We start from the raw sequence: 72,089 nt of genomic DNA on the forward strand, positions 1-72,089 counted from the left end.
CAAACTCCCACTATCTTTATGCATTAAATTTGATCAACCAGGTCATTTTTATAACAACACTAGACTTGTCTTTCTTTCTTCGGAGTTAAAATAAGAAGGTTTTCGTTGCATTGCAGAGACTTGCAGTTAGCTAGTGATAAGTGATTAAGAAATTATTTAAGAAACATACAAAAATATTTAAGAAGCAAAAGTGGTCCACCATTGATGAATGATGATCATGTTCTAATTTATTTTTTGAGAATCATCATGTTCTTAATTTTAATTGGAGCTAAAGATATCTCAATCGCAACAAACCGGCAATCGATGTGTTTAAAACCATATAAATAGCATGACTGGACGTAAGCAAAAGGAACCCATTCTTACATCGTGTCACGCACAAACCTTTTTTCCCTTGCCTTATTGCTATAAAGTATTGGCTAATTTAAAATTTAAGCCGCGGGATAAGAGAAATGATTGATACACGTATAATTAGAGCTGTAAACTTGAATGGAATAAAAGCTTGTTTACGTTTGTTTATTTAGTTAAGAACTGAACTTATACTCTCAACTTTTAAATAAGCTAAACTTAAACATTATTATGTATTGGGAATTAACTCACAAGTATAATTTATTATAGGCATTCCTTAGGTTCCCCTCTTAAAATTCTATTATATGGATTTTTTTTTTACATGAGATGAAAGTGTATTTTTCAGTTAAATAACTATATAGGTGAATCTTAAAAGGAGAACCTAAAGAACAGCACTTAAGGTACTGTACCTAAGTTTTGTCCATTTATTATTATCAGTTCATGTCATTAATTTGTTGAAAGGATGAGCAAATCATTTGTATTGGTCATTGTACCTTAAAATACATTTCTTTGGACTGGACGAGATAGATGCCTAACACCTTCTTATCACCCTATAACTTAGTCTTCAAACTTAAATTAGGTGCCTAGTGATTTTTTTTTTTTTTTTGTAATGTCATTTGTTAAATTGTAACTAGGACCATCGTGATTTAATTGCTTAGTTTCAAACAAAATTTCTAACTTTCAAAAAAAAAAAATAAATAAAGCAAGTAAAAAATCATATACTATTAAATAAAAGGCGAGTCTTAAAAATTGTGGGTTTTTTTTTTTTTTTTTTTTTTTTGATAATTTAGAAAACTTTATTACCACAAAACATAGGAAACAAGGAAAAGAGTTCCCACTAGAAAACTCAAAACCTTGCCCAAAACAAACATCACACAAAGCAGGGCATAGACTCTAGTATAACTCATAGCCAACAATATACACTCAAAGCTACAGTTGCGCTAAGTGACCCTTTTATGTCTACGTCAAGTGGCTATTCTCTTCTTGCATATAATGATTATCCTTTATTATATGGATTTTGGTAAATTACATAATTGTCATATTATTTAGATTGTTTCAAATCACATCCTAAATTTTAAATTGGTTTAACTAGAACCACAAACTTATTAAATTATTACAATTCACGCTTTCAATAAATTTTTTTTTTTTGATACTCGCTTTCAATAAATTATTATTAATTAAAAGTAACATAAATTCATATAAGTTGTGGCTAAAACCTACCTAAATTCTAACAAAAAGTCATTCCACATGAAATTATAATACTACCAGTACACCATGAGGATTGTAAAAATTTCCAACAATCAATATGAAATTATAATACTAACAGTACACGATGAGGATTGTGAAAATTTCCAACAATCAATCATTTAACCATTCTCACCAAAACATTTACATTAAAATTAGTATTAAAGAAACTCATGTCTAAATCACATGATATTTAAAAGAAGATTTATCATTTATTTTAAATTATTTTATAATCTATTATAATATTTGGTTTTTGATATATAATATCAATAGTTTATATATAATTCGTGGCTAAACCATACATCTCACCAATATAATATTAGTTCTTTTAAAATTTGTACTAAATTAAACAACATTATCTGTTTTGTTATAAAAGGAATAAAAATATTATAACACCACCCTTGAAAAATAAATTACCTGGAAAAAAAAAAGACTTGCTATTTTTTTGATAAAATATTAGAAAAAAGATTTGCTATTTGACTCATTATTACATAGCATAACCTAACCTTATTTTTTTCTTTCTTCCCTCCATTGCATTGAAATGTTGAAGTCTTTTTCCAAAAGGTCAATTTCATTAATGAGGATTTAGAAAACCAAAATTTAAACCCATTTTTGAATAATTACTTGAGGTTGATCTTAATTGAGGGTCCGGACCTCAAGAACATATTAACCACTAATTGAAGTTAACCAAATAAAACTATATATAAGCTTATAGGGCTAGTAAACAATGTTATCTTATTATATAAAAATTAAAAGATTCTTCGCCTCTGCTTCCTTCAAGTATAGACTGTATAGTGAGTAATACATGCATGCACAATAAGAAATAAAAGAGTAAACTATGAGAGACTATATATATAATTAACAATCACCACTTGACATGTCAATGTCAAACTCAGACACTCACATAGCGCGTCCCAATCACGCGCCGTTCCCCTAGGAAATGGCGGGGGAACATAAAAAACTGTCTCCCCCATTTAAAAAAGCCATACCTTTTACCATTTCTCTATTATATGTGGCCCATTTTTGCGATTCGTTGAATCATTGTAGACACAGAGAGAGAGAAGAGAGAACATAAATACTAAGATGATTTGTGTGATCTAAAAGCCTGTGTGTGTGCAGAGGTAGAGAGAGCTCTGAATTAATGTAACTTCAAAAAAACAAACATAAAGAGAGAGAGAGAGAGAGAGAGAGAGAGAGAGAGAGAGAGAGAGAGAGAGATGTAATAAACAATTTGGTATCAAAGGGAAGTTGAAAGAATTGTCTAATATAGGTGAGCTGCAAATGCACATGGGTTCTTGGTTTACTCTTCTCTCCCACATTTCTTTTTGTTTTTGGTTTTTCTTCTCTCCCACATGCTCTCCTCTCTCTCTAATAAACTTTCACTTTCTCTCTCCTCAGTAGTTAGCAATCCCATTTTGGAAGCCTGGTTGACTGTACAGTTACAGAGATTCCTCAGATCTACAGTGAATGCCCATTAGCTCTTCCAAGCCTCAATACTCCATTCTTCTTTTCAATCACAAACAAGAAAAAACGGTTAGCTTATTGAACTTCTAATGCTTTGAGCTTAATTGTAAATTTTGATGCGTGTTTGTTTTTTTTCCGAATGCACGGTTTCATTGGTTTTCGGCTTATTTTTTTGTTAATGGATCTCAGTTTCATTCTCTTGAATTCAATTTCCATCTTACTGTTCCTGCAGAATGTTATATCATTATCATCAAAGTTTTTTGTTTTTAATTGACACAATTTGTTTTTTTGTTTAATTTTCCAGTTTAATCATAGAACGAGGTTTGGTTGTTCTGTTTTGTTGTCTATAATGGATACTAGAATCCATTTTGGTTGAATACGATTGTTTTGGTTTTGTTTTGAAAATGACAGAATTAATTTTTTTTTTTTCCTCAAAAAGTCCTTGAGAGTTTGCTAAGCATACCTTTTTGCCAGTTCATTTCTTCTGTTGAATATTGGATACTTTATGGCTATCTTATGAGAAAGTTTAACTTTTCCTTGAAAATAAGGAATCTGGAAAAATTGTTTATTCTGTCAATTTCTTTATCTTCTTCAACATTCATTAATTTTTAACAGAATTTTGAAAAATAAAGAACTTCTCTGCATTTTCATTTATTGGTTTTACATGTAACCAATATGTCAAATTTCGTTACCTGAAATACTTTGATATTAATTCAAAGGTGCAGTAGTACAGCTAAACGGAATTACTTCTATGCAATGCCTTTGATATTGCCAACCAATCTTCTGAAATTTCTTTTCATTTTTCTTTGTTTTAACTTTTAAGAGCCTACTTTATGTGTTTTTAGAGCTTAGGTTATGTATGATATTGTGTCTCTTTTCAGACCTTGGGATGTACTAGCCACAATTGCTTGATACCTTAAATGGACTAGTCACAAACAATGAGCCTCCCTGTAACTGGTCCTTATGCACCCATTTAATCCTCTCACAATTCAAATCCACAAAATCCTTAGTGTCCTTTGCCAGGATCGGGTACCAGAGGAAGAGCAGGAAAATAATGCAAATTTTCTTACCTCAGTTTCTTACTTTTAGTTCTTAATTTGCCGCCTTTATCTGAAAGTTCCAAACTTGTATCTTTTTCATTAAAAAAAAAGGATGGAAGAAAGAAAAGTTGATTTTTTTACTTCAAGGCGCTTGAATTTTAGGTAAGAAAGTGAAGTATCTGAAGCAAAAGAATTTTTTAGCAAAATTAGATTTTGAATAGGGTCGGACTTGTCATATATATACCAATGGCATATAGAGAGAATGAATTGTAGTCATCTCTTTCTAATTTCTTATTTAACTTATTTAGTTATCTTGACTTTTATTTGTTCCAAAAATTAAGCCAATTATTGTCGCCAACTCAGTCATTTTTCCATTAACTTAAGTAATTAGTTTGAAACAAAACTGCAGTCTGCCTTCAGCATTGGATTTTCTCCAAGTGTTCTCTAAGGCTATCTTCCCGTTATGAAGTGCTGCTCAAGATATATTTTGAGATAGTTGATGCATATTCTGAATCACTAAACAATTGTGTGGTAGCATCAGGATGTTCATCTATGTTTTAGTCACATGAATTGGATGTAATTTTAAGTGATTTTCATGGTTCCCGAGATGGAGAGTGATCATTTTGAAGAAATGGATATCGAAGGCCTGTCTTCGATGTGGCCTGAAGATATTGGAACTGATACTGGAAAGCAATTCAATGTAGAAAAGCCCAAAGGGGATCAAGATATGTTGGAGGAGGTTACAATAGTGGAGGAGCCAACAATTGTTGACTTCAAGCGTCTTTTAGAGCTAACAAATTATACGGACAAGGGCTCTTCTCAGTTGGCCTATCTTGTAAAACACTGGGAATATAAGCAGGCAAATGCTGTACGCCTTCTCAGAGAAGAACTCGACATCCTAAGCAAGCAAAGGGAGGAAGCTGAGCTAAGAAAATTGGAGATATTGGAGGAGCACCAGTTTGAGGAAGAAAGATACGGCTGTGACAAACGTCCAATTTCTATACTGGATGAAATTTATGATATATGGCCAGATGTTCCTAGGAGAAAAAATGATGTTGTTGTCCAAAATAAGAGAGTTGAAGTCGAGGCTGAGTATGATACTGTTGTATACTGGAAACAGCGCGCCATGCATTTAGAGAAATTGTTGGAGGCAAGCATTCAGAGAGAGCAAATACTAAAGGAGAAGCTACAAGAAAGCATACTGAGTCTTGAAAGGCAGTCCTCACCAGTGGAAGAATTGTCGCAGATTTTGAAACGAGCAGATAATTTCTTACATTTTGTACTTCAGAATGCACCCGTTGTTATTGGCCATCAGGTAATTTTGACATAGATAATGTAAATACTCTGTTTATGACTATTTTTCAAGATACCTCAGCTAGTTGTACCTTCATACTCTGTGATTGCTTTCATGGGATTTTATCTCTCTAACTACTGAAATAGTAGATATACATTGTTGTGGCTACAATCAGAAGCTTCTACTCCAGCAGATTGCAAAAATCAATTCGAAAATGTTACTTGAGTTGAAAAGTTAAGATAGTTTGTTCTGAAACAGAATTATCCTGTCCTTAGAAATTTAGCTTTCCTATGACAGACACGCAGATATTTTCTTATTAGAAAAAAAAAAAAAGCAAGACACATCAGATATTTTGTTGCCATCTTATCCCTTTTTTAACTTTTCCTTCTAAGGGGAACAAGAGGGAACATCATTAAAACATTTAACAGCAAAAGATACTCAAATATGTTAATTACTGGTAAAATGCTATGACAATACTCAAACCATCATGCTAAGGTCTTATTTGGGGTCAACTGAATCCTTTATAGTCTTTGTACCATATATAGGGCTGTGCCTTTGTCATCTGTTTAAACAATATGATCCTCAAAGACTCTAAACACTTTCTTTTTATGTTGCTTCAATCCCTCCCAATTTAAACCATATTACTAATAGATTACAGGTATACTGCTATACTCCATGGATGTATTCATTACCCAATAAGAGATTTAGGGAGTGGAACTTCTATAAGATTGAGGGAAACAAGCATTTTGATTCTGAATTGTTAGAATAATGGTTAAGTGATTAAATTCATCATTTTCTAACAACTTAAAATTTTGGGACAAAGCACACATATGGAGGAGGGGGGGGGGGTGTTAGAATAATGGTTCAATGATTAAATTCACCATTTTGTAACATCTTAAGCTTTTGGGAGACTCGGTAATTAATCGTGAATAAAATCCTTCATTGACTTCTGTGTGACAGACTACAGTGCCAGTGCTGAAGGAAATTTTACTTCAGCCTTCAGAAAGTTGCAGTTGTTGAACAAAGAATTTTCACTTGGACATATTACAATTATGAATTTACAATATATACCTTTTCCTGTTCTAACTCATAGCTGTGTAACTTGTCATTTTTTTAAAAAACTTATTCAAAATATCTGTGTATGTAAGTCAATTTGTGCTTTTATTTCCACTGCAATGGTTTTCTTTCCATCTTTTGGCATTAATGGAATGATTCTTTGATAATTTCTTTCAGGATAAAGAGTTGCGCTATCGCTTTATTTATAATCACTTTCCAAGTTTGCATGAGGAGGTAATTATATGCCACTGAAGTTCTTGTTCAAGGTTTGATGAGATTGATGTATAGTTTTTTACCTTTTTGCAAGTTGTCCCTTATTTAAATTTCGGCCTGAAACCTAAGAACATAGTTCCTTTTTGAGTAGAGTTTGTTCCTTGTTCTAGTTTCTCTTGCTTTCCTGCCGTATCCTTTTGGTTTGTAAAATGCCAATTATGTATTCTTGTTTTTTTTTTGTCCCCTTAATTTTTTCCCAGGACATTATAGGAAGAACAGATGTTGAAATCTTTACTGGATCTGGTGTTAAAGAATCTCAAGAGTTCAAAAGAGAAGTATTGGAAAAAGGGTTACCAGCAAAGAGGGAAATTACATTTGAAACAGAATTATTTGGAGCAAAGACATTTCTGATATACGTAGAACCTGTCTTTAGCAAGGCAGGGGAGACAATTGGTATAAACTATATGGGAATGGATGTAACTGATCAGGTAATCTCATTCTGCTTTTAGTGGTCACACTTGGATGAGCACTTTACTTATTTTTTGATTTGGTGAAAGTTAAAGTAGAATTCTACTCATAACAATTAAGGCTTTAAAAAGCTGTATATAAACAAATACACAAAAAAGCTAAAAGAAAAAGCTTCAGTGGCATACAGACACATCTGTTAACATATATACATAATGCTTTTTTATGTTCCTTACTGCACAATAGGTGAGAAAACGAGAGAGGATGGCAAGGATTAGAGAGGAGCTAGCAGTACAAAAGGCCAAGGAATCAGAACTGAACAAAACAATTCATATAACAGGTTACTTGGTGAAATCAATGAAGTTTTGAATTTCAACTCATGTGGTTCTAGAGCTGCAATGGTTATTCTGATTTTACTTTTTTTTTTTTTTTTTTTGTACCCTTTGCAGAGGAGACAATGCGTGCAAAGCAAATGCTAGCTACAATGTCTCATGAGATAAGATCTCCTCTAACTGGTGTGGTTAGCATGGCTGAGATTCTTTCCACGTCAAAACTTGATCGAGATCAACGAGAACTGTTGGGTGTCATGATGTCTTCTGGAGATTTGGTCCTTCAACTTATAAATGACATCCTTGACCTTTCCAAGGTTGAGTCAGGTTTGAAATTCATCTCTGATCTCCTGCATTTTGGTGCTTCCCATTGAAATAGATACTGTAAAATGGCTTACTCGTCACCATCATCATGCGATATGGCTAGTTTCATACTGGAAAGATCATACTTTTTTTTTTTAATATATATATTCCAAAAGGATTAGTCAAGTTATAATTAGGATTCATGTTATTACTTACATAGCCCAAATTGACTTGTACATGCTCTATGTGGGATTTAACACCAGCTTGTACAACACACACCCATCAAATCCAATCCACACAATCCACAGTATCACAAGCCCTTTATGCAAGGATTATCGAATGCAAGAAATGTGTTCTGGATGGTGAATTAATTACTATCAAATAAGGGTATGCTAAAAGAGATCTGTTCAAACTGCATTGGCAGATCCAAAATTCCTTTTAAACAGATCTGTTAAAAGGAATGAGAAGGGTAGACGAAAGTAATAACAATAATAACAATATACAACATCAAAATGAATAATTAAGTAGAGTAAATATAAATTCACCATTTCATAATCGAAATAGGAATCTAATAATGAGTGATGTAACCAATGCAAGACTAATAGCATCATATCCTGTGTATTTGGCTCCATAGGCAGGTGTAGAGTCCCATGTACTGGTCCTATGGGAGAGGGTCATGTAGAACATCCACAATCACCACCTGTATATCCTTCACAACATTACATAAAAGAACAATATATTTGCACTATGGCCCACGTTAGCCCCATGGATCATGTCACTGAAATCATTCATGGTGTATAATACCAAGAATATTATTTGGTAAGAGTCTTGTAGCTGAATTGATACTTCCTTATATATAAAGTGCTTTGGAGTTTAGATAAAAAAAATTTTGAATTGTGAAATTAACAGCACGTTGTAATTATTTATCTAGGAAAACAAGACAAGAATATTTTATTCGAGATAAAGAACAACAAATTTAGTTCACTGCACAATGCACAAGGATGTTTCAAGGGTGTATACTAAATGTAATTGATTAAAAAAAAAAAAGTCCTAATTAAACGTAATAAATCTAATCCCTAAAGGAATTCTTTGTTAGGTCACTTTAACCAGGCTATAATCTAATCAAATTGGAAGTTCTGTATTTACTTAATTCGTTTATGAACAATTCAATTTCATGGGTTAACGGTCAGAGCACATAAATCCTCAAATTGTTTATAAAATCCTAACCCTAAAATTCTAATTAAATAATTTAAAAATATTATTCTCATCGACTTGGGGATTTAAATCATTGTTAGGGGTCTTATAACATGTTTGGGCAGTCAATTTGAAGAATTTATACCCGAAATTTAAAAATCCCTAAATTAAGCTAAAAACCTAACCCTAACGAAGAAAATTTTCAAATTCCAACCAAAACCTCTAGAATTAGTGAAATCGACACCAAAGATTCATATAATGGCCTGAACTACATACTAGGGGTGGTTCAATTGAGTCAAAAATCAAGAGAGCCCAGATGGGTCATGATCAAGCAAAAGCCCCAAACTTTCCGATGATGTTTGGCTGGAATCCAGTGATGGCTCGCTGTCCCAAGTTTGGGCAGCAATGGTTTTGGGCACAGAACTCGAAAGAAAAATAAAAAATGTAATCTTGATTTTGAGTGATTTTTGGTTGTCTGATGAGTCTCTGTTGTTTTCTAGAGTTTTGGGAGGTAATATAGGTTCAATCGTTTAGGACGTGTAAGTTTATAAATTTTTTTTCCCCCTTTTAATTTATTATATTTATATTTTGGTTTTACACCAACCTTCACCTTTCTCTCTCGATATATACATTATATGTAAAATGTATATATGTGAAGATGTTTGTACATAAAAAGGCACACACATGGGGTCAGAGAGACTGATACACTCACATATTTGTGCATTCTATGCGTAGGAGTTCTCTTCTCTGTAACTGATGGAAGATTCTCCTATACTATACTACCATTGCCACTTTTGTTGTTGATGGTAGGATTAGTGAGACAATTTTCTTCAAATTGTTTACTGTCTATTTTTTGTCACATTCAACTTTGCCCTCTTCATGCTGATTTTTCTTTAACTATTATTTTTTTCCCTTTCCTTTAGGTGTTATGAAGTTGGAAGCTACAAAATTTAGGCCTAGACAGGTAGTGAAGCATGTGCTTCAGACTGCTGCAGCATCATTGCAGAAGATTTTGACCTTGGAAGGACATGTTGCAGATGATGTTCCTGTAGAGGTGAGAATTTAGATGAACTTGCCTGCCTCTTTGCCCAAGAGTTTCAAATAATTTTTATTGTTACTTTTTTCCAGAAACTATAGATTTCCTGTAATGCAATGTTGTCACTAAACTATATTACTAATCAGATGCACATGCTTTTCCCCCCCACTATTCTTACTGAAGATTAGAAAAAGAAAATGTCATAGAAGTGAGTACCCCAACACGACTGGCACTTTACATCTCATTGTCTGAACTCATTCATTATGCAGGGAATTAATATTCCAAAGAAGCTAGGTGACTGAAAGTTAGAAACAAGATAATCAATTATTTTGAATTACATTCACAGCATGTGTCTCCCAAAAATTTAATTAGGGCCATTGAATTTGTCAAAAAGGAATGACTTGAGAAAGTAAAATATTTAAAGAATATTATGATACAAAAATCGTAGCTTTTGTATGTCATACCACTGTAAATGGTGAGATACACTGTTTATTTTAACAGTATTAATATTTCTTTTGCAAGTTATTTTAAGCATTATATGTTGATTCTCAGGTTATTGGGGATGTTCTAAGGATTCGACAAATTCTCACAAACTTAATCAGGTACTAAACTTCATAGGAGGGATGTTTATTCGTCAAGGATTCCTTAGATGATGTAGCTATATTATATGAAATAAAAGGTGTCTTGCATCGAGCTTCGAGCTTGGAATATATTTTCCTGGACCCCATTTTTAATCATGTTTGTATTATGATCAACAACTTATCTGGCTGTACCTTTAAATACATTAGTTTTTGCTTGTTGCAGCAATGCTATCAAGTTTACTCATGAAGGAAAGGTTGGGATAAACCTTTATGTGGTACCAGATCCATCTTCTAGAAATGGAGAAGGATGTAATCAAAACTCAACTGCAGATGATCCAACAGTTTCAGCAAATAGACCAAAAGAAAAGAAAAACTTGCCAACATTTCAAAGTAGGTTTGATTGGAAAGGTACTCATGATCGAAGACACGGTGAAGGTCATCATCCATTAAATGAAGAACCTGGAACCCCAGTTAAGAGTAAGGACTCAGTGGATGGAGATAATGAGAAGCAATCTCATTCTCCTGAAATGACAGTGTGGATACGCTGTGATGTATATGACACAGGAATTGGAATACCAGGTAATACACCTCTCTGTTGATAAATTGAAGCAGAGAATCAAGAATTTGTATTTGTATTTTTTTTTTGGAGCTGTTTCTTTTATGATCTATCTCTTCCTTACATCTTGTAGTTGATTCCTGTTATTGGGAGTAGTAACTACATTTTTCATTATCATATAACAGAAAAAGCTTTACCTACACTTTTCAAGAAGTACATGCAAGTAAGTGCGGATCATGCTCGAAAGTATGGTGGGACTGGATTAGGACTAGCAATCTGCAAACAATTGGTAAATTTTTCCTCCCATCAGTAATTCTATTTATTAGAACTTCCCCCAGTTAACCCCCGCCCCCCCCTCCCAAAAAAAAAAAAAAAAACTAGTCTCTGGGACAGTACAGGGAAGTTGACATCTGAAGCATTTGTGCTTCACTTGAGACTATTACATTTAAAAAAAAATCTATACGTATATTATTCTATATAATCTATTTATCAGTATATCATGTTATTGAATTATTTTTCAAGCATGTAGCCCTTGTCAAATTTTCTTCTCAATACAAGTTTTATGCTGAGAAGAATCGAATCAGAAAAAAAGTTTGAATAGTAGAATAGATAGTTTATACATGAGCCATGCTAAATCTTAAAGATCACTCAAACATGCAGCTGTATTACTGTGGTAGTGTAAAAGGTATTAGAGGTCAAGATTAAGTTCCTTTTTAAAAAAAGGAATATTTTTAGATATCTTTCAGCAAGTGACAATTTATCGTTCATTTTTTATCAAGACAAATTTCTTGTTCATCATTGTGCAACTCAATCTTGTATCTTAGGTTTTTGGTTCAATTGCATGGTATGAAGGTCAAATATGCTGTGGTGAATTTATGAGTATTGCTCTAAAATACACAAAAGACAGGACTGACTGAATGATGCTCTCAAAATTTCTGAGAGATCCCAAGGTGCAGAACATCTTGATTAAAAAAAAAATGAAGGATTTAAAGGGACAATTAGTTATGGATAGTGGACTGTGTACAGTAAGAATAGCATGCTAATGGTTGGTAAACATGGAATTATCCAGGTCGAAGGCTCATGTTTTGCAACCCTTCCAAATGCATTTTACTGTGAGGCAACCAAAATTTTAGTATTTTAAAATTTTATTCTAAGAGCATGTTTATGTTAATGCTAGAAAAAGCATTTACTAGGAAAGATCATTGTATATGATATTCATGTTTCATTCCTTTTTCTGTGGTCCAAAATTTTCCAGTATTTACTGTATTGAAACAATTTGATTTCTTAATGAAACACCATTTTCCTAACCATTTCAAGTATTTGAAATAGGTTGAGCTGATGGGAGGTTGTCTCACTGTGTCTAGCCAAGAACACTGTGGGTCTACATTTACGTTTGTATTACCTTACAAGGTTTCAACCACATCTGATGATTCTGATGATCCTGATGAGCTCTCTGATATGGCTGATCATGATGCGATGACTGATGATTCAACTGAGAGCTTTTTCCAATTTCAGCCTCGCACTTTAGGTTCACTATTCTCTTCAAATGGGTCCAGCAGGACCCAAAAGTTTCTACCACATAGTATGGGGTATCCTAGGCCAAATAAACTCAATGGGTGCTCAGAGAATTTTTATGCATTTCCCTCCATTAATGTTGGATCAAAAGAGCCATCTTCAGTTGAGGATGCCCGTTCAATGGTTGATGATGCAGAGACACTATGTGAACCAGAGAGTTCATCCAGCCATACCTCAGACCCTGGTAATAGACATGCAGTTTGTAGAGACAAACATACTAAAGGTGACATAAGCAATCAATTCCAAAATCCTATTACAAATTCCACTGACCACACTGAAGTAAGCAGAGAAGTGGCTGTAGAGGTAAAGACAAGAGAACCTCAAGGAACATGTCAGAGGCAGGAGAAGTCTGACACAAGTTCCCAGTGCATTTCTAGTAGCAGTAGGGAAGCACCCAAATCAACATTAAAACCTAAGATCCTCCTTGTTGAAGATAACAAGACCATTGTAATGGTGACACAGTCAATGATGAAGCATTTAGGCCATAGCATAGATATTGTGAATAATGGAGTTGAAGCAGTGCGTGCAGTGCAACGTCATACTTATGATCTCATTCTGATGGTAATTTCTAGAATGCCAAATTTTATGTTTTGTCGCTGTTGCTTTTAGTTGACTTGGTGTCATTCATGTTTTGGGAAACAGAGATCATGCACGCACACTCTTTGTCAAATATGATCTATGGCACTAACAATTGCTTGCTTTCCCTATTTATCCTGATTCTAGAAATTAATCCTTAGTATGGAATCAAATGGAACGGTCGTAATGACTATCTGCCTTGTTGACAACAAAATGAGTATATTTTTCCTTCAAGGCTTCCAATTCTATAACTCTTGACTCTAAAAGGTACATTGTGAACCATAAACATTTGAACGGGAAGGTCCATGTCCCAGTATGACAAGAATCAAGTGATATTTTTAAATAATGACCAAGTGCAGTGATCATGCAAAATGCCTTAGTTACCACCTATTTTAGAATCTACTGAAACCTGCACCTCTCTGTACCTTGGCATAGTATTATAGCACAAATGATGGAACTTCCAAAGCTATTTCTAAATCACATGGGATAGATTTCTTTGTTTATTTTGTGAGTTCGTCAAAGCAGCCATGAGCTTTTTTCAGGCTATGCTAGAAGAGGGGCTTTTTCTAGAAGACAAACATATTTGCTGTTATACCATAGAAGGGACAACTAAGTATCCTCACAAACATAGACAGCACAGCTCATCAATCAGAGCTTGAGAATAATCTTGAGTTCACCATTCTGTTTTTATTTTATTTCTATAGATTACCTTCTGGAGTCAGGACCAAAGAAAAAAGTGCAGGAAAACTGAAAAATAGTTTGCTTAAGACCTTGTTATTTTGTACTAAGCAAAATAATTTTTTAGTTTTGGTAATTGTATACCGTATGAATTGTGCAGGATGTCTGCATGCCAGTTATGGATGGCCTTAAAGCTACGAGAATAATTCGTTCCTTTGAGGAAACTGGCAATTGGGATGCTGCAGTGGCAGCTGGAATTGAACAAGCTGTGCCTTCAGATTCATTACAAAATGGTTTGGGTTCTATGCCATCTGCAAAGAGGATGCCCATCATAGCGGTGAGTCCCTCTAATCTTATTCACCCACAAAATTGATGCTATATTATTTTATCATTTCTAGGTCTTCTCATCTTTGCATATATATATATATATACATACATATATATATATATATATATATATTTGTGTAACTATTTTACGTATATATTTTTTCAATTACAGATTTACTTTCATGGACTTGCATACTAGTTGAGGATGTTATCCTCTTTGCCTCTGCTCTATAGTGGCATAGATCAGCTAGATTGATCAACTTTAGGGTTTAATTCGATGATGTTCCTGATTAAAAATTAATCTGAAGCAGTAAAGTGAATTCAATATGTGATCCTTTCTAAGCAGTCATAATTGTATGACAATTGGCAAATTAACCTTTTGAGGGTTTGATAGATAGCTTGACTTCTCAATTCTCACAATGATTATCTTCTCTTTGTTGATCTCCACTTTTTGCAACTTTATATATAGAGGTTTAATTCTATTTATGATAATTATTAATAACAATCATCATCAGTGTTATCATAATTTATATTATACATACATATATGTGCATGCCTGCACGTTTGTGTGTGTGCCGGTTTACAATGATCTATCCACTAACTAAACAAGGTGGTACAAATGCAGATGACAGCAAATGCATTGGCAGAGAGTGCAGATGAGTGTTTGGCAAATGGTATGGACTCATTTGTGTCAAAGCCAGTAAATTTACAAAGATTGAAAGAATGTCTCGAAAAATATTTACCATGATGTCTCCTGTAAATTTATGCTTGTGTATAAAAATGACAGCGTGCTAGGAAAGTTTTGTAATCAATATATCGTGTTCTTCTCAGCCATTAGCATCTCTTTAGAAGTTGTATAGATATACGTATTTTTCTTTCTTTGGTCTCCGTCCAAGAGCATCTAACATTGCCTTCTAAGGATTGGAATCATCTGTGAATTTTTACTAGGAGTTAAAAGTGAAAGCAAATGCAGAAAAGTGTTTTGTGAAATCTTCTGGCACGAAAGATGCTCGGTATTCTATTATACTTTCATTACTAATACCCAGACCAGATCAGACTCGTCGTAATTACAAACAAATAGACTTGACTAAAATATTTAAGTGACATTCAAATGTCCTATAAAGAGGCATTCTGATATCAACACCATGAAGCAAAACACCATCACGTTATAAGGGACCTTAAATTCACGTCATTATCTACATGGGTAGTTAATTTTTACCATTAAGTTTATAAGGGACCTTAAATTAATTTCTTATAATTAGTGTTGTAAAATGAATCAAGCTTAGCTCAAGTTTGACTCATCAAGATGCTCCAATGAGCCTTTTCATTAAAAAATCAAACTTGAGCTAAAATTTGATGCTCAATTATTTAACGAACCATGTTGAACAAATCCTAGCTTGGTTTGATATGTTCGTAACACTAATATCTTGTCATTTGAATAAAAAATTTGCCAACAAGATGTACTTTTGCTTAAATTTTTGTTAAAGTTATTACTATTAAGGTGTAAAATAATTCACTAGTAGATCCAGAGAGATATTTTGGTGGCCAATACACATTAACAAATGTCAAAACATACGTTTCATAAGTAAAAATTGAATCAAGCTTTTAAATTATCGTGTTACTTAATCAACAGAACAAGGCACAACAAGCTGTAGCTTAGCAAATTTATAAATGAATGTACGATAATGTTGACTATTTTACTGTCAAATAAGACAGAAAATGCATATTAATAGTTTTCATGAGCTATTTCTAAAGTTATTGTTCCGTCTAGATTTGGGCAACTAATTAATTAGCTCGATAGGTGGTTCTAATTGAGATGCTAGACCATTTGGATTGAAATCTCCATATTCTCCAGGAGACGTTCCTAAAGTTCCCAAGCAAGCAGAGGGGGGTTCAGTGTCGGTAGTATAGCTTGAAGGACTTTGCAGGTACTTAGTGTTTGGCGAGGCTTCACTTGCGCCTATAACATGATCACTATCAATACGACTTTTTTCTTGCAGTTCTCTCTTTCTAAAAATATGGAAACTGAGGTTTTTTCTGTCAAAGATTCTTAAGGTGTCATGAATTCTTCTCCGTATCGAGCCTTCTGAATGATCGGGGATCCAGATTTGTTCCCTTTCCTTGTAAAGAAACATAGACAAGGAAATTATGAGAGCTGATAAGGAAGCAACCCCGGCAATGAGAAATAGGCCCCAAAAGCTAGCTAGGCTAAGACTCGCAGAAGAAACCTTGTTCTTGGAGTCTATACAATTGTTTTGTTTACCTAGCCATGCATTCTCGATATTTTTCATTTTCTCTCCTTCTGTCACCTTTAAAACTGCCCTTGACACATCGGATACTAGAGGGGAACCTACCGGAAAGACCTGCAAGTCATTAAAAAAAATGAGAAACTATACACTTACTTAAGTGCACACATACACGAGAGAGAGAGAGAGAGAAAGCTTACAAAGCCAAATCCATCAGTTTTGTATATTGATTCAACCATGGTATACTTGGAGCAATATTGTCCTAAAAAAAGCTTCATGTAAGGAATTTCAAAAATAGCACCAGCTATACCACCATTTGCACTTCCTTTTGACAATAGTATATCACATTCTTCAGCAGTATCATATACTCTAAGTTTGGTTTCATCAAAATTCATTTTCTTTAAAATTGGCAAAACAAAAGATCCTCCTTGGTAGCCGACATACTCTCCATTCTTAATAAGTTGATTGATATCACTAATAGTTGGTTGTAACTGTTGAACTGTTAAGAGTGATGTCAAACTTGCAGTGTAACTTTGAGTGAGTATGAGCACCACAAAAACCCATATAATCACTACAAACCTTGCCAAGTTGCTTACCACTATTTCCCCTGTAATTTAAATCAAAAGGATTTTTTTTAAAAAGAACCTAATTGCATCATAAATAACAAAGTAATTCATGTTTAAGATATGCAACTCTAAATATAATATCACTTTTTTTGACTCATAATAATGGAGAGTAATGAATCTTTAGTATTAACAAGGACAAAAGTTTTTCTCCAGTTTTCTCCAAATTTAAGTTTTGAGTGTCCGTTTGGAAATTATTTATTTTTGGTAACTTATTTGCATAATATGAAACAAAAAACTAAAAGCTAGTTTATTTTTAAAAAGTAGTGAGAGGCCTACAAGCAATACACAAATGTCACAAAATAAGCAATAAGTTAGCTTAAAATCAAATGTCAAACACACGAGTTAAAAGAGACTAACTTAAATGACCATACACTATACACATGTACTTTTGTAGTTAATTTAATAAATTATTTACACATGTCACAAGATTATAAATAATTTATGTAATTAAATATACACGAGAATACTCATTTGAATCTTGAAGTAAGTTAGAGGAAGCTTTCTCCTAGTTTTGGGGAAAATTCTATCTGTACTATATAGGTCACAAATGGTGAACTCCAGTCCATGAAGCAAAGAGTTGCCTTAATCCTATTAAGAGTGTTAGTGTACGAAGAGTATTAGGAAAGCATAGTCGACTAGTACTTATAATTAAATAAGGAAAAGCTAATTATACACCTGCTATTTTGCACTTTGTACATACTTCCTTAGAAATTTGTTTTTAAAAATACATAAATCCTGGTAAAATTGTGAACGGTGAAATCTAGTTTTGAAAAAACAAAATACAAGATTTCACAATTTTAATTGAAATATTGTTTTGGTAATGTATGTACAGTAAATGTGTAATACTAGTAAGTGTATAACGATCATTATTCAAAGTGATGGCATAGCTTGTTGCGTGTAAGATAGAAGACAAGACTATAAATAAGTCCTGAGAGCACTAGGACTAAGTTATACATTTATTTTTGTGTATTGTTACGGTGGTGATTGTTTTTGTGAAATAAGATTCTAGAGGTATGTATGATGAGACAATTGTGAAGGATTGGAACTTACGTTGTGCAAAAACCATGGTTGAGAAAGAGTACCACAAGCTTGTTCCAATTTGATGTGCTGGAGGCCCACGGAAATCATCATTTATTCGGTGTTCAAGAACCCAAACTACAAAGCCAATGAACACAAAGAAACACCCACTTGTTATCCAAAGGTCTCTACTTAAAGGCTTCAGGAAAATCCATGCATTTCTAGTCCCATTGTCCACGATTGGCACTACCAATGATACTCCAGATTCAGTGTATGGCAATGTAAAGTCGACAAAGTTAGACCTGTTTTCTGTAATTGTTATATCTCCTACCACAGCATCGAAATTCTGTCCAAGTAAAATGTTACGTAGATCATTTTCATTATTATGAATGCTTTGGTTAGATAGAGAACGTGAAAATTGAAATCAGGGGGGACAAAAGAAAGAAAGAAAGAAATCTATATAGGATGTTGTTGTATATTATGCATAGCATGGAATACACACTCCCTTTTTTGGTTACAAAGTAGGAGAATTTTCATCAATTTAATATCTTATTGAATAGTATAAGCAATTAAGCATTCCTATAAATAGTTAAATACCAAATGTAATCTTAGTTGTTTAAAATTGGTAAGATGAAGGGTTTTACTGACCTCGAGGTAAACTTGGTAGACCAAATCATTATAACTCCCATTGCTTCCACCACTTGAATTTGCAAAGGGAATGAACTCATAGCTAACAGCATATGGTAATGTTTTCATGACAGCGTTGAAGACGTCTATGCAGTAGCCTGTTACCTGTGTTCTGTTGCAAATAGGATCATATGTCACCTTAACAAATTCAGTAAAACCATTCTTCATTGGAACTCCTATTTTCAACTTTTTCCCATTTGTTGGAATCTCCCAACCTTTTGGAACAGAACTTGAATCACCTGGCCATATAACAGGTCCTACATTTTCCTTGGAAGAAAAATATGTGCTTGTGTTCCCAGAATTCAATTTCCTTGAGAGTCCATTTTCTGGAGTCCAAAATGCAACCAATCTTTCACCATTACCATTCACATTAATTACCTTAAAAGTTGAAGATTGTGATTGCCCGTTAACAAAATTGAAATCACCTGCTAGGCCTTTAAATTTGATACCCATTAATGCTTCATGAAGTTTTGGGCCATTTTGAGAGATCCCAATAGCTTCAAGTTCAGTCAAGTTGCTTGAAGCATTTGTCTTCTGAAAGTAAAAATTTGTAGTCCCAACCTTCTCGACTGCCATGGCTAGTGCTGAAGCAGCATCATATGCCCATAGTCCTATAACAGTCAGTTCAGCATTCGAAATGGCTTGATTGTTTTCTTGGAACTTCCTTTCCCATCGAATTGTAAAATTTTCAAGTTCTTTTGTTTCTTGAAAGTAAGTTTTTACACCCAAAACCCCGTGCATTGAGTCAAGGACTGATCGTTTTAATGAACATAGAGAGTCGGTTATCCCATTGGTAGTTATCCAAACATAACCTTCATTCATCATTCCAATTTCTCTTGCTTTGTTGAAAAGCCGATAACCCAGTTTGGTTGACATGTGCACTATGAAGACTCTAGCTTGCATTGTCATCAACTTGTAAAGTTCTTCACCAATTTTGTCATCTGTGGCTAATGGTGAAATGACACTCCGATAGGGGACACGGGCATCAACATTTTGCAAGGCATCAACCAAGAAGGGTATGATACCTTTCCCATATGCATTGTCTGCATAGATTGGCACGGCCTCTCTCCATTTATAAGTTTGAACAATTGCACTTATAGCATTCACTTGAGATGAATCATTTTGAGTGACTTGAAAAAAGTATGAACTCTCAAGGGAAGAAAGAGAAGGGCTTGTTGCTGAGAATGATATAATGGGCACCCGAGCTTTATCACCGAGATCAATCACAAAGTTGGCTTGCATTGAGTTTTGTGGCCCTATGATAGCTTGCACTTCTATATTTTTAATGAGGTCTAGAGCTGTGTTCCAAAAACAAAGAGAAATTGATTTATTATCCATTTACATGTACACTCAAAATGATCAGAAGTTTAAAAAATGAAGGTAAAATTTAGTAATAAACAATGTAAAGTTTTAGCAATTAAATTGTAAAATGAAGGTAAAATTTAGTATTAAACAATGGAAAGTTTTAGCAATTAAAATGAGATAATATGATTAACGTGACCTTCTAAAACATTATAAATTGTATGATGATTTTTTTAGTCATGTGTTGAGTGTGTTGACTCCAATATCATACAAAGCACTAGGTCAATCTAAGACGTATATAAACAATTAAGAGAAACTCCAAACATGAGTATACTATACGTATAGTACGTACTAATATTGTTAATATATACTCGGATATCGTGAACGACGACACGGAAGTACAACGCACAGTACTCATACCACAATTGATTTAACCATTGTGTCAATTGTCAACTTACACATTTTTTTTTTATTTTTTTATAAAATTTTTAAGTTTTAAATATGAAACCCTCCGTTAAATATATTTAAAAAATATTGAATAAGAAGAAAAGGATAATATATTGTATGATTTTGATTTTTGTAGTCTTGTGTTGACTCCAACAATATCATACAAAGTAGTAGGTCAATCCAAGACATATAAACAACTCCATTTTGATGGAAAATTTTGTGTGAAGATATATATATATATATATATTTTTTTTTTTAAATTTTATGTTTTTTAGTATTTGATAGCATCAGAAAAAATTAATAAAAAAAAAAAACTATCTTTAGTCAAACAAAAAAGTATGATTATTTATTTTTAGAGATTATTTTCCATTAAATATTTTTTTTTAAAAAAACTTTTTCTCACGTCAAGCTATATATGGGAAATTAGGAGATAATTTTCTAACTAATTTAAAGTTGTTGCCAAACATAAGAAAATGATATAGTTTTATAGATAATGCTTTTTGAAAAATAACTCATTTTCTAGATATCACAGTATTAAAACAAACAGAAATAGAAACTCCAAACATGAGTATATTATTAATATTGTTAATGTATACTTGGATTATGACCAATGATAGCAACACATTATGAATTTTGTGAACGATGTCACTAGAGCACAACGCACACTCATGAACACAATTGGTTTAACCATAGCGTCAATGGTCAACTTACTCATTTTTTTTTTTTTTTAATATGTTAAACCCTTCATTAAATATATTTAATACTAGTATTTTAATAAGTAGAAAATTATAATATATTTACTAAAAAAAAAATCTTGAATGGTGGTGGCAATTACAGTAAGAGCGCTCATATCATTGCTTGTATAATAGAAAATGATCACATTTTAACCAACCAAGTTCAAAATTTACCCACATCAAGTTATGCAAAATTGAGTAAAAATGCATAGTTGTTATAATAATTGTATAAATTTACATTGATATTATTCATTTTGCATTTAGTTTTTTATTCTTTCTTTACATATCACAATAATGAAAGAAGCGAGTGGATAGTGGTTGTTATGTGTGAAGAAAGAAAGAAAGAAAAAAAATAAAAAAGAAATTTTGACATTTTGATTAAATGTGGAGTAAAATTGAAAATTTGATGTGTGTTTTGAAAAATGGGTATATAAAATAGAAAAAAAAAGTTTCTTATACTAAAATAGACATGAATTTTTGCATGAGCTACTACAAATGCTCTAAGTTATAATTTTCTAGGTAGATCAAGTAGTCAATTTTCTTAAATAAAATAAAAAGGGAAATTTTAGTTGATTTTATAGGTTTTATTGCAAATTATTGAAAAATCCAACAAAGAAAACTGATGTGAATAAACTTTAATCATATCCTCTATGATCATTCCCTAACATAAAAAATACAAGAAAGAAAATAAAAGGAAAAGAAATTAATTGAGAGAAAATTAGGATTAAGATCAGGTCCAACACTTAGGGTATTGCACCAAATATAATAGCTCTCAATGACTATGATTAATAGTAGAAAAAAACAACTTTTAATCTCAACCATGGAAAAAAAAGTGAGAGAAAAAAAATGAGAGTGGTAAAAACAAAAATGTAAGTAGGGATGTGGGTAATTGCACTGGGTACAATACCCTAGATATTTCACCCGATCTAATTCGAACTAGTATACTTTAGTTCTAATTTGGGACTTGTATAATTTGACTATTTTTTTCTTATATATATATATATATATATTATATTATTAATTTTGGAATAAAAATAAAAATAATTATTTTCAGATATTTTTAAATTTTGGTAATTGATAATATTAAAGCTAATGACATTGAACTGAATTAGACGGATATACCAAATTAGAAACATATTGATTTAAAAATCTGAAATGAAAAAATAAACTTGAAAGACTAAATTGAAAACAAGTTAGCGATTGTAGGTATAATTTGTAATTTAACCTAAAATTAACCATGGAAAGAAAATAGCTATAAAGGCTTTGATCTTCTTCTCTCTCATTTTTTTTTGGTGGAGAAACTGAAAGGCTATGATTTTAATTGTGAACTCTTCATGCTACATCCAATTTATGTTTTGAAAAATTGAATTCAAATTCCAAGGAAACATAATAAAAATGGTATCATTAAAAAAAAAAAAAAAAAGAGAGAAGAAAAATAGCAGAAGCAAGTAGCGCTCCCGATTTTGTTTTATCTTTTTAAAATTCAGCAACATGCAATTGAAATGATTTTTATTTTATTTATTTTTTAACAAGTCTACACATACAAAGGAGAGTGAATAATAAGATTATAACAAAACACACCATCAGCTCCTCTCAAAAGGCACTGTAACAACGGTAAGTGTATTAAAATTTGGCTGTGAGTGAATAAGTCTATGCCTTTCGTTACGAGTTTGTGGTGAATAAGTCTTAAGGATTTATATTACATTCATAAACATTAATCCCAATAATCCATATACCATTGCATAGGGTTAACCAGTTAATCTTATAAAAATAAAAGTTATACACACCTTACACATATAATACTTTTGCACAAAAATCATGTCTTGAGGTAACTTGAAAATTTTAACTTCAAATCATGATTTTTGTTAAAAAGTGTGCCTACTCTGTATGTAACAATCATTCCCCAAGAAAAAAATATATTAAAGACTGAGTAAAGAGGCCAAAAAGAAAAAAAGGAAACTAAATCTATGAGAGAGAGAGAGAGAGAGAACCTGCAGCAGCTGCTCCAACAACATCACTTTTGGAGTCCCTGGAGTTAAGAACCAGCCTAGTTCTGTAGTGAGGATTGGAGGCATAGAAGTCTGAAAGGGCCATGTTTATGCAACTGAACCCCATCTTCCCATTCCATGTATCCAAGTCAAGAATGACACCCACGTTAACTGGGATTGTCGACGTGTTTTGTGCCATGGCCATGATATTTCTTTCAGAAAGAATAATGAAGATGAAAAGAGAAAAAGCAATTCTGGTAGGCATCTTCATGATTTTGTTTGAATATCTTCGTAGCTTTAAGATGCATGGTCATCTTAAGTCAGAAGTAGTCTTATTTATAGGGCATTGTACTTGGGAATATAGCATAAGAAAGGAGATTTTTTGTTTGACGAAAGTGTGAAAAGGAGACTTTGATGAGCAACGAATAATAGATTAATATCATATTCAAACTAATATTGCTGCGATGACAATGGTTATCGAGAAACTTCACTAAAAAATAATTTAAGTTGCAACCTAACAACACTAGTTGACGTTTTGATCTTTACGATCGATATGGCTTCAGATTTCATTCGAGCAACATTACGTGGGGTTCCACACATTTGTGTAATATAATATAGAAGAAAATATCCAATGAGCATCCCAAGATTCATATTTAAGAGAGTCAGCTTAATATTTTGTTAGGGAACCGTACGACAATAATCTTAGAAAATGACCTAAAATTGATGTAATGGCTTTACAAATATCTGGACAATGGTTTTGTGGTAACAAAACATAGAAACGCTTTAATACAGAACCAAAGAAAAAAAAATTTTGTGCAATATTAGTAGCTCGGTATGTACTTATTGAAAAAGCCCAAATTAATACATCGTTAAAATTTAGCTTATTGCAGTGGTTCATGTGATACTAAAGGTTAGAAAATGTTGCATGTGTTACATGCATATACTTGATCATTATATGTGTGTTGGATGTTGCTGTTGAAACCACATTAACTACATCAAATCTACGAGGAGTCTTGGAATAGTCAAGAGGTCGGTTTGCAAGTGTATCACCTTGTGCAGCTAGCAGATAAGTTAGAAGCCCCTACATGAGAGCTAGGAAGCATGGACATGGGTGCAACACGGTGATATAAGTAATTTCTAAAAAATTATAACATGAAACGATTGGTACAATACTAGTATAATACAGGTATGATATAGATACGATATAGATACTGAACCTTAAATGAAATATCTATGCTTTTTAGGTTGAGAGCTTGCATTTGCTAGAAAGAGTATATAATTTAACTACATGTGCTTGATGTCATGTGCGAGTTTGGGGTTACCCTTGGAGGTTTTTTACTCTGTAGAGTTTTCACTCCATGATGGTGAACATATTTTGTCTTTGTGTGCTTATTTTTGGCTTATTGTGTGCTGTTTTTTTGAATGTATTTATCCATGCAAACATTGTGATAGAATATTGACTAATTAACTACCCGTATTGAATTGCGAATCAATTCATTAAAATTGGTGGTTAAGCCAATTGGTGGTTTAGCCAATTGGCTAAACCAAGTAGGACTCTAAACGTAATTTTAAATTTGCATACTAATATTATTTTTACTTTAAAAAGGAGTACTTGAATTCCCCACCTACCCCCCACTATTATCAATCTATAAAAAATCATTTAAAAAAAAAAAAAAACTACAGTCCAAAATACTAAGATAGAGCAAATGCCATTTGATCAAAGACTGTTGTTATTTTATTTTATTTTTCATTTCTTTCTCTGGATTATGGTCAATGCCCGCTGAGAGGATGACCACAAGATTTCATGTTGCAGTTGGCAAGCAACCTCATCTAAAAAAAATTAACTTCAAACTTCAAAGGTTTACTATAAATTTTTCAGTTTTTAATGCTAGGTATTTTACACATGGTGGAGACTATATATACTCGGTTTCTCATTTCATATCTTATTCTATTCTTTCATGACTCTCTTCCCTACTTCCCAACAAGAGAGAGAGAGAGAGAGAGAGATCTACCTTCCTTAGATAGTATGGGGTATAATTTTCATCTCAACCTTTTTACTCTATTTTATCATGGAGTCGAGGTCGACTTTATGAGTTCAAATCCGCCGAGCTGCAATGACCTTGACTCTTTCATCATCATCACTTCAACCATGCTTTTTTATGGGATTATAAAATTCTTTGCTATTTTCTTTTCTTTTTGTGTGCCAAAAACTAGTTTTCTTCTCTGTATGTTTGGAGCCCCCCCTTTATTGGCTCTGAGTTCTTAATGGTGAAAAATGATAATCATCCTACTATTTTATTTCGTCAATTTCCTTACTTCCCCTTTCATCCTAACCAAATAAATTCTTAGGCTTACCATTTGTTTCACTATTAAAGTTATCTGGAAAAAAAAGTTATTTTTCAAAAAATATTTTTTGAAAAGACTATTTTATTTTCTTATATTTGATAATAACCTTGAAAGTAAGTTTAAAAACTTGTGAGATGTAATTGTTTTTTGAAAAAAAATTAGCTGAAAACAACTTATAAAATAAGTCTTTGTTTTAATAGGTTTTACATTGAGTAAAACTAGTTTCTTTTAACCTATATATATTTTTTTGAGAAAACAATAATACTTATTAGAACATACAAACACAAAAATAATATATAGAAAATTTTTAAACAGACTTATAATCCATTATATAGCCTGAGTACTGCTATAAAAGGACCTAATTTTTGTAGTAGTAATTTGGAGTTATAAAGACTGAAACTCTAACATATACAAGGACGGAGCCATTCATTGGCTTTGGGGGGCCATAGCCCCCCCCCCCCCCCTCAATTTTTTTATTTTTTTCAAATAGTAGGTATAATTAAGGTTTATTTAGAATTTGAGCCTATTGAAACAAAACTTTGCCCCCCCCCACAGTTTCTTCGACCCTCTAAACCCAAAAAATAGCCCAAATTTGTTTCCAAAAAAAAAAAAAAAGCCCAAATAACAACCACAAAAATTAATCTAAATAGCCCAAACAACAACAACAAATTTATCAACAAACCCATAGTTTAAGCCTTTCAGAAACAAAAATAAAAACAAAAAAATCCAGTCCATAAAAACTCTTCAAATTTACTGCACAAAAAAACCCTAAATAGAAATTAAAATCTAATAGCAAGTGAGACTGTGAGAGAGCATGTCTCACGAGTCACGCCTCCTTTGCTCTGGATAGTGATGCCACACCGCCACCAGCAAAGCAGGCATAGTCTTACCGTGCCCTGGCCACCAAAACTGATTAGAGATATCTGATTAGATATGCTGTATGCGTCATAAGTCGCAGTTGCCACACAACTTGCTCTTCTTCTTTGGTATTTCATCTCTCCCATCTCTGACTCTCTCTCCTTTGTTTCTCATTTCTTTCTCTCTTAAATCTAAAGATTCTCAAAATTTGATCTCTCTCCCATCTCTGACTCAGTGGCTCTATCTCCATCTGTTTTGACTTAACAAGAAGTAAAGTTATTGCCTCATTTTAACAGTAGAAATAGTAAAGTGCGGCCATTTGCTTGGTTAATTTAATGATACAGTACAGTAGTGTATTATTTAAATGGGCGATAATGGATTTGTGGTGTGGACTTGTGGTTTTGTCTTTTAGTTGAGATTTTTGTGAAAGATAAATACAGAGGCAAAACACATATATAACAATAACAACAATGGAATACAAAACCATAGTCTAATCAATTATAATATTTGATTTTTTTTTTAAATATAGGAAGAGATGCTAGTTTGAATTTTATACATTGCAAGGAAAACTTCTGACATTTAATAAAATGCTTTTGAGATTTAAAAGACGTTGAGGCCTTTTGATAAATAATTACAATGCAATGTTTTAAAAAATGGCTATTTTGTATATTTTACTTTATTGTTTGTTAACACTAAATATGCTAGTTTGGAATTTCAGGATTTTTTTCCTTCAAACTTTTGCCCCCCTCCTGCCCTCCCCCCGGGTTGAAAGTCTGGCTCCGTCCCTAAACATACACAATCGATGTGAGATAAACATCCTTATATTTTTTTTTTTTGAGAAAATAGTAATATTTAATAGAACACACAAACAGAAAAGTAATATATAGATTTTTTTTTTTTTTTTTTACCTATATTTTCTAATGTTACCAAACACAAGGAAATATAGAAAACTATCATCATTTAAATGAATCAATTGAATTTTGGTTTCAAACTTTGAATCAACTATCATTATTTTTTTCTTTCATCAGAGTTACTTTCCCAACCTACGGGTTAGTACATGTTTCATGTTTGTGTTTACAAATTATGATATAATTGAAATGCCAATTTAATAAGCAGGTGCAGGAGGAGGGAGAGCTGACCGATGGCCCTTTCTTTTGAAATTGTGGGGGCAATTCAATAAACATCCTAAAGTAACAAGATTGATGAAAGACATAATCAACTTGAAATTTATTACATTTTCACCAGCTATATATATTGTTATTGTAAGTGAAAGAAACACGTTGGTGTCCATTATTATTTTTATGAATCTGATGAATTTACATTTTACATTGTCAGTTGTAAGTTGACATTGACAATTATAAGTCGTGCTTATCTAGTGATCTTCCATCTAGAAATTTGGATGTTTGACCTACTGATAGCAACACGTGCTACCAGTACTAGCTAGGCAACAACCATGGTCATGTTGATTCTTCAAGACAAACATTAAATTGGAATTTAAAATCTTATTGTCCCTATGTGAATTCAAGTGTACGGAGGAGCAAATGAAATTGCCAGAATTGGACTTCTGAATCGTAGTTATGATATTTTTAGTGTTCAAAATGCTGACCAATGAATGGCCCGAAATCAGCCCTAACTAATCGGTAGTGGTGGTGTACGTGGTCGATCGGTGAAGTAAGGTTCAGAGGTCAGAGGGAAAATTTGTGATACCGGCAAGGTCGATTTGGCATTTGGTTTACGATTTTAAAATATAATTTGAAAACGATTTGATTGGTATATATTTACAGATAAATAATTTAATATATATTTTAGATTTTTTTTTTTTTTTTTTGGTTCTATTTAGACACCTATAAATTAAATCAGATTTGTTTAACTTAATGAATTATGCAAGTAGTTACTTAGATTGATTTTTTAGATCTAGGTTAAATTCATGCAATAATATGATTTAGTGTGGAAAAGTAAAGAAGACAGTAATATGTTGACCCAAAAAAACCAATGAAATCAACCATTTCAAGGTAAAAAACCTGAAGAAGATTTAAACTAACTATCCTCAAGGTAAACAAATTCATTATGACAAAATGAAAGTTTACAATAGATTTTCTCGGAGAAAATGGGCTTTTGCCCTTTCTTTTTAAAATATCCAGCAAAATGCCCCATGTCTAAAACTAATTAGGGAAATGCCCCTATTTTGAAATTCGATTTTCTAAAAATTGAGTTTCAAATGTATAACTTGATTTTTGGAACATCGAGTTATAGCAAACGTGAACTTCGAATTTTTTTTTTTTTTTTTTTTTGGAACTCGAGTTTCAGACATGGGGCATTTTGCTGGATATTTTAAAAAGAAAGAGTAAAAGCCCATTTTCTTCAGATTTTCTTCCTAAAATCTAAATTTACCTCTTGTAGAACTTACTAACATGACCATATGCAGCTTTGACTCCACAGATTCTTCTATCTTGAATTTGTTGAACACAAACTCCCATGTTTGTGACTTTGTGATCCCACTCAAAGGTTTCAATTCACCATCAGTAGTAGATCTTTATGCAGCAACTTGTTTCCACCAGTTCTTAATTGTAGATCTTGTTCTGGTAGATACTTGTAGAGTTAGAAAGTTACAAAAACCTCACAGATCACACAAGAGTAACTCATAAGACTTACAAGAACTTCTAAACTGTATTTAGGGTTTTTCTTTTATACTTAGTAGTGTTGGATTGAACCCTAAACATTTTTGTGGGCTTGGGCCTGATTTAAAATTTGTAGAACACAACTTTCGATCAGTCGAACCTAACTTTCGATCGGTTGAACCTATCTTTCGAACAGTTGAACTTCACAATAGCTTGCTTCTTCTTTTTGCAACTTGATAGTTCTTGAATCTTGACTTGGACAATCTTGAGTAATGTCTAACACTTAATTTTGATATATTTTTGTTCTTGGTTTGCCAACATACATAAATTTAGAAACTAAACATTTAATCCTAAATATTTACAACCTAACATATTTCATATATTATATACTGTTGAGATGAAGAACATAGAGAAAGAGAGAAAATATAAATTGAATAAATTTGTATTATATATTTGATTGGTATATATTTACATATTAATAATTTAATATATATTTTAGATTTCATTTATTATATATTGTTCAGATGAAGTACATAGAGAATGAGGGAAAATATAAATTGAATAAATTTGTATTATATATATATATATATATAATATTTAAAAAGTGTAGCATTTATTGTTGCTATGTTCTTTTATTTGCTATATTAGCGTAGCTGTGGTACCTAAACTTGTGAATGGTACTTTCTAGGACAGTGGATTTGGGCTCCCAATTTATTTGTTGGTGGGTTTCCTCACAATCCTATGGGTTTTGCTTCAAATAAAGCCTAGATAGTCCAAGTTCTGTTATCCCTGTGGTTTAAGCCCAACACACCCTTGCCCTCTGATTTTGCTTCTTACTTTCTCTCAACTTTCTCCCTTTCGTCCCATCTGCTTCTACTCCCTCTCTCCCTTTTTCTTTTTCACTTTTTCTCTCCCCTATCCAACTAGAACCAACCCCTTCCTATCTGCCCTCCCTCCCCTTATATAGTCTCCCCAAAGGCACTAATAGTACTTGGGAGCCGGCCTGAATTAGACCATTTCCTTGTTGATTTCCCATTGTCTTATCAATCGGTAGTGGACTGAACACTGTGGAATTCTTTGAACAATACTCTTTAGATCCTGACATACTCATCGTTAGGCTGGGCCTATTCTTACAAGGTTTAGGCCAACTTCAATCTCCTAGGCTAGCCTTGGCTACTCAGGCTAATCTTGGGCCTAAGTTTAGCGGGCTGGTACTAATCACCCGAGCTTGAGCCCCCCACAACAGCCACCCCCCCCCCCCCCCCGGGGATCCTATTTTCACAAAATGGAGATGGGATCGGGGATTCCTGCTTTGGTGATTGGCTAAGTTTTTCAAAAATGACGGTTATATCTCGGGAAAACCAAATGACATTCAATTAATACAGTAGACATGACAACTTGCTCTGTGTGCACACGTGGCAACATATGTTACATCGGACGGTCGAAATGATCTAACACTTTGATTACCAAGGCACGGGTGAAAAGAAACAATGGCAAGTATTAATTAATTTGTTTCAATTGCATTAAATGACCTTTGTTCCTATAAATACTGTCATAGTACATGTTATAACTTTCTTCAATTTCTTTCAAGTTCAGAATCCTTTTGTTAGGACATATGTGATTCACTTGTTAGGAATATATGTCACTATTTTATGTAATTGGCTTATCCTTTAACAAAATGCACTTTACTTGTATTTGGGTAGATCTAGGATGTGTTTAATACTTCAAGAAATTGTGTTTCAAGATCAAGTGTTCAAGACATGCAAGTCTGTCCAAGATTCAAGCTGAAGAAGTGCTGTTCATTAAAGCTCGACAGCTAGCTATCCATCGAGCTTAAGCAGCTGTTCCAGCCTCGTGGTTCGACAGCTGCTCAACAACACCTCGACAGACAGCTATCTGTCGAGCTTTATGAAAAATAGAATTTCAGTTCTGTTTTGACTCTAATCCGTGATTATGTGTTTGGGCCTTCTTTTCTTCTAACCCTAGACATATAAAAGGATTATTTTAAGGGCCCTCAAAGCGTACACAAGTTGCATAAGTGTTGAGCAAAGTTTGTTCAAGCAATTTGTAACCGGAGACAAAGTTTTGCCTTAGTTCATCATTCTTGTGAAGTAGTTGCTGTGTATGTGCACCGTAGGGTTTTATGACCAAGCATTTTCTTGATCTTTATCGTTGGGATGAACTGAAGAACTTTGCAGCCAACAACCTTCTCTAGTTGGTGATTGAAGTCACGTATTGGGATTCGCGCATTGGTTAGTCACGTACTTGGGAGCCGTGCATCGAAAAGGGAAATTGTCACTACAGAATAAGTCCAATTGGGTATTGGGGTAAGGGTTCAACTGTAGGTTGGTATAAGGTACTGAGATTCCTTTGTGGTGACCTGAAAATCACCTGATGGGATTTTTGCCGTTAGGTTTTCCCCATTCGTAAACAAATCACCGTGTCATTTATTTTCCGCTACATATTTAGTTATTTGGTAATTTGTTTGTGCTATCACGTGTTTGCATGTAAATTAACTTAATTAATTCACTTGGCTAAATTAATTGGTTAATTTATCACAAGGGGTCAATTCATTTTTGGCCTATCACATTCTTTTTCTTTCTTCCCAAGCCCTTAAACCATCCCTACCATCAAGAAGTTACTCAGTAAGTCTTCTTCTTCCTGTATCTTTCATAGTAATCTTAATGGAAAAATGAGTTTTTCATATCTTTTAAACACTAATGCAGGCATAAAATCCTTTGAGACTAGGTTTAATATCCCTCATGATGTAAATATATCATACTATCACGAGGGAGATATAGAAGACCAAAGATTGCCTCATGTAGTATTTTTTCCCTTAATGTCTATACTAGAGGGTAAGGTTAGATTTCCAATAGATCCCTTTTTACTTAGGACTCTTAATTTTTTCGGGCTCAGCCCCGATCAATGTCTACCCAACTTTTATAGGGTAGTAAACTATGTGGGGCATCTTAACTGACTATATGACCTAAACCTCACACATCATGATATTAATGTCCTGTACACTATTCGGGGAAGCCTAAAGAATGTGTATTACCTTCAAACCCGAAATACCATGGTTAGGTTGATATCATGTCTTCCTGACTCCAATAGGAACTCCACAAGGGAGTTTTTGAGAGTGAGCGGGAATTGGCTCAATGGCAAACTCACCTGCCTAACCTCTCCTCGCCAGATAGGTCGGTATCTTCTTTTCCAATTCTTTAGTATAACACTACTGTGCACATTTTTGCTTTAAGTTTCCCTTTTCTGTTCACGTTTTGTACACTTGTTCTGTTACTGTTATTATATATATATTTCATTGACTTGTTTACTATTTCTCACTGCAGTTTCCAAAAAATTTCAACCTGACCTTAGCGTTGTATGGGCTCGAGAGCTTAATTTTGTCATGCTCAGAAATTTTGGTGCACTATGATAGGCAACTAAGAGCATCTCATTTGATTCTCGGTTGCGTGCCCTTGTACACCAACTACCAAGATTCTTCGGGCACTTTAATAGTTGGTAGTCCCCTCCTGTCCTACCTAGACATTCAGTTGTCGCGATTTCTGCCACACGAACTTACAAGTGGTGAGACTAGACATCAAAGGCCTAGAAGAGTTTGGCAAGGCTCGCTTGAACCCATTCACGACGATTCGGCTAACATGATTTTTCACAGTCAAGCGGTACATATTCCAGTCGAAGCCTCCGTTGTAGAAACTCTCGTTCCCACCAATCCTACTGTAGGGATGGTTTAGCAGCACACCATGGCTTTTGACTATTGGTCCCCGGAGGCACAACCCGTCAGGAGCCAGGTTGCTCCTCAACCGACTCCATAGCAATCCACTCCTCCCTCGCCTTGTCAATGTAGGAAGAGGCCAAGGGGTACTTATGACCTTACAGAGTCTAATACCCCTCTTGCCGACCAGCCCTCCACTTTGGCTTCGGGCGGAACAGTGACTCTACAACCCGATGGAACCCCCCCAAGAGACAAGGCCCACTAGTCAACCCACCATAATTGGTTCCATTGTGGCCTCTACCTCCTCAACTCCCTTTTCAGGATGGGAATGCACCTTCTAGTTGGGTGATAAAGTTTTGCCTTCTGATTCCTCCACTCGAACTCAGAGGAGTGGCCTTGGAGGACAAGTCTTCGATAGCCTTGGGTAGGCCCTGTTGTTGCCCACCGATCTTAATCATTACTCGGGGTGTCGGGATGAGGACATTGTCCTCAAGTTGAAGTGGCACACCATAGTACTGAGTATACCTCCCCTCATCATCATTTGCTTTATATACTTTTCCATTCCCCATTTTTATAAGTGTCAATTCTTAGATTATGCTAATTCCCTAATCATCTCTACTATTGTCTCAAGTTGCCCAAATGACTCACGTTGAGAGGGCTATTGTCTCAGGTAGGTTAAAGGGCATGATGGAGGAGGTCGACAAGGAGAAGGCCTTGAAGCAAGTAGCCAAGGCCTGCTTAAACGAAATTACCCTAGAGCTAAGTGCAGCAGAGTGAAGGGCAACTACTGTAGAGAGGGCTCGAGAGCTGGCCGAGTAGAAGGTAGAGGGCTTGCAAGGCAAACTCAGGGAGGCCGAAGTTAAACTTGCCGAGGCTGCGAGCCTTGTCTCCGCACGTGACAAAGAACTCGCTAACTTGAAGGAGACAATGAAGACTTATGAGCAAGTCTTTTACAATATGGGGTTTAAAGACGTCGAAAACTCGGTGAGTGTAGTAGTCTTTTAGGTTTAGAAATTCAGTTTTGTGGAGGGTTGGTTGATAGCGGTAAATGTAATCGGTCTCCTAGACACCTCCCCATTTAGGGATGCAAACCAAATTCCCTTGCCTGAGGACCCGCCTGTAGAGGTCCGAGATCAAGAACAGCCAGAAGACAGTGGTAAGGAAAAGGGAATGGATAGCCCTGGTATGATGGAGTTGTCCTAACAAATTGATTCTCATGTGTTGGTGATCGATGAAGATACCCCGACAACGACCACTCCCACCGAGATGCAGGGCGCTCCTCAACCAAGCCAAGGATTAGCCTTTCCAGATGGCAGCGAAGTTCCCTTTACAACCCCTGTCATGCCCTAGGGTCCAACTACCTAATTTGCTGAACCATTTACTACTTTCTTTTTTGCTTCTTATTTATTTTCTTCTAATATATCTTTTTTGGACTAGCTAGACTTTTCTGTATCTAGCTAAGTGGTATCTTATTCGTGTAATAAACTTCATTTGGTTTATTTGATATTGAAGATTTGAATTTCTTTGATTAAATTCCTCACTTATTGCTCCATTTTATTTCATTATACTGTTCACTCTATTTTTCAAATTGCTGTAATACTTCAATTAGAGCATGGTTGCATGACCGAACCCCTTATATACAAACAAGTTACTATCTTTAAAGGGAATCATGCCATTGTACTTCAAAAAATTCCCAACTGTAAGTGATCGATAACATATATGTGACATAACCATATCCTCTGACTGAGATGTTGATTTATTATAGCCTTTTGAACTAAAGGACTTAACATTTAGCTATTAAAGCCAAGGTCCTTCTATAAGGATAGCTTCCATGTTTAGGAAAAATTTACTAAAATTTTCAACTAGTTGGTGAATAGGTTCAGGTCGGGATTAGGTTTCTATCCTTAGAATATTTTATTAAGATTTCCACTTGATCGATGATCGGAGTTAGGCCGAGGCCAGGTTTTTGTCCTTAGAAAAAATTTATTAAGGTTTCCATCTGGTTAGTGACCAGAGTCAGGCTGAGGCCAGGTTTCTGTCCTTGGAGAAAATTTATTAAAGTTTCCACTTGGTCGGTAATCGGAGTCAGGCCGAGGCCAAGTTTTTGTCCTTAGAAATATTTATTAAGATGTTTGAATAACTCGATGTAAAATAATTGATTCCTTCCACATTCTTTATTCAAGCTCATTTACAACCTCAGACATATCTTACAACTTTCCTTCCACACTTATGGATAATACTTTTTCAGATTATAAATGTTCCATGGTCAGGTTAAAGGTCTTTCTTCCATATCCTCCAAGTAATAAGCCTTTACTCTATATGACTGTCACTTGGTAGGGCCCCTCCCAATTCTGGGTGAACTTTCCTGCACTCTGATCTTTCATATTCCCCACCGCTTTTTGCAAAACAAGGTCTCTTGCCACCAACTCTCTAGGTTTTACATTCCTATTATATACCCCTGGGCCAACTTCTGCTAATAATCAGCAAGCTGAATGGATACCATTTATAATTTTTAGGATTCAAAATAATGTCATGTTCCATTTTAATAGGTGATTGAGTAAAAATGTATATTTCTTAATCTTCGTTTTGTTGATAACTTGAAGTTAGGGGAGGGGAAATTGAACCCTAAATATCTTCATTGTAAACACCAATAGGCATCAACCAATTGTGTCATAAGACTCTTTGCTTAAAATTTTGAATCTCAGTAATATTTATTCTTAAAAGGGGAAAATTTTCAATCTTTGCCTCTTGTTCACCTGCTTGTGCCAAAGCAAAGGCTTCACTTCTTGCTATCTATTTTAATGTTTCAACTAGCTCTCAATTAATAGATTCTATTGTCTTAAAATAAGAAATTTGATGTTTAAATCTTGCCTACATCAAAAATTAATTGACATTTTGACTTAATGATAAAAAACAATTATCATAAAAAAAAACTCTATAAATTAAAATTCTATCATAGTTTTCAAAAATAATATAAAAATAAATAGCGATTGCTAAGTGGCAGCCAAAGCTCATCCCATGGGATAGCATGGAATATTTGTTAGCTCATGTGTCCTCTTCATTTAAAGTACTGGGACGTACCTGTTGAGCATAATGCAAAGTTATAGGTTCTATTCATCTCCTGTCTTTTACACCAAATTATAAAAAAAATAAAAAATAAAATCTCTTCATCTCCGTTTACCTTGACCAAATAAAATATTCATGGTCGTATGTGTAGAGGTCAGTGTAAGGGGAAGAAAAAAAGGTAAATATAGAATGGTGGATAAACTGAGGGGCAATCCATGCAGCCAGGTCCATCTTCTTGAGATAAACTCATAAACTAGTGAGTCAATAAGAGTTAATTATTAAGTCAATTGAAGAATAAATACTAAATAAAAACAAAATCTACTCTGTCATTGACACAGTCCAGACGAGAATCAGAATTCTTATTTTTATATTAATCAACCTTATCACCATGACGAATGATTGGAGTCGGAAAAGTATAGCCGGTTTCTAAGCTTTATCATAAAATTTTATCATCAATGTTAATTAGCCTAAAATTTTATGTATTTTAAAATTACAAAAAAAAAAAAAAAAAGAGTTTATGAATCAAATAGTAAATAACATTCGATTGACACAAAATTTAGTATATGTGTAAAGAATATAAAGAATATGTATCCAACTATTAAATTTTCAAAATATTAATTTAGTAAAGAATTATCAAGTGGTGTAAGATTATTTAAAATTACACTAAGTATAATTTGTTCTTGACTCTAAATATATATGTATTATATATAAGTTTAACTCAATTTTGTTGCCAAATAATTAAGTTAAAACATAATGCTAATTATTCCAAATAATTTTATCATGTGCTAATTATCTGGAATTTTTAGATCTCTCTCTCTCTCACTCAAGGGGATCTTGGCATACATTAGCACCTCCATGCTAACGTGTGCCTAAAGTTCCCCTCGGCTATGCTACTAGTATTGCTCTTGACGTGTATTTCTCGCTCTATCATTTTATAGGGTTTTTCAGTCCCTCTCAAGAGACTCTCATCGATCACCCTTAGTGGTGATTTTCTCCATCCTTGTTGTTGGTCTCACACTGGCCTAGATCGATTGTATCTCCTCCGAAGGTGCCAGTTTGGTCACCCTACAAAGCCCCTAGCTAGAGGGAGTTTCCAATTCATATTTGACTTAGACTAGTCCATATATGAGCTCCTTTAGCACCAAAATGATAGGTCTTGAGCATGGATCCCAAGCAACAGCTGGTTTCCTCCACCTGGCTACCAAAACCCTATATCTTCAGGAAACTAATTATTTAATACCATTCTATAGATTGTGATAATGTTGTTTGGTCTAAAAACCATCCACGCCTATTGTGTTTTTTTTTTTTTTTTTTTTTCCTTGTTTTGTCATGAGTCATTGTCGATGCTCGATGACGACACTCAAGCATAGCTTCACTTTGCAAGCAACCTTTAATGAAAAATATTTCATGGTAAGTGTCATCTAAAAGATTACCCAAAATTTGAAAGGTTTAACCCAGGGGGCAATATTCATTCACACTTCAATCATAATCAATGTTTATTCTATCATTTCCTACTTTTTTATATGTATTTAAAAAAAAAAAAAAAAATCCTCCCAATCTTTGGGAGTACGTAATAGTATAATATACTCTTGTAGATTGCACTTCGGAAGGGTTGAAGTTTCATCATTTTAGAAATCTAAGGTGATATTTTCCTTTTCAAAATAGGAATGTATTTCATATCATATATAACATATTAAAATTGAAGCACAATCAATAATATAAATTAGATTCTAACTGTATTTCAATTTTGTTCTAACTATCACTCCAATTATACCCTAATTTTGTGTTAATTATATTTACATGCAAATTCATGCATCTAAAATTAGAAAACATAAAAGGACTTAATTAAAATTCACTATTAATGCAAGAGTTTAATGCATTACAATGATCTATGATGACATTGCATGGTGATGTGGCATGAGATCAAGTGACATGCATGACACAAGGCTAGATTTTAGCAAATGTGCCAAGTTCATTGTAATATTCAAAAATTGGTGGGAAGAAATACATGCAAATGCTAGATTTTAGGAAGTAGTTTGAAATAAAAGCCATCTACTTTATTAAATCTAGGGTGTGATTAATATGTTATAATTATATTATTCTAGCATGTGATAAATGTGAGCTAGTTATGGATGATCTCATCACCAATAACTAACTCTTGAGATAGGCCACAATAATTTTTAGTCGAGAATCGCGAGTCCAAAATCCAAATCAAGCCCATTGAGTTGTCCAATCTCTAGTATTTCATGACCTAGTTGATATAGTATGAAAGGACTTATAAAGGATGCAATGTAGACTTTTGGAGGGCTGCATATTGTGAGCTTGGTGAAGTTCATGCACTCAAATCACAATTTTTTCTACTGTGAAGAACTTTGAGACTGGACTTCAAGTCATAGATAGGGCCTTCATAAGAAAAGAGTCCACACTCCACAGTAAAAGAATTCAAGGATTTGGAGTTGTATGTGGCCATTTCAATAAGTACTACTTAATCCATCTAGAGAATTAATGTTAAAGTCACTATAAAACTTCAATTATATATATATATATATTGGATATGTTTCCTTGAGGGTTAGTGGTAAACCTTGGAGAGTTTTCATTATTTAGGGTTTTCTCTTTATAACCATATCACTTTATTATTTACTTTGCGCATATATTTGTATTTGCGATATTGGTTTGTATTAATTGAAATTAACCATAAACTAGTTGTGCAAGTATAATTGGTTAATTAATTATACTTGACTTAAATTGGTTAATTTGACACAACTAGAGTCTAAACTCTATAAACTCTCCATCAAATGTGAGTTTTGGTGCTTTTTGTGCAAAATGTGTCTAGATCGTGTGCTACACCTTTGGACATCAAAGTTATTTTTAGAATTTCAACCCGATTTGCAATCTCGATGGCTGCGCATCCATGCTTTGAATTGTTGCCTTAATAAGTTAATAGTTCAAAATTTGTAATAAAACTAATATGCTAAAAGTAAAATCTTCTAATCTTTCAAGTTATTCTAGGGACAAATAACTTAATGCTTTACTTCCAAAACACATTTTAATCCATTTGGACGGCGAATTCTACTGTAGTCCTTCAGCAGCCAAGAACAAGTCGGATTAGATTAACTGCAGATCGATAATAGCTGTTGAATAGGTCTGAATTTATGGTACGAAAAAACAAAGTATGACTTGTTATTTGTTAGAGTATCCAACTCAAAGAGTTTTTGGGGGCCTCTAACATAATATTAAAGTTTAATTTGTTTGTCAGTTAGTTTCTCGTTTGTATTTATGTTGAGTATTTTCGTTAGGTTTCAGGGTGTTTAGAAAGAGTCTATGAATTATGATATTGATTTGATGCTGAATTTAATATACATTTATGTAGTTATGTTAATGTATTATAATTATAACATTAAAGTCTAATTTGTTTGTTAGTTAGTTAGTTTTTTTTTTCTTTTTTCTTTTGAGTATTGTCAACTGGGTTCCAATTGTTTATAATGAGTCCTATCATGATTTGGTGCTGAATTTAATATACATTTACGTACTAGGGAAAAAAAAAATGTAGTACCAGCAATAGTTTTCCTCGTGAGTTTTTTTTTTTTTTGGTGTTGTAAAAACTAACTTACAGAAACAGAAACATCAGAATTCAGAGAAAATATCCTCTCATGGTACAACCTGAGTTATCATAAAATAACATACCTAAGTCCATAAGTGGACTATCAAAAAACACAAAATCTTGATCAGAAACACAACCTCTTCTGGCCAAAGTATCTGTATGCTTGTTAACTTCACAGAAACAATGAATCATCTTCACTTGAAAATTTTGGTTAATTAACTCATTTTCACTTGAGAAATTTGGTTAATGAGTTATTAATTAAAAATTTAAGATGGATATCACCTACATAGATTTCTTTTTTTTTTTTTTTTTTTGAGGGGGATATCACCTACACTTTTTGGGTTCAAGTAGAGAAGGATACATATATATATCTATACAATTTCGTTCAAGTCAGCGTAAAAGCCAGTGGGTCCAGCAACGCTTTGTTTTCAGGCTGCTTGACCTTAATTATCCTCACTTGAGTTAAACATTCAGGAAGCTTCCTAATGAAAATTAAATAAATGAAAGCCATGTATCTGTAAGTTAATAGATTTGAAATGTCAAATGTAAGCCAAACTAATAAACTAAGCTATCCATGTCTTATCATAACTCATTTTTTATTTTTCAGAAGGGTGTGATTAAGAGTTGTCCCTATAGTATCTGTTAACAAAAAATTAAAAAAAAAAATTAATACTACTTTTACATAAAATAAAAAAATTAATACTACTTTTACAAAAAATAAAAAATGAACTGTTAAAAAAACCGGTTTCTTAAATAAACACCCTTCAAAAAAATTGTTAAAATATTTTATAAGTTTTTTACTAAATAAAGACTCTTAAAACATCAGTTAACAAAATCATTTTTAAAATGTATATCAAACTACAATTTTTTTTTTTTTTGATAAGACATCAAACTACAATTGGAAAATAGAAAAATATTGTGGGGGCATTTGGTAATTGTAAGGTTGAATTTATTCAACTATCTAATTGGCTTTATTCCGTGCCAAATTTGCTTATAATTCAGCAATTAGTAACCCTGTATTTAGGTGGGTTTGATGTAAGGGTAGTGAGTGAGATAGAGTGAAGATTGCTCAAGAGTGTGCAAGAAAACAGAGACTTGCGGCTGGGCCTCGCGGCTGCAAGCCGCCAGACGCAGCACACGTGCCAAGCATGCTGGAAGGTGAACAGTCATGCAAGCTGGAGCACTACAGGACAAAACAGGACAACTGGCCATACGGTTATCTCGCGATTGGATCTCACGACTTAGTCAAGCCGCGAGGTCAAGCCGCGAGCCACCCCTGTTTTGTAAAACCTGACGTTTCACATTCCTCTCCCACTCCAGTATAAATACCCATTTTACCCACGATTGTAAGAGAGCTTCCAGAGAGATTTTTGAGAGAGAAACCCTAAAAAAAAACAAGATTGATTCACCCACAATTTATACATTAGAGTCTCTTCAAATTCCTCAACTCTCTTCCTCTCCATTGCCAAATCCTTGAGAGGCATTATACCAAACCTGATTCTCACCATTATCATTACTATGAGAGGACTGTTTGGATTTCTGGGAAGCAGTTAGAAAGGAATCAATCTTCATTGGTTGATGCTACGGTCTAGTAGCGGAATCCGGGAAGCTAGAAAAGAAAAAAGTTCGGCGTAACCTCGTTGGAGCAAGAAGCTTGGAGGGCTTAGGTGCACTGGGTAGATTAGGCTTGGAGGGTCTATTGCTGTCCATGTATCCCAACTGTATTTTCTAGTGGATTGTTTACCGCTTGGAGGGCGGCGGAGAGGTTTTACGCCGAGAGCTTCGGTTTCCTCTTCGATAACACATCGCGTGTTGTCTTTGTGTTTGCATCTTCCTTCCTCTCTATCTTTGCCTTTTTATTATCTGCTGTGGATTGTGTTTTGTTTCGGCTTAGATAGTTTTTACCAATTTCATATTATAGCGTATGTTAAGTTTCCGCACACTAGTTGTTTGACATATTGCTTGAATTGGTTAAGTTGTAATTTTGGAGGTCTAAACGTTCAAAGGTGTTTATACACGTTTTTGAACTTTCAGTAATGTTGTTTTAGTAACGTTGTTTGTATTTTTTGGAAATATATGTGGGTAAAAAAGCATGTGAAAACGTTTAATGTTGTTTAAATACTGAAAACTGTTGCTTAAAATACCTTACCAAACACCCCCATGGCATCTTGGTTGCCAGAAGGGTCTTTAGAAGTTATTCTGGAATCTATGAACAGAATCAATAGATATATATATATATATATATATATCTACCTTCATGCTGTCGTTGCATAGAATTACCTCGAAAGAGCTTATGAAGTCAATCTCATTTTCTAAAGAATTAAAAACAAAAGGAGTATTTAAAAGATATCTCATCAGACAACATGAACAAATATTTTATTAGCTTCTGTTTAGCAAGATTCTTTTATGATAAGTAATAATTTATTAATGAAGAACCAAAAGGTCGAAGCACAAGTAGTTGGGAAAACTTTGACTAAAATTTTATGTATTTTTTTGGGCTCCAAATATATGGGAAGTCAAATCCCTGGTGTACCAAAATTCCAACAAATTAATATATTCATTATTGTAATATGAAAACTTTAGGAGAAAATGTAGAATAAGAAAAAACAACTCTCAGAAATCTGTGTATTAAACTCACTTAATAAAATTACACTAATGCTTTGTTTATCTGTTTATATAGTATGTTGTAACTCCGTAACAAGTCGCTGACAAACAAAAAGTAACAGTACTTCTTTTTTTAATTTTTTGCCTGTTTTGGTAAAAAAAACCATCCGTGTTGTTTTGTTTTAATGCTTTTATTTATTTATTTTTCTTGTTTCCGTACCTTTTTCTAAATTTTCGCTCTAGCTTGAGTCATTGTCAATGTCTCGATGACGACACTCATTTTTTAGAATTTCACATTATGATTTTTGGTTGCAACTTGCAAGACGCACATGCAGTATGAATAGCTGTGCTTTGAATTCTTTTTTTTTTTTTTTGAGAGGCTGTGCTTTGAATTCTTGCCTTATTTTGTAAGTTAAAGAAGAATTCAAAACTTTCAATTTTCTAGGAACAAACTCAATATTTTAACCTATTTGGACTGCGAATGCTACAGTAATCCTTCAGCGGTCAAGGTCAAGGGCAAGGCGTGTTTGTATTAACTTTTAAATAGGTCAAAGTATGACTTGTTGCTTTCTAAAATTAAAAAAAAAAAAGAAAAAAGTATGACTTGTTGAGTTGCTACTCAAAAAAGTTTGTCGGCCCTCTAACGTAATATTAATTAGTAATTTGCTTGTCTTTTTTAGGGGTGTTTGATATGTATTTAAAAATATGTGTGATGAAAAAAATGTATAATGTTATTTAAAAATTAAAAATATATATTTGAATGACTGTACAAATAAAGCCTAATTCTCGTTTGTTTTTCAGTTGAGTGTTTTCAGTTGGCTTTTTGTTTTTATTTTTGTTTTTGTTTTTGTTTTTTTGAGTATTGTCAGTTGGTTTCTAAGTGCAAAGAAGGAGTCTCATAATGATTTGGTGATGAACTTAATATTCATTAATGTACTAGTCTGAATGTATTGCCAGTAATAGTCTTCATCGTGAGTTGTTAATAATTAAGAATTTAAGTTATGGGTCAAGTCAAGAAGGATACACATTGATACTTCATCAGTTAAGTATTCAATTTTCCTGATTTTCTCTTTCTTGAGTCAAAGATTCGCAGGGGAAGCTTCATGCTGAAAATTAAATAATTGAAGGGGAAAAGTTAACAAATAGTCCATTCATTAATGGACTATTTTTAGAATAATTTTATAGAAAAAGAAATAAATAATTAACTTTTTTTAATAATTTCTTTTATATTTATCATAAAAATAGTATTAAATTTTTTTTTAAAATAATCTATTAAGAAATATCCTAAAAACACTTGTTAATCGGATCTATAAATAAAAACCAGTTATAAATAAATGGTTTTCAACTTTGAAATGTATGCAACTAGACAAACTGCTAAACTAACTCTCGACCTATCATAACCAATTTTAACATATCAAATTAACAAATGAAAAATTGAAGAACATGGCATCTAGCTAGCTTGCCAGAAGGGTAGTTAGACTTCATTTTGGAATCTTTGAATAGAATCAAAAGATATCTATCTTCATGCGGTGATTGTATTGAATTACCTCGAAAAAGCAAATTGATATTATTTTATTAGGTTCTGTTTACTGTTTAGAAAGATTCTTGCATGATATAAATAGGTAATTTACTAATGAAGAAAAAAAAGAATGAAGCCCGAGTAGTTGGGAAAACTTTTATTATAATTTGATGCGTTTTTTGGACTCCAAATATATGGAAAGTCATATCCCTGGTGAACCAAAATTCCAACAAATATGTTTAGCAAAAAAAATTCCAACAAATATGTTCAATATTGTAATACGAACTTTAGGAGAAAATGTCAAAGATAGAATGAGAGAAAACAACCCTCAGAAATATTTGTATTTTTTTTTTTTTTTTTTTGGAAAGTAAAACGATAGGAAATCTGTGTATTAAACTCACTGAATGAGTAGTAAAATAGAGCTTCAGGAAGTTGTTACTCCGAACAAATCACTAACAAACAAAATAATCGGTAACAGTAACAGTACTTTTTCCCACCTTTTGGGCCAAGCAAAAACCTTGTATTGGGCTAAAAAATAACTAAAAAAATATACAAACAGCTATTGGGTATAAAGCTCACAAATAAGTATTATTAGTAAATTTATTTTTCTTTATAAGTTATTGGGCTCTAGGTCCACAATTACATCACTACACAGATTGGATTTTTTGACCCATATTCTCTTTCGTACATGGGTTGGACTTCAAGGCCTAATACAAGTGACTCACCACCAAGTAACGCACAATCTTATCCAGAAAAAATGTAACATACAATCAAACCTCATACAGTCCTTGAAAGAATTTTGAAACTTAAAGTGCCAAACTGAAAACAATCTCAAGTTTTAAAGACCAGAAATTCTTTTTAATCTAATTTTATAATATTAATCATTTTTCAATAATCATAAGCAACAAAAAAAAATGCCAGGAGCTTTATAACTCAACATTTCTTGGTGTTTTTAATACTGATGTTCAGTGTTCAAATCATCAATTCGGCATTTTGGTCTTTTATTAAAAAAAAAAATTATCTATATAAGAAAGAAATCAAACTATTACAATAACTTCCGTGATTTTTTTTTTATTCCATTTATTTTCGTAATTGTATCTCTTAATATCAATTATATTTATTATAAACAAATATAAATATATATATATATATATATAGTTTCAAAATGGTTTAAATTATTTTCATTTCAAATATTTTTTCTTTTTTCATAATATTTTTTCTTAATGAATTATTTCTACCTTTATTTGTGTTGCCATTTTGACATATGTCCAATTTTTCTTATATAATTGTATTTTTTTTTTATCATTTCCTTTTTGTTTAGAAACTTTGAATTATTTCCTTAATAACTTTGATGGTGTCTAAAAATAACCAACTCCTTATTCGTCCATAGAGGTCGTCCATAAAAAGGGTAAAAGAAGTGAACACTCGTCCTTAGTCCACAAGGGATATAAAGACTAGCTGCCCGTCCATCATCCATAGAGGTCTCTGGACGACGTCTCCTGACTGATGAACAATCTCCCATCCAATAGTGCTTAGGACGAGCCTAACAGCGGTTTTGACATGCAAAAAATAACTGCTATAGCAATTATCAAGTTATACGCTCCGGACTTCGTTAAAATGGAGGAAGTTATCCAACGGATAACCGTTTCCTAAACCTATAAAAGGGCACGAATCTCCGACCAGAAAAGGGAAGTATTTTTCCAGACACTATCTTTCTTTAAGTGGAGAATTCTTTGTTTCACAAGAAAATGCTAACTTTACCATCAGAGGGTTTGTGACTGGCTAACCCTGGTCTCCTCTGATCTCTTGTTTCTTATCTTTCAGGCCCTCAACATCATCACTATCTGTGTTGTTCAACTAACTGATTCCTTAATTGTTATCAGTTGGCATTGTCTGTGAGAAGAAGATTGTTTTACAGTTTTCTTCTCCGTGACAAAAGGTTGATGGTACGGACCAGATCGAGGGCTATTAGCCCAAGCCATCAGGGAAGCAGAGATGCTTCAAGCAACCCTCATCGCGATCGCCAATCTGCACCGGTCATGCAGACTTCATCTGTCCAACATGTGCAATCCATGGCGGCCGCAATGGCAAAGCTGACTCACCAAAACCAAGAGTTAAGAATGGAAATTAATCTAAGGAGGCAGACACGTGAAGAACGTGAAGAAGGAGGACAAACGCAGAGTCATGATGATAGAGAGAATACTGAGATTGGAAGTCAGTTAAGAGGTACCACTTCACGAGCGGTACCACATTTGAAGGAAGAGATGGACCAAATGAAGAGAGTCATGGAGGAAATGAAAGAGAATATGAGAAGGGCGAATCCTATAGAAGACTTAGTCCACCAAACTGATTCCCCCTTTACGACTTCCATCAACGGACACCCTCTACCATCAAAGTTTAAGTTGCCTTCTCTAGATTTGTATGATGGAACACGTGACCCATTTGATCACATTGCTACCTTTAAGACCACCATGCATCTTCAAGGGGTTCCCAACAAAATAATGTGTAGAGTCTTCCTTACTACCCTCAAGGGCCCAGCACGAGTTTGGTTCAGCAAAATACCCCCGAATTCGGTAAGTTCTTTTGAAGAGTTGAGCAAGTTGTTTGTTAATAACTTCATTGGAAGACAAAGACACAAGCGTTCCTTGTCCAGCTTATTGACCATAGAACAGGGAGAGAACGAGAGCCTACAGTCATTCATCACCCATTTCAACAGAGAAGCCCTGAGTATGGACGAAGCAGATGATAAGCTCCTATTGGCAGCCTTCCATAATGGGGTGAATTCGAATTTGTTCATACATAAACTCTATGAAAAAGAGCCCCAGTCCATGGCCGAACTTGTCCATTTGGCTCAAAATTTTATGAATGCGGAAGATGTGATCATTACTAAGAAGAGGAAGAGGTTTGAGAGAGTAAACTCAAACCCCAGTCGCCATCCCAAGCAAGGCCCTCGTCCAAAGAAGGGACGGACGGAAGAAAGGAAAGATCGAGATAGTAAGAAGCCAGGCTCTTCAGCACGGAACCAGCAATATACCCCTTTGAACATCCCACTTGAGCAGGTCCTTATGCAGATCAAGGATGATCCTTCCTTAAAGTGACCGGAGAAAATGAAAGGAGATCCCAATAAGCGCAATAGGAACAAGTATTGTCATTTCCATAGGGATCATGATCATGATACAGACGAGTGTTTTGATTTAAAGCAGCAAATTGAAAATCTCATAAGGCAAGGGAAGTTGAGGAATTTCCTTGGACGAGACCACAGGGACGAGAAACTGAAAGGGAAGATGGAAGAATCATCACGACCACCGCTCGGAGAAATAAGAGTCATTATAGGGGGAAATTCGACAAGCCAGTCGTCCAAGTCCAAGAAAGCATACTTGAAGGTAGTGCAGAGCGTCCAACTTTCTGGACGGTCACTGAGAGCAAGGTTCACGGACGAACAAGCAATAACCTTCACGGACGAAGACACTGATAGAATTCATCACCCCCATGATGATGCTCTCATCATCACCTTACTAATTGCTGACTACACAACTAAAAGAGTGCTTGTGGACAACGGAAGCTCGGTGGACATTTTATATTATCCAGCTTTTCAGCAGATGAGGTTAGGACGAAACCAGCTCCGTCCAGTAAACTCCCTCCTAGTAGGTTTTGGTGGAATGAAAGTATAACCCATGGGTACTATTTCCTTATCAGTGGTAATGGGGGCATACCCACGACAAATCACCAAGGATGTGAACTTCCTTGTGATAGATTGTTCATCCTCCTACAATGCCATAATTGGAAGACCAACTTTGAATAGTTGAAAGGCTGTTACCTCTACTTACCACCTATCAGTCAAGTTTCCAACAGAACACGGAGTAGGGCAGGTACAAGAGGACCAACTAGCAGTAAAAGAATGTTACCTGGCCATGTTGGCCATGGATGAACAAGTTCAAGCCATGAATATTGAAGAAAATAGAGTTTTAGCAGAGCCTACCGAAGCATTGGAAGATATTTCCTTGGATGAAGATAACCCTGAGAGGTGTACCAGGGTCGGAGCAGATCTAGAAGAGAAAATTAAGAAGGACCTCGTCCAGTTTTTGAAGAAAAATATTGATGTGTTTGCGTGGAGTCATGAGGACATGCCGGGTATAGACCCTAGTGTCATTACCCACCGTCTGAATGTATGTCATTCCTCCAAGCCAGTGCTGCAAAAGAAGAGGGTGTTTGCCCCTAAGAGAGATGATGCTATCAAAGACGAGGTTCAAAAGTTGATGGTGGCGAAGTTTATTCGGGAAGTGTACTACCCGGATTGGTTGGCCAATGTAGTAATGGTCAAAAAGGCAAACGGCAAGTGGAGAATATGCGTAGATTTCACTAACTTAAACAAGGCTTGCCCCAAGGATAGTTATCCGCTGCCACGCATTGACCAGTTGGTAGACTCAATTGCGGGCCACAAGTTGCTTAGCTTCATGGATGCTTTTTCTGGATACAATCAGATAATGATGAACGAGGTAGACCAAGAGAAAACATCATTTGTCACTAGTCAAGACTTATTCTGTTATAAGCTGATGTCATTTGACTTAAAGAACGCAAGGGCGACATATCAGAAATTGGTCAACCACATGTTTCGTCCGCAGATTGGGCGGAATGTGGAAGTCTATGTAGATGACATGCTGGTGAAGAGTCAAGACGAAGGAAGGCATCTAGACGACCTGCAGGAGACATTTGACACACTGAGACAGTATCACATGAAGCTGAATCCTAGCAAATGTGCTTTTGGAGTATCATCAGGGAAATTCCTTGGCTTTATGGTCTCCCACAGGGGAATTGAAGCAAATCCTGATAAAATTCAAGCAATACTAGACATGAAGCCTCCACAAAATACTAAAGAAATCTAATCCCTTACTGGACGAGTTGCTGCACTCAACAGGTTTGTCTCTAAAGCCACTAACAAATGTTTACCATTTTTTAAGGTTCTTAGAAAAGTATTCGAATGGACCGATAAGTGTCAGAGAGCTTTCGAAGATCTGAAGGCATACCTTACCATGGCTCCATTGCTAAGTCCGTCAGTGGTGGGAGAGGAGTTATATTTATACTTAGCAGTAACCCCACATGCCGTGAGCTCAGCGTTGATAAGAGAAGAAGATAAAGTGCAAAGACCTATGTACTATACGAGTAAGGCATTGAGGGGAGTGAAAGGACGGTATCCACAAATGGAGAAATTAGCCTTCGCATTGATCACCGCTTCCAAGAAGCTAAGGCATTATTTTCAAGCACATGTCATTAATGTCATGACAGATCATTCGCTCAAGAAGGCAATGAATAGACTAGAAGCTGCAGGACGATTGATCCAGTGGGCTGTAGAGCTTAGTGAGTTTGACATTAGATATCAACCAAGGCATGTCATAAAAGCTCAAGCACTAGCAGATTTCATTACGGAGTTTACCCCAAGTCACGATGAGACAGAAGGCAGTAAAAGATGGGTCGTCCATGTAGATGGTTCGTCTACACGGCATGCAAGTGGAATTAGTGTGGTCCTACAATCCCTAGAAGGAGACAAACTGAAACATAAGGTTCGTCTACAGTACCAAGCAACTAACAATGAAGTCGAGTATGAACCCCTTCTCAAAGGGCTAGAATTGGCTAAGTCTGTGGAAGCCAAGTCTATACTCGTCCTGGGGGATTCTCAGTTGATCATGGGGCAAGTAAATGGGATGTATGAAGCGAAGGAAGAACGGATGAGGAAATACCTTAGTAGAGTGATGCGCCTTATGAAAAGATTTGAAAAAGCTGACTTCGTTCAAATCCCAAGGGAGGAGAATGTGGAAGCTGATACCATAGTAAAAGAAGCCTCAACAAATGAATCTATGGACGAATCTGATGAAGTTCAGTATATGCCAAGTATAGATATCCTAGAAGTACAACAGGTGGAGAGCAGAGGAAATTGGATGACCTCGATTATATCATACTTGAAAGACGGACGACTACCAGAAGAGAAGGACGAAGTCAGGAAGTTGAGGGTGAGATCGGCTAGGTACGTTCTTATGGACGAAGTGCTATACAAGAGGGGCTTTTCTCAACCTTATCTTAGGTGCTTGGCTTCGAACGAAGCAAACTACGTACTAAGAGAAGTTCATGAAGGAGCATGTGGCAATCACTTAGGAGCCAGGTCCCTTGTCCACAAGGTCGTCCGTGCAGGGTATTACTAGCCAAATATGCAAGCTGATGCTAAAGCATACGTCAAGGTCTACGACCAATGCCAACGGTTTAGTAATGTCCCCAGGCAACCATCAGAGTACCTCACCCCGATGATGGCACCGTGGCCCTTTGCACAATGGGGACTAGACATTTTGGGTCCCTTTCCTCTAGGTACAAGGCAGATGAAGTTTCTAGTTGTGGGCATCGATTACTTCACCAAATAGGTGGAAGCTAAACCGTTAGCAAGTATCACACAACAAAATGTTAAAAATTTCGTGTAGAAGAACATTGTGTATAGATTTGGAGTGCCCAAGGTATTGGTGTCTGATAACGGACGACAGTTTGACAATGCACTCTTTAGGGACTTCTGCGCACACTTTGGAATACATAATCACTATTCCTCACCCGCTCATCCCCAAGCAAATGGCCAAGCTGAAGTAGCAAACTGATCTTTGTTGAAAATCATCAAGACTCGGCTTGAGGGGGCAAAGGGGGTATGGCCAGATGAGTTGCCTGGTGTTCTATAGGCGTACAGGACGACAGTGAGAACCCCTATGGGGGAAAATCCTTTCAAGCTAGCTTATGGAAGTGAAGTAGTCATACCTGCAGAAGTACATATGGCCAATCACAGGGTGATGATGTATCAAGATAAGGACAATGAGGAGCAACTCCGTTTGAACCTCGATCTAATAGACGAGGTAAGGGCAGATGCAGAACATAGGACAGCAAAGTACAAAAACCTCATGGCTACGCAATATGATGCAATGGTGAAGCCAAGGCGTTTCAACATAGGAGATCTTGTCCTGAGAAAGGTCTCTTTGGCAACCAAAATCCCAGCACATGGGAAATTGGGCCCAAATTGGGAAGGACCCTACAAAGTTATCAATTGTAAAAGACAAGGATCCTACTACTTGGAGGCCCTGGACAGGAGGAAAATGGAACACCCTTGGAATGTGGAGCACCTGAGGAGGTACTATCAGTAAAAGTGAGTCTAGACGAAGTATGACCATGGACGAGCTTGGACCTTGTCTTTTTACTTATGTTCTACTTACGTTTAATGTTGTTTGTGTTTGATACTACTACTTTACTATTTATGTTGTGTTGCGATTATGGACGAAGTTATGGAGTTTGTACTTATTAAATAAAAAGAAAGGCATTAATATGTATATGCCTTATCTGTAAACAATATTTATGTTATGTACAAAATGTTGTGTAAATTTCTAATCTCCATGCTATTTTCCTTCGAACTAACCCACAACAAGGCCGAAAAGCCCAAGACGAGGAAATTCTCCGGACGCGGAGATGTAACTTCAATAAACTAGGGAAATGTATGCACGTCCAAGTATAGACGAGAAAACTTTCCCCAAGAAATGGCGTCCACAAAACGTTCGTCCCTGAAACAGACGGGATGAAACATAGTACGTCCACACATGGACGGATAATGGCACGTCCACAAAACGTTCGTCCCTGAAATAGACAGGATGAAACATTGTACACGCCTACACATGGACGGATAAATGCAAAGACAAGATGTTTTGACTTATTGACTAAAACATTCTAAAGCAATCTAGTTTATGGATGAATGCAAAGTTGTCTTATTTGCATTAGAAATGAAAAACGGCGAAGTCTCAAGACGAGTGATGCTGGTAATTAGTATTTCACCAAGACAAGTATTTCACCAAGATGAGTTATATCTTAAAAGTTCCAACTACTTTATAAGGTATTACTTTCATGGACGAGTAGAAATTTAAAACGAAACCACAAATAACTTTCATCCATGTTATAACAAAAAAAAGAAAAACAAGTAAAGCAATTGTTTTAAGGGTGGACAACCAACGTCCAAACACCCTTGAAAAGTAAAACTAGATAACTTGTCTGAAAGCTATGGACGAGATTAATATAAAGTTACAACAACAAGTCTTAAGATTAAAAACCAAAAAAAAAAAAAAAAAGGTAAGTAAAAAAGCATAATCAGGCTGGAGGGGCGTCAGTGTTCTGGTCGTCCTGGGGTGGCTGGGTTGTAGCATCATCCTCTACGTTAACATCTTCTGAGCTTGTCTGGAGGAGGGAACTGGTAGGAGCACCACTAAGATTAATTTTGATAGAACTGAAGTCAATATTGGGGAAGTTCTCCACGGTGTCCAGCCTGAAGTCCTCAAACCCAGCTGCATAGTTGGTATCCAGTAGGTCCGTAAACTGCTTGGACGCCTTAAACTCTGCAACTGCGTCTTCCTTGGCCTTCTTGAGAAGATCACTCAGCTCGTCATTCTTCTTTTGCAAGTGATCAAGACGAGTGTCCTTCTCCACAACATCAGTCTTCAGCTCTTCAATCTGATTTTGCAGCTCCTTTGCCCTTTCATTGGCCTTAGCAACTGCCTCAGCCCACTGTTTGCTCTCGTCCTTCACTTCCTTGATTCTCCTCTCCAACAAGACCCTCGTCTTGTCCAGATCAATTGCTTGCCTGGACGCAGCAATGAACTTGGACATAGCTTGAATCAAGGTTTTTGTTAGGAATCTTATCAAAAAGGACTAGACAAAAAAGAAAAAGAAAGGAAAAGTATACATACTTTGAAAAGGTCATGAACCCCAGAATGCTCGAAGTCCTTCAAAGACATGTTGTAGCAGGCAGTCATGTCCGCATCAGTCACAGCCATCCCAAATCTTTCCCAAGCTAGATCCTCGTTCCCAATAAGGTGTTGAGGTACTTGGTGAGAAGGCTGAGACGAGGAAGGAGCCATAACTGTGGACGGGGCTTGCATAGGAGAGTCCTTGGGTTCTGAATCAAGGATCTGGACGTCTTCAGGCTCATGAACAGGAATAGGTGTGGATTGAACGTCCTTAGGCTTAGACGACTTGTGTTTGACCTTTTTCTCCCTACGCCTGCTTGGAAGGTTCCCCAAGTCAACCCCTAAGGATAAATTCTTTCTTTTATCACCTACTGACGGATGAGATTGAGGCGGTGCCTCCTGCCCAACTGCCTCATTCACAACTTCTTTACCTTTGTTTTCCTTCATTGTAGCTATTCCTGAAAAGAAAGATGTTAAAAAAAAAAACAAACAAAACAAAAAAAGGGGAAAAGGGGAAACAATTAGGCGAGCTTACGTCTACGGATGGTAAGCTCGTGTGCAAGGGCTTCAGTAGACGGGTTAGGACCCAAACCCCAAGTGGCAAGACGTTGGAGACTAAGCAAAGAATGGAAAGCCCTGTCAGTGTGCAGACGAACTTTTTGAATCCGTTTAATATAAAACCTGCCTAAGTGAGGTCGTCTAGCACCTGTGCAAAAAAAAAAAATAAATAAGTAAATAAATAAATAAAAATTAGACAGCCGTCTACAAAGGTAAATACAATACAAAATGAAACGACAACCATAAGCATACCTTCAGGACGAAGGTTCCCTAACTCTCCTGTGTAGGGAGGAAATGGGTCTTGAGAAACCTCGAGGGGGCGTCCAGCCCAGAAACTTGAGACGAAGAAGAACTCCGTCTTCCAGTTCCTATCCAAGGAAACTATAGACTTAATCAATCTATAATCCTTCCCTCTGGCTGTGAATTGATAAAAGCCAAGGGACTGATTAATCTCGGAAGGCTTGTAATAATAAAGGAACTCGTCCACGGTAAGAGGACAGTTCCCCTCAAATACCTCCCTCTACAAAACTTGCATGGAGACAATTAACCTCCATGCATTGGGGTTAAGTTGACAAACACCTATACCTAACCTAGTAAGTAATTCTCTGGCAAAAGCATTTAAAGGTAACCTAAGTCCACCTAAGAGATAGGCTTCGTAAATACCTATCCCAAAATGTGGTTGACAGCACCACTCCCCACGAATTGCTAACCTAGGCTTGAGGTCGTCTGGGATTTGGTACCACTTCTTAAGTAAGTCTAATCTCCTATCATCCGTCTTGGATTCTATTCCTATAGCACAACTGTACACTACCTCAACCTCGTCCTAAACTACGGACGAGGGAGCACTTGTACCAGCCTGGGATCCAGACTCGTTCCTCGTCTTAAGTCCTTGGGGAACGTCTAAAGGAACCCTAAGGACACCGGACACATACTCGTCCGTGGTGTTTCCTTCACTACTAGTGCTGCTATTACTACTATCACTAGAGCCACTAAAACTACTTGGGTCATGATACTTGTCTATGGCTTTGCCCAAACTATTACTAGACGAGGAAAGAACGGTCTCAGACATTTTTAGGAAAACTTAAAATCTGAGGACGAGGATTAAAGAAATACCTAAAATCTAGATAAGGAAACTAAGGACGAGAGGATACTTCTAGACGAGGCGCTAAGACGAGGATGCTCAAGGAAGGAAATCTCAGAAATATGAAGGGTACTGGAGGAATTCTACTATTAATAGGCTGAAAACTTAGGGATGTGAAACGACGCAGCCAACCAAAATATGACACGTGGCATACTCCTCGAAAAAATAACTAGACGCATCAGTTTATCAGTAAGATTGTGACACATGGCACGCCCAGTTGCTAGCATTAAGTGCACATTTTGAAAATTGCCTAAAATTATCCTTAAGACGACCCATGGACAAGGGGGCAATTGATGGTGTCTAAAAATAACCAATTCCTTATTCGTCCATAGAGGTCGTCCATAGAAAGGGTAAAAGAAGTGAACACTCATCCTTAGTCCACAAGGGATATAAAGACTAGCTGTCTGTCCGTCGTCCATAGAGATCTTTGGACGACGTCTCCTGACTAATGAACAATCTCCCGTCCAACAGTGCTTAGGACGAGCCTAACAACGGTTTTGACATGAAAAGATAACTGCTATAGCAGTTATCAAGTTATACGCTCCGGACTCCATGAAAATGGGGGAAGTTATCCAATGGATAATCGTTTTCTAAACCTATAAAAGGGCACGAATCTCCGACCAGAAAAGGGAAGTATTTTTCCAGACACTATCTTTCTTTAAGTGGAGAATTCTTTGTTTCACAAGAAAAGACTAACTTTACCATCGGAGGGTTTGTGACCGGCCAACCCCGGTCTCCTCTGATCTCTTGTTTCTTATCTTTCAGGCCCTCAACATCATCACTATCTGTGCTGTTCAACTAACTGATTCCCTAATCGTTATCAAACTTAAACTCAATATTCTTTTTAGGAAGAATTACAACCCCCCTCCCTTGAGATTTGAAAAAATTAACACTACCTTATTTTGTTTATATTAGTAATAAAATATTCTAAACTTCTATAAGAATCTCTTTACAAAAGTTTTATCATGGTTAATAAAAAAATAACTGATAAATTAAAAATAAAAATGCAAAATTTATCAAGCACCAAAACACTTGCAATAGTAAATCTCCCCATAACCCGTCGAAAAAAGAAAAATAATAATAACCAAAATTCATACTTAATATTTTTAAATACACTTTAGTTAAAATTTTAGAACAATGAAGAATTTTAATTCTGGAATGGAGGTTTAAAACAAAGGGCAATTTAGCACACAACATTTTTAATAGTATTACTTAAACAAAATTTGGTCAATCGGACGTCTAGGGAGAAAGTGTTTTTTCCCTTCAAGTTTGGGGTGGAGTATCATTTTTCTAAATTTCAAAAGAGAGGAGTGTAATTACCCATTTTTTTATGACTCATCATGTACGCATTTGTTTGAATATTGACTCAAGGATTTGATCATTGAAAATTTTTGTAGAAAAATATTGTTGAACTCTCTTTGTTTACCTTACACAAAGAGTACTCAATAACTAATATTGTGTTAAGTTAATCATTAAATATTGTGAATATTTTACATTTTTTTGAATTTTTAAAAAATTTTCAATTTTTAATATTTTTTATAGATTTTTTTTTTTATAAATCATCAATAATTGTTATTTAAATCTTAATAGACTATACTTTTTTTTGATGAACTCTTAATAGACTATACTATTCAACCTATGACCCACTGATTAAGACAATTACCCAAACGAGCCAAACCCTGATCAAGTTGATAATTGTATCTCTTAATTTGTTTGCGTTTATTTTCATAATGAAGACAATGCATGCAACGATCATCTGGAAAATAATTGTCCCGTGCAATTATGATGGGTAAGTTTCTTTGCAAGTTGCAACTATAGTTAATCCTTTGAAAGGAATTAGACTTTTGCTTTGATCACTTCAAAGCAGGGAACTTATCATCACTATCACTAAACTAGAACTCCACAGTCCAGCTCCATTTTTTTTATTTTTCATACCTCATACTCTCTTGCTTTCTTCTTTTTTCGTCTATAAGTTGTATGTGGAGGTTGCCTTGGACCTGGCCAATGCACCAGTCAAGAATTATGACAACCTGATTGAGAAAAGAGGAAAATAAAAACTTTTTCTATTTTTATGGACCATAGAATAAGAGTAACTTTGTCTCTTTAAGATTTTTTGCATTATTTATTTTTAATACCTTTCAAAATTAGAAAGGATTAGGATTTTTATGGACTGATCTCAAAATCCCAAATTTTTATTAGGTAAATCAATTATTGACTAGAGGTTTATGTGTAGATTACCGTGTAGAAGTTTATGAAGTGACAATTGGATATAGGGAGAACAGAGAGAGATTGCAGAGAAATGGTGAATTAGTTGTGCTTTTGATTTGATTGATTGTATTGAAGTTTGCCTGTTTATGTATTTGATTCAATTCGTGGACCTAAATTTCAGTTTGGATTGTATATTTGTAATATATATACGTGTATGTGATTATAGTTGTCAATGAGAGCATGAGCTCACACTTCTCTGAATCAAAAGAACAGAACAAGCCCAAAGAGCACAGATTTAAGGACTTTCTTCTACACCCTAAGACGACGATGACTGCAGCTATAGGAAATTGAGCTGAACTTTAGGAAACGAAAATAACAATCTTGAATCAAATGGTCAGTAGCTGCTTTGATATCTAGAGTGTATATTCATAGCATTACACCTGTTATATTCATAGCATTATTACACCAACTTTCTATACTTTTGTACTCTTGCTTTTGAGAACTAATAATAACATTCTATCTTTTATAAATAATAATAAATTAATGTAATGGTTCAATGGATAATTTATAAAAACTGTTCAATTTTTTATTTAAAATATTAATTTTCTTAATCTCTATAATTAGTATATTATTGATATCATTTTTATCTTATTCTAATCATATTAAGCTGATGAATTTTGTAAAATTTTAATCCAATTTCTTTTTTTATAAATAGAAGGTTTAATCAAGTTAATCTAACTAAACGTCTTTATAGAAAAATCTGCCTAACATTAATAGTCAAATTAAGTTCAAACAGAATAAGGATTGAAACTCTTATGAAGTCCCACCTAAACTCATAGTCCAAACAGAATAAGGATTGAAACTCTTATCTTTCCGAGAATAAGGATTGAAAACTAATGGAAATATCATCAGCTGTATCTCGGCCGCACCTCACGTCCTTTATCTTCTATTTTCCAATAAATTCAAATTGGAGACCTAGACGACTTAGAAGAGCAATGCCAAATAACAACTACAGAAATATCGTAAACACTATAAAAGCAGGCCTAGGTCTATGCCAAACAAATTTGCATTAAATTATCTTCAGAAAGTCGATTAAAGGTTTGAGCCTTCTCCTCCTGTTTGTCTTTCCTCCTTTTATGTGTGTGTATATATGTATATATATTACTGCTTGCAAATACTGACTTCTATTTACTAATCTAGATTAATCTCAGCTTTTTCTAAATCATATTGTCTATATGTTTCTGTTATTTTATATGATATGATCATATGAGGAATTCTGCCATCTGTTGTTTTCAATAAAGCTGGGTAATATTTTTTTTAACCGAAAATATGCTTTCTGGCTTACAGCAGCTTGCGCGCTTTGACTCTTTGATGAGTAATTTATATGAAAATCATATTCTAAGAGAAAAAGTACTTAAGATTCAAAGGTTATATTCAATGCCGGCTAAACAGTGCAGTGGAGAAACAGAGGCCGTCGCCTAAGGCCCAAGCAAAAAAAATGCCCCCAAATTTTAATCAATAGGGTTATTTATAATTAATAAATAAAATAATATTTTTTTACCAGATGAAAAATAAATAGAAAATAGAGAAAAATGCAATATCCATGATATTTTTACAACACTTTTACAATTATGCTAAGTAACAGGTTGTTACAACCTGTTATTGATAGCAAATAATTATAGTCATATTTTCAAAGAGAGAGAGAGAGAGGGAAAAAAAAAAGCAACTTAAAACCTAGGATTTGTTGTAAAAAAGTATTGTGAATGTTGTACTTCTAAAAAAAATAAGAATAATAATAAGAGTTTAATTAGCAAACTTTTACTAGTTTTCGTCTAAATCCACTACTAACGCCATTCTTTTACGTACTATTATCAATCTATCATATCAATAAGTATGAAAAAATTTGTCAAATTTTTTCTGTTTATAAAATTTCTAAAATTAAAATTAAAAAAAATTCGACATAGTTTATGTTAATTAATAGTAATTTTACATCTAAAACAAGATAATCAATTTTCGCCTTAGGCCCCCAAATATATCAAGCCGGCCCTAGTTATATTTAGAAGTTTAACTTTTTGTAAAGACTTATGAGGATGTTGAACCTAGCTACAATTTTGATTTTCTACAAAGAAAAATACAAAATAATTCAAATACAGTCATTTTGTGTCTTTTCTTTTGTTTGTTTATGCATATGGAGGACCTAGTTTCACATAAGGCTCGATCTAAGTCTATTTGACATGTTCAATGATTTCTGCAATTTTACTATTTTGTACCATCCTTCTCTTTTGCCTCTTTTTTTTTTTTTTTCCTATTTATATATATATTTATATATTTTTCCAGAGTCGGAGAGAAAGTGATGTCGCAGTAGCCTAAAGAAAGCACACACGATGCTCTCTTGATGGAACAGAAACTAAACTGTTAGTTCCTGGTAGTAAACCTCGAATCCACGAGGGGTTTCCCTGAATCCATGAGGAGAAATAAACTGGAATCTACCAAAAGAAAATTTGACAAAACGTCTGTATTTATTGATAATAGTCTAATTTGCCACTGACGGCTACAAAACATATAAATACTGAGAAAAACGTCTAAAAACCCTAATTCGCCCTAATTACGCGATTAGGTCACAAAAATACCAAATTTTACCAAAAATGGCAAAATTGAGTTAAATGCAAAATCATAAACTACTGACCTTAAGGGTCGTCTCAAAACAAACGAGACCTTATTTTGACTTTTAAATTAAAAGTTATTAAGGAAAAACAAATATTACTATAAATAGTAAAAACATTGTTTTCGAGGCCTTAATGAAGGAATTCGCCTAAATTTCGCCGACATTCATGGTATCATGAATCTGGATCAGAATGTCATTTCCCTTCAACCTGCCAAATTTCATGCAATTCTGACACTATTACCTCGATGGCCCCTACTGGCACCCCCCTTTGATCTTGCGTTGTGACTTCCTATGCCCCTGCTGCTCCAGGAATACATGTGTTGTCTGTTCTACATCAGTCCCCCCCTACTTGAAAAGAACTCGACCCTGAGTTCCCACCATTTGGTTCATCAAGAGGATGATAATCATACAAGTCAGCAACATTGAAGGTAGAAGAAATTCTCATGTCTGGAGGAAGAGCAACCACATAAGCATTGTTGTTGATCTTCTTAGTAATCTGAAACAACTCATACTTCTTGTCCTTCAATTTGTTGTAGGTACCAACAGGAAATCTCTCCTTTCTAAGATAGACCAGCATTAAATCCCCAACATTGAATATCTTCTCACGCCTCTTCTTATCAGCAGCTTCCTTGTACTTGGCATTTGTAGCTTCAAGTTTCTACCTCACCTCCTCTTGCATGGCCTGAATACGTTCAGCCATATTTTCTGCTGCTTGACTCACTCCTGGAAGCTCAGGTAAAGGTACCAAGTCCAAAGCGTGTTTTGGGGGCACGCAGTAGACAATGGCAAATGGAGACTTACCAGTGCTTCTATTGACTGAGCTATTGTACTCAAACTCTGCTTGGGACAATGCAAGATCCCACTGCTTGGGCTCCTCGCCTAAGATACACCAGATTAGATTCCCCAAAGTACGATTAACCACTTTTGTCTGGCCATCAGTCTGAGGATGACTAGTGCTGCTGTAATTCAAGGAAGTGTCAAAACGCTTCCACAAAGTCCGCCAAAAGTGACTAATGAACTTGGTATCCCGATCAGAGGTGATGGACTTTGGCACTCCATGCAAACGCATAACTTCCTTAAAGATCAGATTGGCCACTCGAGTAGCATCTGAAGTCTTCTTGCATGCTATGAAGTGGGACATCTTCGAGTACCTGTCAACCACAACAAAAACAGAATCCATACCTCGTTGGGTTCGAGGAAGACCCAGTATAAAGTCCATAGACAGATCCTCCCATGGTGCTTGTGGAACTGGCAAAGGCATGTATAAACCAGTATTCTGAGATAGACCCTTAGCAGTTTAGCAAATTGGACACTTCCTCACATGATTGCCAACATCCCTCTTGAGTTGCGGCCAATAATACTTCTCTTCCACCAGTGCTATAGTCTTATCTCTGCCCATATGTCCACCTAAACCTCCACTGTGCAACTCCCTAATAATTTGCTCCCTTAATGAACTTTTAGGGATGCATAATTGGTTATCCCGAAAGAGGAAACCATCCTGGATGTACATACTATTAACAGCAATATGAGTTTGTTGACACTTACCTCAAATATCACCAAAATCCTCATCATTCTCGTATAGCTCCTTAAGGCAATCAAACCCGACAACTTTAGTACGTAGGGTGGTCAACAAAGATGCTCGCCTGCTGAGTGCATCAGCTACCTTATTAGTAACACCAGACTTGTGCTTCAATGTGAAATGGAAGCGTTGTATATAAGCTACCCACCGAGCATGCATCCTGTTAATGCTAACTTGACTATTGATGTGCTTCAATGCCTGATGATTCGTGTATAATACAAACTCCCTCTGAATCAGGTAGTGCTCCCAATGCTTAAGAGTCCGTACTACAGCAAAGAACTCCAGCTCATAGGTCGACCATTTACTTCGAGCTTCACAAACTTTCTCACTAAAGAATGCTACTGGTCTGTTGTCTTGTGAAAGGACATTGCCTATCCCGATCACAGATGCATCACACTCCACCTGAAACACCTTATCGAAGTTGGGCAATGCCAAAACCGGGGCTGTGCTCAACTTTTCCTTGATCAAGGCAAAGCTTTGCTCTGCCTCCTTTCCCCATAAGAACTTCCCCCTCTTCAAACACTCAGTGATAGGGGGCTACTATGCTACTGAAATCTCGAACAAACCTTTGATAAAAGGTTGCTAGCCCATGGAAGTTTCGCACATCATTCACTATCTTTGGGGTTGGCCATTCTCTGACTGCACGGACCTTGTCCTCATCAACATGAATCCCATCTGCACTGACCATATACCCTAAGAACAGCAACTTATCAGTCAAGAAGCTGCATTTCTTCAAGTTGATATACAACTCATTGGCCTACAACACCGCTAATACTTCTCGCACATGATTATAGTGGGCTGCTTCTGTCTTACTGTAAATCAGGATATCGTCAAAATAAACTACCATAAACTTTCCAATAAATGGTTTCAATACCTGATTCATAAGTCTCATGAAAGTGCTGGGAGCATTGGACAACCCGAAAGGCATTACCATCCACTCATACAACCTCTCCTTTGTCTTAAAAGCTGTCTTCCACTCATCTTCAGGTCGGATTCGAATCTGATGATACCCACTCTTGAGATCCAGCTTGGTGTAAAACTTGGACCCGCTCAACATATCAAACATGTCGTCTAGTCGAGGAATAGGAAATTGATACCTGACTGTGATCTTGTTGATGGCTCGACTATCCACACACATATGCCAGCTCCCATCCTTCTTTGGTGTTAACAAGGCCAGTACTGCACATGGACTCATACTCTCCCTGATCTGCCCCTTGCTCAGAAGCTCATCCACCTACCCTTGTAGAATCTGACCTTCTAGAGGATTCATTCTGTAATGTGGCAGATTTGGTAGACTAGCCCCAGGAGCTAAATCAGTGCAATGCTGGATGTCGCGCATTGGTGGTAAACCTGCAGGCAGCTCTTCTGGAAAAAGCACTTCAAACTCCTTGATCAATGGTTGGATTGCCTCTGGTATTACAGCAACCTTCTTTGGCTTGCCATCTGTCACCACTACAGCATATACCTATTTCAACTCCTTACACTCCCTATCAAACTCATCTTCATTGAGGAGTGCTGGCTTTCCCTCCACTTTAGAAGTTTTGAGTATACTGCCTTCCTTAATAGGACCAAGGACAATTTTTCTGTCATTCTTAAAAAACACATACACATTATCCTTACACCTATGAGTAGCATCTATATCATACTGCCAAGGTCTACCCAGTATTAAATGACATGCATCCATTTCAACAACATCACAAACTACTTCATCTACATAAAATTTACCCATAGAAAAAGTAATACGGCATCGTTGAGTAACAAGAGTTTCCATATCCAACCTATCTTGTACGGAGAGGGATGCTTTTCTGTTTTCAGTCCCAACTTGGTAACCAAACTCTTCGACGCAATGTTCTCTACACTGCCACTATCAATGATCAAATCACAGACCCTCTTACTGATGGTGCATCGTGCTCGGAAGAACTCATTCCGCTGATCACCATATTCCACCCTTAGTGTGAGCAACAACCTCTGAATCACCAAAGATTGCCCAATGGCACGCCTTCCTCGTCCTCTTGGACCTCATTAGGATCATAGGCATACAGATCAGCATCATTATACACCTTTTCACCCTCCTGTTCACCTTCTACCTCGCCCTCTTCTGCCACCACCAAATTCACTGCGGCTCGCTTAGGGAAAGTACTAGATCGATGTCCTGGTTCTCCGCACCTATAACACTTATTCCCAGTTGGGCTACGGAACCTGCTACTGCCACTGTGGATTGGTTGACACCACTATTCTCCCTAACCATGGGTTGTGATCGTGGTGTAAACATGGGTTGTTTACCTTTATTGGCAGTTGAACCAGAGGACTCCGAATTGCGGTTGGAAAACTTCGAACCTGCCCTGAGATGCTGATATTCTATTTTCTTGGATAAGGTTACAACCTCATTCAAAGTATCTAGGGTTTGTAGGGATACCTGATCTCGGATGGAAACTCGCAACCCGTGTACAAATCGGGATATCCGTTGATCTTCAGTTTCCTCCAAATCATTGCAATTCGCCAACCTGTCAAACTCCTCCATGTACTCATTAACTGTCCGAGTTCCCTGCCTGCAATCTTGGTATTATTTGAACAACTCCTGCTGGTAATCTGGTGGTAAGAACCGATCTTCCATTAATCTTTTCATTCTCCTTCATGATCATATTGGGAGCTTCCGTTCGCGGGTACGGTTTAACTGAACACGATCCCACCAGGCAGATGCTCCTCCCTTCAATTTGTAGGCCACCAAACACACCTGTTTGTCATCTGTTGTACCTATATAATCGAAAAAAATTTTCCACCTCACTGACCCAATCTATATACTCTTTAATGGAGACATTACCATTAAAGGATGGTAACTCTACTTTCATCCGATAGTCCCTCTGCTCCTGATAATCTCGACCATTATCCCTTGCGGGAACATGTTGATTTCCAAGGACTCTCTCTGCATACTACTCGTCTTCACTGTCTTCTTCATGGTAGTCTTGCTGCCTGTTCCGGTTTGGGCCACGATGGGGAGGGCCACGCGCTCAGTTATCACGTCGCTCTTCGTCATCGCGATTTCAGTTTCGGTTAAGCAAGGTGGCAAGCGCTTCTTGAATCTGGTCCATAGTCTGCTGGGTTGAATCACGAAATTGTTTATTTTAATCACAAAAAATCAAGGAACTCAGCCTTAGTGAGGACTGGGTTGTTGACGTCATCACCGCCATCATTGTTGTGGTGGTCACCGTCTCGTCGGTTAGCCATCAGGCCAGGGTAAGTCAAGGCTCTAATACCAACTGATGTCACGGAAGCTTAAAGAAAGCACACACGATGATCTCTTGATGGAACAGAAACTAAATTGTTGGTTCCTAGTAGTAAACCTCGAATCCATGAGGGGTTTCCCTGAATCCACAAGGAGAAATAAACTAGAATCCACTAGAAGAAAATTTGACAAAATGTCTGTGTTTATTGATAATAGTCTAATTTGCCACTGACAGCTACAAAACATATAAATACTGAGAAAAAGGTCTAAAAACCCTAATTCGCCCTAATTACGCAATTAGGTCACAAAAATTCCGAATTTTACCAAAAATGGCAAAATTGAGTTAAATGTAAAATCATAAACTAATGACCTTAAGGGTCATCCCAAAACAGACGGGACCTTATTCTGACTTTTAAATTAAAAGTTATTAAGGAAAAACAAATATTACTATAAATAGCAAAAACATTGTTTTCGAGACCTTAATGAAGGAATTCACCTAAATTTCGGCGACGATCATGATCATGAATCTAGATCAGAATGTCTTTTCCCTTCAACCTGCCAAATTTTATGCAATTCCGACACTGTTACCCCGATGGCCCCTACTGGCACCCCCCTTTGATCTTGCGTTGTAACTTCCTACGCCCTTGCTGCTCTAGGAATGCATGTGCTGTCTATTCTACATCAAAAAGAAAAGACCTGGTGTAATTGCCATGGACCCCAAGTTGATTGATGAAAGTCATGAAACAGTTGCCTCCAAAATTCCAGAGGAGGCCTTTGAAACTACTAGCTCCTTAAATGGAGTGACAATTCAAGGTATTAGCTACCATTGTAGATAAGAACTTGTAGTTAATCCCCTCCTTCGTTTTTGCCTTCTTTTTTTTTTTTTTTTTGGCACAAAGGGAGCTAAAACAGTTTCAACATGCCGAGAGGACAAGGGTTAGGCAGGTAAAGGGATCATTTGGTAATGTTATTCTAGTAACGTTGTTTGTATTTTTTTGAAATATGTGTGAGTGTAAAAGTATGTAAAAATATGTATAATGTTGTTTAAAAACTAAAAACATGTTGTTAAACCACTCTACCAAACGGGGCCAAAACAATTTCAACAGGCCGAGAAGACAAGGGTTAGGCAATTGCGGAAACAACAGCTATGTACTGAGGTAACATGCCCAAACCCATTGCATCCCTTTAAGTCCCATCAATTATGCATATACAAATACTCTTTCTTTTTTTCTTTTAAACCTCGAGAACAAGGCAACACCTATTGCTGGAGTTGTACACCCTACCTCATTAGAAGTAGGTCTAGGTTTTAAAGGATTGACTACAGTTAATTTTAAAGCTTTTATGGAGTGCCATGACTTCAGGGAGAACTTTGCATCTGGATTGTGTATGGGTAACTTTGCATTGAGCGTGCTATGCAAGGTATTAAGGGATATGATTTATTCTAAACTTGATTTCATTAGTGAGACTAAGGGTCTGTTTGGATACAGCTGAAAACTAAAACTAAAAACTAAAAAACACTGTAGCAAAATAATTTTTAAATGTATGAATGGTACCGTGGGACCTATTTTTAATAAAAAGTTGCTGAAAATTGTTTGACAAGTCAAATATTGCGGCTACTAAAATTTGTCCCTAAAAGGCGTGGAAAAAAAAAAAAAAAAACAACACTAGACGCAGACGCTTTCAGCCAAATCCAAATGTACACTAAGCTTCTAGAGTGGGAAACTGTGAAAGATTTGATGAAATCGGGCTTAGGCCTAGACTTCCGTAAACGATTAAGAAGGAAGCCTAAGTCTAAGCTCGATTTCATCAAATCTTTCACCACATTTCCCCACCCGATATTCTTAGTGTCACTAATGAAATCAAGTTCAAAATATTTCATATCCATTAATACCTTGCACAACACGCTCAACACAAAGTTACCCATACACAATCCAAATGTGAAGTTCTCCATGAAATCATGGCATTCTATTTCCTTCTCTAAAAAAGAAACACCGGCATTGAGAACACTAAACCCGCAGAAATCAACTAGGGGTCATCTGGCACCCAAAACTTAGGAAAAGGTTCAGCATCATACTTCCATGCTCGAACATTTCTGTAAAAGCTTCAAAATCAGCTGTGGTCAGTTCTTTAAAGCCTAGACCTCCTTTTGATGAGGTAGGTTCTAAGGCAATCTCCTTGATTATGACTCTACCAGTAGGTGTTGTTTTGTTTTCGAGTTTTAAAATGAAAAAAAAAAAAAAAAAAATCAGTATATGCAAATAATCAAGGGGGGGCTAAAAGGGATGCAATAGGTCCGAATGACTACACATGTTATTGTAGTCTTTGGCCTAATGAAATGCCAGATTTTCTTACAAGGTCTACAACTTTTATCGTTAATTCCTTTAAAAAAATTATAAATAAATAAAAAATTTAAAAAAAAAAAAAAAAAACCTTTTTTTGGCTCTTCTTGTCACCGGAGACCTTCGTCCTCAGGAGCGGAATCACATTGAAGCTTGGAGTGGGGGGTATGGCCCACATAAGCTTCTCAAATATTAATTTTTTACCTCCAAATTTACTTAAAATTTTCAAATAATATATGGCTGGCCCCCTAACTTCTTAATAATATTAGATTTTTACTCCTAAATTTACTTAAAGTTTTCAAAAAAAGATATGAAGTTAGCCAACTCTTCTTATTTCTTGTATGACACTTCTAAATTAGTTCAATTTTTATATTTACTACCATTTTGGTCCCTCAATCTCAAAATTCTAGTTCCACTCCTAATGCCACTATGTTAGTTTAGAGGTTAGGACCTGGGAGGAAAAGGAGGAATAGATGAACTCCTATGTTTTTGGACAAAAGGAACAAGAAAAGAAGATGAGGAGGGCCAAGCAAAAACTCCACCAAATTGAATATGTCAAAAGGTGAGCCAATTAATTTAGAATCATTTACTTCTGTATCTTATGAGATAATCTTATGGAACTTGCCTATCATAACATGTGAGTGACATCCCATACATATGGGTTTCACATGTTGTGTAGATTAATAATAGAGAATTGGGATTTATTATTTATAATAAAATAAAATAAAATAAAAGCTGTCTCCATTTTTCTACTCTATAAAATGAGAAAATATCAATTTATTATCTAATGCTCTCCACATTTTTCTATCCTCGCTCAATACGCACACCAAAATCATGATTTGGGTCTCTTATAATAATCTTATATTTACGAATTTTGAAAGTCAATTAGTCAAATAGATTTAGATCCCACTTCTAATTGTAAAATTAATAGATTCTTAAATTCTTTTTTTTTTTTTTATGATTTTACTGATCTCAAAATTCTTAGATTTGAAGTGTTTTTCATTTGAGTCTATATTTATAGAGGATTTGCAATTCTCAAAAATTATTATTTTTGAATTGTTTTTCATATGAATATAATATTTTATTTTATTTTATAGAGAATTTGAAGTTACAAAGACTATTAAATGTTCTAGAATTTTCTCAACAAAAAATAAAAATAAAAAATGTTCCCGACTTTAATGTGCACCCAAAATTAGTGGGAAGAGACTCAGTGGCTATATTCGCTGATATTGGTGGTAATTTAGTGTAGTTTAGACAACTCTAACTTAAGCTGCATTTCCAGAATTCATAACTAAATAATATAAAACTAACCAGTCTTAGCATTTCATAGACTTCTGACATTAAAATTTTAATCTTTCTCTATCTGTTAGATAATATACTAGCTGTGGTTATTAAAATCTTATGATCCACAACTTTATCCTACGATTTGACTTCGGAACTCAGTACATAGCCCTGAAAGCATAATTTAAGTTTCTACATGCCACAACATAGGTTATCAAGAATAAAACTAACAAACATATAAAAGATCCGATCTAACATAGTCCGTCTGGCAAATCAAGTCAAAGTCAAGCTTCATAATTTCTCTTTGGAATATTTTCCAAGCAAGCTGGATTGGTCAGTTTAAACTGTTTTCTCCCATTGCTTTATTTTGATTTGATACCCTTTTTTTTTTTTTTTTTCCAACTTTTTGAAAATGGACCTTTACAATATTGTCTAAAAGAAAAGGTATGGGTACTTTTAAAAAGTGTGGTTTTAAAATATTTTCATAAATAGGCACTCTGAAGGTCGTTAGAGCACTCAAAGTCAGTGCTCTAAAACCAATTGAATGCTAAAATAGAGAATGCTTTAAAACCCATTAAAAGCTAAAATCATAATTATTAAACCTGGACTGACCCGTTGGAAACCCGGTGACCCAGTTCTTAAACTAGCCCGAATGATTAGTTTACAAAATGATGCAAAGTTTTCTCATACTTGGACCCCAACGTAAATTTCCCTGGTTCACGCCCTATAAAATTAAGCAAATTCTTAGTGATTGCTCGCCAATTGCTCATCTTTGAGTTGAGAAACCCAAATAACGAACTTAACGTCCAAAATTCCAAATGGCCATAACAACTATCTTCCTCTCCTTCCTTCTCCTCCTTTTCGGACATGCAAACTCTGAGTCTCAACTATATGACAAAGAGCAAACCGTTCTCCTGAAACTAAAGCAACATTGGCAAAACCCACCATCTCTAAGCCACTGGCAAAATCCACCATCTCTAAGCCACTTAAACTCCTCCCACCATTGTAACTGGCCAGAGATCACCTGCACCAACGGCTCAGTCACCCAACTACTTCTTCAAAACAAGAACATCAACCAAACAGTCCCACCCTTCATCTGTGACCTCAAGAACCTCACAGTAATTGACCTTTCATGGAACTTCATTTCTCAAGAGTTTCCTAAAGCTCTCTACAACTGTTCCAAGCTTGAAGAGCTCGACCTCTCGCAGAATTACTTCAATGGCACAATCCCCGTTGACATTCACCGCTTGTCTCACCTGCGCCGCCTCAACCTTGGAGCCAACAACTTCTATGGTAACATTCCAGCATCTATTGGACAGTTAATGGAGCTAAGGACGCTTCAGCTTTTCCAGTGTGCGTTTAACGGTTCTTTCCCGTCAGATATCGGCTACTTGTTCAAACTTGAGACACTGCAGTTGGACTATAATGTAAACATGACAGCAGCAGAGTTGCCTTCGAGTTTCACGGAGTTGAAGAAGCTTAAGGTTTTATGGATTACTGCGTCTAATTTGAATGGGGAAATCCCAGACACGATTGGAGAAATGGAGGCTTTGGTGCATTTGGATTTGTCAATAAACAATCTGACTGGGAAAATTCCGAGCAGTTTGTTTATGCCAAAGAATTTAAGTATTGTGTATCTTTACAGAAACCAATTGTCTGGGGAGATTCCTCAGGTGGTTGAAGCATTAAACATTGATGTTATTGACCTCTCCGATAATAAATTGACAGGAAGCATACCTGATGATTTTGGCAGACTCAGAAACATGACAGGTCTGAGTTTGTTTTTGAATCAGTTATCTGGAAAAATCCCAGACAGTATTGGCCGTCTTCCAAGTCTGATGTTCCTCAAAGTGTTTAGCAACAATTTATCAGGGACTCTGCCTCCGGACTTTGGGCGGTATTCTATGCTTGTAGAGTTAAAGGTTGCAGACAATAAGCTTGAAGGCAAGTTACCAGAACACTTGTGTGATAATGAAAGGTTGGTGGGTGTGGTAGCTTATAACAACAACCTCACTGGAGAATTGCCTAAGTCGCTTGGCAATTGCAATGGTTTGAAAATTGTGACTGTTTACAATAATAGGCTTTCTGGGGGTATTCCTAGTGGCCTATGGACATCGTTGAATTTGAGCGTCTTGATTTTAAGCCACAATTCGTTTACAGGTGAGCTACCGCAAAGAGTGGCAAGGAATCTCTCAAGATTGGAAATAAATAACAACATCTTTTCTGGTACGATTCCAGTTGGAGTGTCTTCCTGGAGGAATTTGGTGGTATTTGTGGCGAGTAATAACCTCTTTACTGGCATAATTCCTCAAGAATTAACATCTCTTCCTTATTTAACAACTCTTTTTCTTGATCAAAATCGACTCTCAGGCCCCCTTCCACAAGATATTATATCATGGAAAACGTTAAATGCTCTAAACCTTCGCCGAAATAAAATCAATGGACTTATTCCTCGGGAATTAAGCAATTTGGCCGGTCTTACTGAGTTGGACTTGTCAGAAAACCAATTTTCTGGTCCAATCCCACCACAACTTGGCCTCCTGAGACTCACTTTGCTCAATCTCTCTTGCAATTTTTTGTCTGGGAGGATCCCGATACAATTCGAAAATGATGCATATGCCAGTAGCTTCTTCAACAATTTAGCACTTTGTGCGAGTAAGCCAACTTTGAATATTAGAAAATGTGACTCAGAGGTAGAGCCCCAAAAATCGAGCAAACATCCATCCCAATGTCTTGTTTTAATAATATGTATGGTGGCAGCTGCTCTATTGGGTTTGTTAGTTTCACTATTCGTGGTCAGATTTCATCGTAAGAGAAAGCATGGATTAGATTCCACATCCACATAGAAGCTTACCTCATTCCAAGGCTTTATTTCACACAAAAATGAGACATCTTATTAGGATTGATAGAAAATAATATAATTGCTAGTTGTGGATCAGGGAAGGCACATGGTGTTATTGTTAATCATTCACATGATGTTACTGTGACGAGGATTTAGAATAACCAAAAGCTGGAGGAGTAGCTTGAAAAATAATTTCTTGCATAAGTTAAAATACCGAGTTCAATTCAACATTCCAACATATCCAGTGAAGTTACTCTGTTTTATTTCCTTTAATAATTCAAAACTTCTTGTGTATGAGTACTCAAAAACCATAGACTAGATTGGTGGTTGCATAGGAACAGTAGAGCATCAAACGTCTCAGTGCTCACCTCCTGTTAAAACTATAGATGGCAGTGCAAAGCATCATAGCAGGGTTGGTGAGTTAAGCAGCAGCAAGTGCAGCACCTGATGAGCAAAGGTGCGCAAGCCAAGCAACAAGGATAGCATCAGAACCTACCTGGGCTAGCACAGATCTTCTAGAAGTAATTGAAGAAGTTCTTTATCATGAGCTATTCGTCCATAACTTTGAGGAGTTAGTTCCACAAAGTTAGGCAGTTAGAGAGTTTGTTATTTCTGGATGCCACGTGTAAAGTTTAGATGGTTCTAGTAACAATTTTTAGAACCAGATTAGGAAGTTAGTTATTTTACTTGGTTCAAACTGTATATAAGTATGATTAGGCTATGTATTTCAATTCAATTGATTGTAAAACTCTTTTCTTCATCAATGAAATTCTCTGAGTGTTATTTAGATGATTTCTCTAAGAATTTTGCACCTTCAATCATTCATGGAGTCATGCAGATGTGAAGCCAAGCAACATCCTTTTAGATAATAAGTTTTTTTGTATAGATTAGAGATATCCTGGGAGTTATCATTTGGCATTTGCTACGTGAACATTTATTAATTTGTCCAATGAACTCTTCAAACTATGTGATGCCAATTACGGTCCAACTAGAAAATGGATCAGACTTATTAGAAAATTAATGATTAAAATAAATATGGATCATTTTACTTCGATTTTTCTTTTTTTTTTTTTTTGGATGAAGATGAGAAACAGAAAATTAATATGTCCCAAAGTCTTCCTTGAGATCTTAAAAATGGCCCACGTGTCACCACAGAATCTCCACGTGGGAACTGTCTACGTACTTCTTCATTATTGGATGCTTCCGTCATATTCTTCGTGCGCTAGAGAATCACACCCACCTAATTATACTACCTACTATTAGCTATTAAGAATCATACATACCCACATATTTCATCTCTCTTTTTAAATGAAACAAATAGGGAGGATTGCAAATGAGAAATAATATCAAGATGGTTTTTCTCCACTGTGTTTTTGAGTTCAAATCTTCTGTCCCATTTTTTCTGTTCCACTCTATGCTCTACCAATAAAAACTTACCACATATTCACCTAACTAATTAAATACTACCATTATTGACTTATTAATACTTATTGTCACCTAACCAATTAGTTATTCACCTAACTAATTAAATACTACCATCAGCAAAACAGAGAATGAGTAGCCTTTGACAGACCTGAAGTAGCCCTTTGTCGACCACTTTCTTCTTCTTTTGTTTTCACTCGGCTTTTTCCTCTTGTAATTTATTTCCCAAATGGATTTTCATGGACTGAAGAATCTTCACTTCATGATTTTTGCTTCACTTTATGACTTTTGCTAGTCTTCAATAGTCATCATATTATAATGTTGAGAAAGATTGTCACCATGTTCACACTTAAACGTGGACAATTATCCCCTATATTCTTTTTCGTACGAGACTTTTGAAATAATTGTGATTGGG

The 72,089-nt window shown here is 35.4% G+C and overlaps 2 protein-coding genes and 1 pseudogene across 2 annotated transcripts; 2 read left to right on the plus strand and 1 right to left on the minus strand.

Moving 5' to 3' along the window:
• The first annotated feature begins 2,787 nt into the window (after positions 1–2,787).
• Positions 2,788–15,222, plus strand: LOC115975193 (probable histidine kinase 1). Its single transcript, XM_031095892.1, has 14 exons — positions 2,788–2,860; positions 2,992–3,123; positions 4,504–5,409; positions 6,622–6,678; positions 6,918–7,145; positions 7,369–7,462; positions 7,572–7,778; positions 9,872–10,002; positions 10,537–10,586; positions 10,789–11,144; positions 11,307–11,410; positions 12,451–13,257; positions 14,111–14,287; positions 14,903–15,222. The coding sequence occupies exons 3-14, from the start codon at positions 4,690–4,692 to the stop codon at positions 15,023–15,025; spliced, it is 3,054 nt and encodes a 1,017-aa protein (XP_030951752.1). The 5' UTR covers positions 2,788–2,860; positions 2,992–3,123; positions 4,504–4,689; the 3' UTR covers positions 15,026–15,222.
• Positions 15,223–16,058: 836 nt separating this feature from the next.
• LOC115960307 (glutamate receptor 2.1-like) lies at positions 16,059–28,236 on the minus strand. Its single transcript, XM_031079130.1, has 6 exons — positions 28,211–28,236; positions 23,328–23,602; positions 18,815–20,151; positions 18,200–18,512; positions 16,724–17,130; positions 16,059–16,640 (listed from the first exon to the last, which is right to left on the minus strand). Exons 2-6 carry the CDS (start codon positions 23,593–23,595, stop codon positions 16,059–16,061), a joined length of 2,907 nt encoding a protein of 968 aa, XP_030934990.1. The 5' UTR covers positions 23,596–23,602; positions 28,211–28,236.
• Positions 28,237–68,210: 39,974 nt separating this feature from the next.
• LOC115978105 lies at positions 68,211–70,901 on the plus strand (annotated as a pseudogene).
• Positions 70,902–72,089: the final 1,188 nt, after the last annotated feature.

Source organism: Quercus lobata, chromosome 2, assembly GCF_001633185.2.
Source record: "Quercus lobata isolate SW786 chromosome 2, ValleyOak3.0 Primary Assembly, whole genome shotgun sequence".
NCBI lineage: Eukaryota > Viridiplantae > Streptophyta > Magnoliopsida > Fagales > Fagaceae > Quercus > Quercus lobata.

Bases quoted from the DNA above. Each gene is read 5' to 3' on its own strand.
- LOC115960307 (XM_031079130.1), bottom strand. From the start codon at position 23,595: ATGAAGATGCCTACCAGAATTGCTTTTTCTCTTTTCATCTTCATTATT. The intron at 20,152-23,327 runs GTTCTCTCTCTC...TTTGGAACACAG, and splicing joins TGTTGGAGCAGCTGCTGCAG to CTCTAGACCTCATTAAAAAT. The intron at 18,513-18,814 runs GTCAGTAAAACC...TTACTTGGACAG, and splicing joins TCTACCAAGTTTACCTCGAG to AATTTCGATGCTGTGGTAGG.
- LOC115975193 (XM_031095892.1), top strand. From the start codon at position 4,690: ATGGTTCCCGAGATGGAGAGTGATCATTTTGAAGAAATGGATATCGAA. The intron at 5,410-6,621 runs GTAATTTTGACA...AATTTCTTTCAG, and splicing joins CCGTTGTTATTGGCCATCAG to GATAAAGAGTTGCGCTATCG. The intron at 7,779-9,871 runs GTTTGAAATTCA...CCTTTCCTTTAG, and splicing joins CCTTTCCAAGGTTGAGTCAG to GTGTTATGAAGTTGGAAGCT.